The 69,796-nt window shown below is 34.3% G+C and overlaps 11 protein-coding genes across 12 annotated transcripts; 6 read left to right on the top strand and 5 right to left on the bottom strand.

Moving 5' to 3' along the window:
- Positions 1,687-4,089, top strand: LOC18613668 (transcription factor MYB12). The gene is made up of 3 exons (XM_007051007.2): positions 1,687-2,000; positions 2,131-2,260; positions 2,791-4,089. Exons 1-3 carry the CDS (start codon positions 1,868-1,870, stop codon positions 3,791-3,793), a joined length of 1,266 nt encoding a protein of 421 aa, XP_007051069.1. The 5' UTR covers positions 1,687-1,867; the 3' UTR covers positions 3,794-4,089.
- On the top strand, positions 16,048-18,922 carry LOC18613667. The gene is made up of 4 exons (XM_018118225.1): positions 16,048-16,093; positions 17,942-18,069; positions 18,231-18,536; positions 18,659-18,922. Exons 1-4 carry the CDS (start codon positions 16,048-16,050, stop codon positions 18,920-18,922), a joined length of 744 nt encoding a protein of 247 aa, XP_017973714.1.
- On the top strand, positions 22,206-25,920 carry LOC18613666 (protein disulfide-isomerase like 2-1). Its single transcript, XM_007051005.2, has 11 exons — positions 22,206-22,744; positions 23,283-23,367; positions 23,541-23,638; positions 23,757-23,812; positions 23,976-24,093; positions 24,341-24,368; positions 24,469-24,560; positions 24,662-24,818; positions 24,913-25,037; positions 25,131-25,230; positions 25,553-25,920. Exons 1-11 carry the CDS (start codon positions 22,593-22,595, stop codon positions 25,616-25,618), a joined length of 1,077 nt encoding a protein of 358 aa, XP_007051067.2. The 5' UTR covers positions 22,206-22,592; the 3' UTR covers positions 25,619-25,920.
- On the bottom strand, positions 26,354-28,803 carry LOC18613665. Of its 2 annotated transcripts, none has more exons than XM_007051004.2 (3): positions 28,487-28,803; positions 28,127-28,224; positions 26,354-27,313 (listed from the first exon to the last, which is right to left on the bottom strand). In XM_007051004.2, exons 1-3 carry the CDS (start codon positions 28,610-28,612, stop codon positions 26,749-26,751), a joined length of 789 nt encoding a protein of 262 aa, XP_007051066.1. In that variant the 5' UTR covers positions 28,613-28,803; the 3' UTR covers positions 26,354-26,748. The 2 variants fall into 2 exon arrangements, with proteins under 2 accessions (XP_007051066.1, XP_017977287.1); XM_018121798.1 differs by having other exon boundaries at positions 28,492-28,803.
- On the bottom strand, positions 32,039-33,815 carry LOC18613664. Its single transcript, XM_007051003.2, has one exon. The coding sequence runs from the start codon at positions 33,481-33,483 to the stop codon at positions 32,299-32,301; it is 1,185 nt and encodes a 394-aa protein (XP_007051065.2). The 5' UTR covers positions 33,484-33,815; the 3' UTR covers positions 32,039-32,298.
- LOC18613663 (phosphoribosylformylglycinamidine cyclo-ligase, chloroplastic/mitochondrial) lies at positions 36,946-40,312 on the top strand. The gene is made up of 8 exons (XM_018121779.1): positions 36,946-37,419; positions 38,039-38,133; positions 38,203-38,304; positions 38,406-38,465; positions 38,899-39,071; positions 39,335-39,437; positions 39,527-39,685; positions 39,822-40,312. The coding sequence occupies exons 1-8, from the start codon at positions 37,077-37,079 to the stop codon at positions 39,990-39,992; spliced, it is 1,206 nt and encodes a 401-aa protein (XP_017977268.1). The 5' UTR covers positions 36,946-37,076; the 3' UTR covers positions 39,993-40,312.
- On the top strand, positions 43,523-51,535 carry LOC18613661 (CTP synthase). The gene is made up of 23 exons (XM_007050999.2): positions 43,523-43,953; positions 44,292-44,371; positions 44,506-44,592; positions 44,702-44,752; positions 44,848-44,965; positions 45,104-45,160; positions 45,733-45,797; positions 45,990-46,073; positions 46,513-46,563; positions 46,658-46,720; positions 46,825-46,871; positions 47,233-47,302; positions 47,395-47,457; positions 47,943-48,032; positions 48,121-48,159; positions 48,592-48,741; positions 48,815-48,892; positions 48,979-49,064; positions 49,518-49,566; positions 49,678-49,758; positions 49,938-50,031; positions 50,490-50,595; positions 51,053-51,535. The coding sequence occupies exons 1-22, from the start codon at positions 43,836-43,838 to the stop codon at positions 50,552-50,554; spliced, it is 1,686 nt and encodes a 561-aa protein (XP_007051061.2). The 5' UTR covers positions 43,523-43,835; the 3' UTR covers positions 50,555-50,595; positions 51,053-51,535.
- Positions 52,033-53,123, bottom strand: LOC18613660. The gene has a single exon (XM_007050998.2). It carries the CDS (start codon positions 52,907-52,909, stop codon positions 52,352-52,354), a length of 558 nt encoding a protein of 185 aa, XP_007051060.1. The 5' UTR covers positions 52,910-53,123; the 3' UTR covers positions 52,033-52,351.
- LOC18613659 lies at positions 57,865-58,967 on the top strand. Its single transcript, XM_018121804.1, has one exon. It carries the CDS (start codon positions 58,014-58,016, stop codon positions 58,620-58,622), a length of 609 nt encoding a protein of 202 aa, XP_017977293.1. The 5' UTR covers positions 57,865-58,013; the 3' UTR covers positions 58,623-58,967.
- LOC18613658 lies at positions 60,013-60,810 on the bottom strand. The gene has a single exon (XM_007050996.2). It carries the CDS (start codon positions 60,586-60,588, stop codon positions 60,265-60,267), a length of 324 nt encoding a protein of 107 aa, XP_007051058.2. The 5' UTR covers positions 60,589-60,810; the 3' UTR covers positions 60,013-60,264.
- Positions 66,039-67,523, bottom strand: LOC18613657 (zinc finger protein 6). The gene has a single exon (XM_007050995.2). It carries the CDS (start codon positions 66,814-66,816, stop codon positions 66,235-66,237), a length of 582 nt encoding a protein of 193 aa, XP_007051057.1. The 5' UTR covers positions 66,817-67,523; the 3' UTR covers positions 66,039-66,234.

Here is a 69,796-nt window from a genome sequence, read left to right as displayed (position 1 = left end):
CAGTATATGAAAAAACACAAAAAGCATTTTACGTTTACTTCCTTGAAATACTTTATTCTCAAATATTATATATTTATAACTAGTTGTACAATATATAGGTGATATATTGTCTAAAAATAACTCTGCTTTTTCTGTCAACAAATCCCGATGATATGTCGGAGAAAAAGATTACTCACTAGCTACATGTAACCTATAGGACGATGATGTGGATGGTAAAATGTAACAAAAATTTCATATGGACCGCAAATAGATATGAACGCAACACCGACCACGTCATCAAATATTCGAAATAATTTTGTGATTTTGCCCACGTGTTAAATATTCTGATATAATCAAGTAAACGCTAATATTTTGTTGGGACCAAGGAAGAAAGGACAAAAAATGTTGGAGTAAGATGGATAGATGGTAGTGATCATGGGTACTAATGGATACGTTTAGTTTGTGCAATAGAAATTAATATTAAATATTTTATGAGAATAAAATAAGAAAAATATAATAAAAATATTATTATATAATTTAATTGATAAAATAAAATAAAGTATAAATTACTATTATGATTTGTTACAATATTTGATTGATAAAAATAATTTTAGAATAATAAAAGAATAGATGATAGAAGATAAAAATACTCTTTTATTATAATATATGATTATTTATTTTTATTTTATTTTAAATATTTATAATTTATATTTTTAAATATTAATAATTGATCATTTAAATATTAACATTTTAAGATATTAATATTTTATGTATGGTTTAAATATTATTATGATTAAATTATTTATAATTTTAATTAATTTTTAAATTTAAAGTATTTTTTTTTGTAATATATAANCATTAATAATTTATCGTTTAAATATTAATATTTTATTCATAATTTAATCATTAATATTTTCAAATATCAATATTTATTTATAATTTAAATTTATTATGTTTCAAATATTAATAATTTTAATTAATTTTTAAATTTTAGATATTTTTTTTATAATATATAATTAAAAACTTAAACTTTTAATTATAATATATGATTATCTATTTTATTTTTTAAAATATTATAAATTTATCATATTTAAATATAATAAATTGATAGTTTAAATGTTAATATTTTATTTATAATTTAAATAAATAATTTTAATTAATTTTTTATTTAAATATTAAAATTTTATAATATATAATAAAAAGCTTAAACTTTTAAAATTTTTTTTATTTTCACTTATAAGAGGTATTTTTGCCTTACTAATTTTAAAAGCTATTTCCTCACCCATAAAATAATAAATACCATGAGATTGGGATTAACTAATTTTTTATTTTGAGTGTTTTTGAAGAATAAAGACTACAGAAAGAGAATGACATAGGCATTCCCCAACCAGACGTGTGCTATAGCTATAAAGGGCAGTATTATTGAGGTATCTTTTCTTTATTTGACGTGTTTTACCGTTCTTCAGGTTGAGGTAGCAAAAGGGGGGGAGACAAAAGGTATTCGTACGAGTGCCCTCAACGTGGGAGATGCATGCCCCTTGATGAGCCTCTCGACGGCAGGGATGCCACGACTGTACTCTTATTCAAGGCAAACGTGGCGCCATCTGTCACCGCAGATAAATCCACATCACGTGCCCCACACACCCCCGTCTCTCTCTCTCTCGGCATATTTTCAGCTTTCACCTAATTTATAAAATCCAAATGCGCTTCCTTACAAAACAAAGTCCAGTTGTTGATGTTTTTTTTATTGCTCTAAAGAGGTACATGATCGTAGTAATCCCTGGCCAGTCAAAACTGCTTGCTTCCTTTCACTTGATTTATCTTTTCCGATTCTAGCGATAAATCTATCTACATTTGGCCCTCTCCCTTTGGCTGGGCGGTGCGAGACATGGGGAGGGCGCCCTGCTGCGAAAAGGTTGGGTTGAAGAAGGGGAGATGGACGACAGAAGAGGATGAGATTTTGACCAAGTATATTCAAGCTAATGGAGAAGGGTCCTGGAGATCATTGCCCAAGAACGCTGGTAATTAACAAAGGTTCCTTTTTTTTTCTGGTTTAATCAAAGTTAAGCCTTCTTTGTTCTGTTTTTTCCTTTTTTTTTTTTGTTTTTCTTTTGGGTTGTGTTTTGATTGTGTACGGTTTGGTATTTGAAGGATTACTGAGGTGTGGGAAGAGCTGCAGACTACGGTGGATTAACTACTTGAGAGCTGACTTGAAGAGGGGAAACATTACCGCCGAAGAGGAAGAACTCATCATTAATCTGCATGCTACTTTGGGGAATAGGTTAGTGCAACATTTCTTCTCCTCTACTCCCACCATACCCAAAAGAAAACAGAAACCAGAATATAAAAAAGTGAATATTTATGAAAATAAACATGGAGTATACAGTGATGGTAATAATTTTCTTGACTGAACATGTAGTCTTACTGGTTAAATATAACTCCTCTATTTTCCATGGATGGAAAAAGTTCGTACTAGCTGGCATCAATAATGGTTAACTTTTCGACTTTTTGTCGACTTTTGGTTCTTTCAGTACCTTTCCACCATATACGCTATCTTTTTCAATCTATATCGCTCAGCTTTAAGCACTCCTTCTTTATTTATACAGTTGGGAAAGGCCTGAACTACACCAACAAAGACAGCAAACTTTTGATACGGCCTTTTACCTGCACAATTAATCAAGAGATTCCCTGCTTAAATTGTTTGTGTTTATAATCCATTTTCTATTGAAGTATTGTTTTGCTGGAATTTGTCATTTTGCATTTTCGTACATGTTGTCGTGAAATTAATGGCATTGTTTTTGTCTCATGCAGGTGGTCTTTGATTGCTAGCCACTTACCAGGGAGAACAGACAACGAGATAAAGAATTACTGGAACTCTCATTTGAGTAGAAAAATCCATAGCTTTAGAAGGCCGTCCTGTCAAAGCTTACCCGTGATCTTGGACATGACCAAGGCCGGTATTGCTAAGCGGAAAGGCGGTAGAACAAATAGATGGGAAATGAAGAAAACCAAAAGCTACAGTACCCAGGAAGATGATGGCAGTTCTTCCCAGAAAACTGTGGAAAACGTTTCTGTTAATGAAGTTGTGCCATTGCCATCCACTCCAATCTTAGAAAAAGAAACCTTGTCCACTACTGCCATAGAAGATCGCATGGTACTTGATCCATATGGAGAAGATAAGGAGAGAATGATCCCTGTTAGAACGAGTCCTTGTCAAGACACCGGAGAGGGAATGTTGGGGTCAAGCGAGGAGAGAGAGCGCCTGGTTCCTATGTCTAGCTCCGGTGAGGAAAGAACCATAGAGAATTCAATGCTATGCCCCAGTGGTAACGCCGAGACAGAGACTGACATAGCACCGTTTGAAAGTATTGAAAGCGGTGGGATGCTATGTTTTAATGACATTATGGACAATGAATTGCTAGAACCAAATGGGGATTTGACCTTAAGCGAGTGGGGAGAGAATAAGGTCACAGTAAATGTTGAGGAGAGAGAGAACAGTGGAATTTTGAGTCCAAATAAAACGGCTGCAAATAATGAGGAGATAGAGAGTGGAAACTTGAGCTCTAATGTAGATTGTGGGGACTTAAATTCCTGTTCTTCAATAACTTCGTGCTTCGTCGATGAGTGTAATATTGATAATAATCTTGATTGGGACTGGGAGCGTGTAGTTCAAGGAAACGAGCTTTGGGATGAGAAAGAGTACATGCCATCATGGCTATGGGAGAGCGATGATGATGGGAAAGGAGAAAGACACAAATTGGAAGATAAGGACTTTAAGAGGCAAAATTCCTTGGTTGCTTGGCTTTTCTACTAATGCTCTCATCTCCCTGTTACCCTCCTTTTCCCTTTTTCATCTGTTTTTGTTTGTCCAGTTAGATTTGACAGTGAGCTTGACTGTAGCAACAAATCTGTGTCGTTTTTTTCTTTTTTGTGTTTTTGTTTCTCTCCTGAATCCTGATCATGCTCGTCTTTGTTTTCCTATTCCATTTTGTTTGCAACAAAATAGATAATGGAAAACATTAGTTCAAATATTTTTATCAACTCTTATTATATTTGGCGACCATCTGTTAAGGATAGATTTATCTCAAAACAGGGACTTGTTTTGCAAAATTTTATCGGTGACCTTGGCCCCACCCAACGGTGTCGGCCCTGTATGCTGTATCTTGAACTAGTCTTTCTCTAGTTTGTATGACAAGTTTTGTTTCTTCCTAAAAATACAAGAGGAAGAAAGAAAACGAAACTAGCTTTTGTTCCATTGATATTATAATTTTGAGGTGACATAAAGTTTTATTTCCTTTGTTCCGCAATCAAATAGCAGCATTTAAACTTTATAAAGGCAATTAATTAACTTCATCGAGCTAGGAGTGTATGGACCTCAAGAGTTGTAGAGTGGCGTGCAGCAAGGTTGGGTTGATCAGCAGCCTGGCTAGCTGGCGGGTTGAAAATTGTTGTGCGGGCAGTGGTCCATGAGACTATTACTCTACCAGAGAGGGCGTGCAGTGTCATTGAATTCAAAAGTTCAGAAACCGACTTAATTAGAAAGTATTTTTTGGATTTAATTTGTTATACAAATTGTATAAATAAGTGAAGATTAATTCCATATACTTGCATCGCCGAAAGAGTACATTAAGAATTTTTTTTTTTCATTTCGATATCTTAAATTAAATATTAATTGATTTTGCAATTTTAACAAATTCATACAATTCATTTTCAAAATATAATAATAGTAAAATAGTGACGCCTTAGTAAATTCAATTATTATAATCTACTGTTTTAGACACGTTTTAGAACTATAACAAATATATCAAGACAAATAAATCGGCAACAATTAAATTTGACTTATTAAGTTTATTTCTGCCTGACTTTAACCGAGTAAGGTTAGAGTGGTAACTCTCACCTCATGCCAGTCTTTCAATCAGGGCAAATTGGCAACATGTGTTAATCACTCCCCCTACGTAGTTGGCATAAGAGCAGCACAAGGGGTGTCCTCTATGAATTAATTATGGGCTACCCCCCTCGGCCCCTCCCGTTACTTTTGAACGACGTGACATATCTCCATCGAATTGAAGAATGAAAATTTGACGGACCCTTTTGTTGGTTTTAACAGGGGTTTATACAGTATTTAAGAATAGATAAAATTGATTTTAAAGTGAGTTTTTAAATAGACGTTATTTTTAAGATTTATTTCGCTCTCACCACTTAATATGTAAAGGGAAATAATGCGAATAGTCTTAAGAATATAATGAAGTCAACGTCTAACTTCGTCTTGTACTTAATGAGAGTAGACCACTAGATACACTCGAGAGTTTGCAAAGTTATTTGGCCTTAGAGCCTACTTTCTGCAGCAAGCAGATTATAAGGAATTTGAAAACTTTTGTAGTTGGTGAGAACTTAAGTGTTTATATTTATAAAACATAACACTTTTCTTACTCTTTACTTTTCTGCTCTTGTTTTATCTCTGAATTTCGGTATGTCAAAATGGTTGGCAACAAGCCTTTTATATAGGCTTTCAAGTGTCTCTTCTTCAAGAACACAACCTTTTCATGAAGACATTTTTTGTCTAAAAAGCATATCTACATTTGCCAAACACAACTTTTGAATAAATGTATTGTTTCAATAGTCATCTAATGAAAAGATAACTATTTATTCCATAAATTATAACTTTTGAGTTATAACTTGAAACATAACTTTTCACATATAACTTTTGAGCCATGGTGTATTTTCAATATGTTTCATAACTTTTGGATGTCATTTTTCAATAGACATAACCATTCATATGAAAACCTGTCTATTATTTAATAGACGCATATGTCACTTTACGTGACACAATTTTTGAGCTAATGATAGCTTTTCATCATGTGACATAACCTTTAATTTTGAAAACACACCAACAATCCCCCCACCATTTTCAAAATTTCCAAATACCAACAACTTTGGGAACTTTGTGCATAAATGAAGGTATCCTGCATATTTGAACTTTCACTTAGTGAGTGTGGTTGGTTCTACTTTGAATTGAGTGGTTAACCAAGCATTGAATCATCGATTCTTCATTTACTAGTTGGGCCACTAAACACACACAAGCTTCCTTGCTCACTTTGTATCTATTTTTGCCAACACGTTTTATGGCCTTGTGTTTTGCATCCATTCATGAGTGCTATCAGAGTCAAGCCTTTAGCTCCTAGAAACGGTCACACTTCCACTCACAAAGGTAGCCCCCAACGGAAGTACTCCGTAATTATAATACTTCAACATATACATGTTATGGGTCCATTAAAAACTTTTGTTCAACCTTACCTTACACATTACGGAACCAAGCATTATACACCTTAGGATGGAAAATACAAATTAGTGCTTGCAATCTCCATATGGTAGAATGGTCAGTACCCAAGACTTGCAGGTCAACCACAAGCGTCGAGATGAGCTCCCACCATTGGAGATTTAGTTGATAGGCTTGAGACCCATCCCTCTTGAGGTCTTTACTACCAAGTTCTTTTTAAGACCTTTGGTAAACGGATTTACTAAATTTTCACAAGATCTCACATAACTTATAGTGACTATACCATCACTAATTCTTTATCTTACAATGCTGTGTCGAAGTCCAATATATCGACTCTTTCCATTATAAGCTTGATTATATGCCTTTGATACAGTTGCTTCATTGTCACAATGTATCAAGATTGGTGCAATTTGTTTAGGCCACAACGGAATTTCATAAAGTAAATCTCTCAATCATTCGGCTTCTTGGGTGGTTGATGCTAAGGCTATAAATTCAGCCTCCATGGTGGAGTTTGCTTGACAAGATTGTTTTTTAGAACCCCAAAAAACAACACTCTCACCAATTATAAAAATCCAACCAGTCATGGATGTATAATCCGTTCTATTTGAGTTTTAATTAGCCTCTGTATACCCTTCTGAAATTGAAGGAAAACTTGAATAACAAATGTCATAATTCTTTGTACTCTTTAAGTACTTTAGAACTCTATAAATAGCATACAAATGCTGTTTACTTGGATTACTTGTAAATCGACTTAGCATCCCAATCGCAAAAGCAATATTCGACCTTGTACAAACCATTACATATATTAGGCATCCAATCACCTTTGCATATTCATTTTATGCTATTGGCTTGTCTTTATTGGGTATTAGTCTTAGATTAGAATCATAAGGCGTAGTCATTGACATACAATCTGACTTGCCATAATTCATTACAATCTTTTCGATGTAATGAGATTGAGAAAATGTTAGGCCATTATTGTCTCTCATTATTCTTATCCCAAGAATAACATCCGCCATACCCATATTTTTCATGTCAAAATTCTTTGACAAGAACCTTTTTGTGTCTTCCACTTATTCCAAATCGGTACCAAAGATTAATATGTCATCTACATATAAGCAAATGATGACACCTCTTCCATTATGGAACTTACTATTGACACATTTGTTAGATTAATTGATCTTGTAGCCATTAGCTAGCACAACTTCCTCAAACTTTTGATGTCATTGTTTAGGCGCTTGTTTTAATCCATACAAGGACTTTACAAGCTTACATACTTTCCTTTCTTGACCAGGAAAGACAAACCCTTCAAGTTGTTCCATATATACTTCTTCATCTAACTCACCATTTAGAAATGTTGTTTTAACATCCATTTGGTAAATTACCATCTTATGTATAGATGCAAGTGCTATAAGCACTCTAATTGTAGCAATTCTTGCTACTGGTGCATACGTGTCAAAATAATCAACACCTTCATTTTGTTTAAAGCCTTTTGCCATTAGCCTTGCTTTAAACTTTTCTACGGTTCCATCAACTTTCATTTTCCTTTTGAAAAATCCACTTACAGCCTATTGGCTTGGAATCTGGTGGAAGGTCTACCAATTTCCATGTTTTGTTTCCCATTATTGAGTCCATCTCATCTTGTATTGTTTCTCTCCAAAATGAAGTATTTGGAGATTTTATTGCCTCCTCATAAGTTTAAGGATCACCTTCACCTTCTACATTAAAGCAGTAAGGTAAGTATTCACATGTTTCCTCTCTTGTACCTTCTACTAAGTACGTGAGGAAATCAGATCCATATGTCTTTGTTTTTCTAATTCTTTTACTTTTTCGAAGCTCAATAGTTTTCTCGTCATTTTTCGAAATTTTATCACTTTCTATTACTAGTTCCTAGGGTCTTAGAACTGAATTGAACCTTATTTCATCAAAGATAGCGTCCTTTGATTCTATGATCGTATTAATGGAATATGAATCATTGGGCCTTATCACCATGAAACGATATGTTTTACTATGTTCAACATATCCTATAAATATACATTCAATTCTTTTTTCAACCAATTTCCTTTTCTTTGGCTCCAGAACTCTTACTATGGCTCGATATCCCCAAACTCTTAAATAATTAAGGTTTGGCTTTCTTCCTTTCCATAGTTCATAAGGAGCAGTTTTGCTCATTTTGTTTGGGATTCTATTTAGTATATGGTAAGCCGTTAATAAGGCTTCGCCCCAAAAACTTTTTCCCAAACCTAAATTAGAAACAAAGCATTGACCATTTCCGTAAGAACTCGATTCTTACGTTCCAATACACCATTTTGTTCTGATGTGTATGGAGCGGTAGTCTCATGAATTATACCAGTGGACTCAAAATACTTGGGATCATAATATTCACCTCCTCTATCACTTCATAAACATTTAATAAGCAATTCACAGCACAATTCAACTTCTCTTTTATAAATTCTAAATTTCTCCATTGTTTCATCTTTAGTATGCAATAAGTAAACATAGCAATATCTAGAGAATTGCCATAGATTAGTTAGAATTGCTTTACTATCATGAACATTAAATGAGGCATCAATATAAGTAGAACCAGTAATATTCTTATTAGTATTGAGCTTGAACATGTTTTCACAATAATATCCACTTCCCACATATTGTCCACCTTTTGTAAAGATGAACTTATCTACTTCAAATATTAATTTGAAGCCATACTTATTCAACAAGCCACCTGACATAAGATTCTTTCTAACTTTTGGTACATAATATACATTGTTTAGTACAAGTATTTTTTCGGAAGTAAACATCAATTCCATGGTGCCTTTTCCTTTCACTTGTGTAGTGGAGGAATTTCCCATGTATAGCACGTTTCCATCATTAACTTTTTCCAAAGTCTTCTTCCAAACTCTTGTCGTTGCATACATGATTAGTTGCACCAGTGTCAATCCACCATGCTTTATTATCTTGGAGAAGATTGACCTCAGAAATCATTGCCACAAACTTGTGGTTGTTCACACCTTGTGTCTTATTTTTCAAAAGTTTACATTCCGCCTTAAGTGTCCATGTTTGTTACAATGGAAACATGGCCCTTTTTTGTTTCTTTTGAACTAATAACTTTTGTCATTCATACCCACGGAATGTTTTCTTTTGACCGGCTTGTTTGATGGTTTGTGTTCCATCATATAAACCTTTAAAGTCTCAAGATTCTTTTCATTAGAATCTTTTTCTTTTTCATCTTGCTTGACTTCTTATTGTTTGCGATAATCTTCTTCTATTCGAAGATGATTACCAAGGTCCTCGAGAGATATATTCTCTTTCTTATACCTTTTCTTAGTATCTTTCCATGATGGGAGAAGTATATCAATTATAAAAGACACAACAATAACCTTATTCATATCAAGATCATATATAAATATAACAAAATCCTTCTTTCTAACCAATATACATTTTCCATGCATATCAAATACAATATCATGCATATTCATATCAAGTAAGGAAAGAATACTTATCTTATGATCCGATGTAGAACCATTTTGCCACAAATGAATCTTGTCCATAGATTCTTTTACAAAGCGGTCTAACTTGACAAAGTTGGTAGCCATTTCTTTGAGTGAAGCCATTTTGAATACCATGAAAATAAGTCTTAAAACTGTTGATTTTAACAGGGGTTTATACGATATTCAAGAATAGACAAAATTGACTTCAAGGTAAGCCTTTAAATAGACGTTATCTTTAAAACTTTTTTCACCCCCACCACTTGGTATGCAAAAGGGAATAATGCGAATAGCCTTAGGGATATAATGAAGCCAACGTCTAACTTCGTCTTGCACTTAACGAGAGTAGATCGCTAGATACACTCGAAGGTTTGCAAAGTTGTTTAGCTTTAGAGCCTACTTTCTGCAACAAGTAAATTATAAAGAATTTGGAAGCTTTTGTAGTTGGTGGGAACTTAAGTGTTTATGTTTATAAAACATAACACTTTTTTTACTCTTCACTTTTCTGCTATTGTTTTATCTCTGAATTTCGGTGTGTCAAAATGGTTGGCAACAAGCCCTTTATATAGGCTTCCAAGTGTCTCTTCTTCAAGAACATAACTTTTTTATAAAGACATTTTTTGTCTAAAAAGCATCTCTACATTTTTGCCAAACACAACTTTTGGATAAAAGTATTGTTTCAATAGTCATCTAATGAAAAAATAACTATTTATTTCATAAATTATAACTTTTGAGTTATAACTTGAAACAATAACTTTTCACATATAACTTTTGAGTCATGATGTCTTTTCAATATGTCTTATAAATTTTTGGATGTCTTTTTTTAAGAGATATAACCATTCACATAAAAACCTACCTATTATTTAATAGATACATTATGTCACTTTACGTGACATAACTTTTGAGTTAATGATAACTTTTTATCATGTGAGATAACCTTTAATTTTAAAAATACACCAACACCTTCCAACGAAACAACAGTTCCCAACCCAACTATGCCCTCGACGGTCCATAAGTATCAAGCATAATCTCCATCGATATGATTTATCATATATACGGCAACTATGAATAGAAGTTAAGCTTTTTTTTTTTAATATTTGAGTTATATGTATTTCTTATTAAAACTTGGGGTTGAAAATTGTTTTTTTAATAAAAAAAACTTGAATAGAAGGATTCTACACCCATTTAATTTTTATTAGTACCTATCTGGCAAGCCGACAATTTTCTTGTCACGTGTACCAGGCACAGGCATTAAATGAATAAAATTTATAAAAAACAAAAATCATTTACTAATAGTAGTATCATACAATAAAAAAATAAAATTAATTATAAATAATATATATGTAAAATAAACAAAATAAAAATATTATATTTACTAATATAATTGAGAATTATATGATATAAATTGAAAAGATATTTTATAATTTAAACTTTTAATATATTATATATTTTTTAAAATAATATATATTTCATATTAATTTATTAATTAAAACATATATAAAAAGTGAATTTAATTTTTTTAATATCTTTTGTCTAATATCTAAATCTTTGAAATTTAAAAAATAAAAAATAAATGAATTTTTAATAATTAGATATTTAATAAAAATATACAAAATATCTATCTATGTCTTCTTCATTGCTTTTCGTACAATACGCTACAATACGCATATTGTGTCTATGGATAAATATGTTAGTTTGAATCAAAAGTCTCAATGGCAAAGTAGTAGTTAGGACTCTCAAGTCAGGCTTTATTTATACAACAAGGCATTTCAAAAGCAGTGTTCGGTTTGTCAATTGCGCAAGATTAAAGAACAGTTTCTTTCCAAGAAAGTTTATGTTGATTTCATTATTTCATTAAAATTCTAAACTAAAAAACCCAGCTACAGCTAGTACGTCTATATTTGCTGGCCTTAAAGCCCCGTCATTGTGCAGCGGGCAACACCAAGCAAGCGGCCAGCCAGGCATCTCTGCTCCTTCCACGGGACCAGGAGGGGAAGCTACGTCAGTTTATCTGGAAGACAATTATACTTAACCTAACAAAAAACAAAACTCATCATCACGGTTCACGGGGCACTGTCTTAAGCGTAAATCATTTCCTAAAAGATAGGTCACAGAAAACCAGAGTCCCCAGGGCATGTGAGCAGATGGACAGATCTGCAACTGCTGCGCCTTCTCATCAGTTCGCTTCCAAACCCCCAACTGGGAAAATCCGAAGGAAAAGAAAATTGCTCTAACTGGCTTCCGAATTCCCTAGGAAGAGAGATGACTTGTATTTTTCTGAAGATTATGATTAAATGGTGACCTGGCATGTCGAAGAGTTGAATGCGTTTGGACCGGTTTACTTTTCTCATTTATGTTAATCCGGCACAGTTTCCGGATCTGGCATGGACCTTTGTATATTTAGTCGCCGAAGTCATTGCCTAGAGGACATTCACTTTGATGTTACATTGCATTTCGTCTGTGAATGACGTGATTCTGAGGGACTAGTCTACGAATACTGTATCAAGGCTGTGATTCTGAGGTTTTAAATTCCACCAGGTACCTATACGAATGCAGGTATTTTTGGTGGTTTGAATGGAAACATTAAAAACCTGAAAATGAAAATAAAAAATTTCATCTATTATTAAATAGATTTTTTTAAAAATAAAATTATTTTATTATTATAACTAACCTATGTTAAAATAAAAGATAAATTTAAAAAGTGATGAACAACTTTTTTTTTAAAAAATAAGCAATCTTTTATATGTTCACATAAAAACTAACATAAAAAATAATTTTTAAAAAAATTAATATTTTTATGTTATCATATTATATAAAAAACACGTGATATAAAAAATATTTAATTATAAAAATATATATAAATTTAACTAAATATAATTAAAAATTAAAAATTATATATTTTTTTAAATGTCACATCTTTCTTAGAGTTGTAAGATTTTTCTTTTAAACTTTTTCAACAATTATTATTCATAATTTATGAAAAACGTGTACATAAAATGAACCACAATTTTTGTCTCCACTACCAATGTTGACAATTAATAGATCATGACGAATCTTAAGAAAACAAAGTTATTACTATTAATCTTACCCACTACACAAAATCAATCATATCCATAAATGATTATTTCTTTGCATGATTTATAAAGCACACCGTCGCCGACACGTTCAAACACGTGACACAGGACTGTAAGCATGGCATGTTTAACTCCTGCGCCATTCTCTGTCTTTTTGCTTCGAAAATAAAGTAAAAGGTCTGGAATGTACCTTTTTTATTTTAAATCTGTATCTAAATTTTTTTTTAATTCAAAAAATATATTTAATAAGTGGAAGATGAACATATTTATATATTTAAAATTTATTTTATTTTTTATTAATGTGGAATTTATAATACATAAACTTCAATAAATTTTAAATTTATTTAGATATATAAAGTGTTATGCACTCCTTTTTTTTAGATATATCTCTCAAAATAAATCAATGGCCCCCTCCAAAGTAATATAATTGTACCAAATTTTGATTTGTAAAATTATAACTTATTGATTTTTTTAAAAAAAGTTATAATTATCAAGATCTTTTCGTAAGTTTAAAATTTAAACATTGTATTTTTCTAAAATTAAAAGATTTGCATAAATAATGGTATTTAAAGTTAAAATATTTGCAAAATATGAGGATTTCTTTTTATAGAATAATTTACTCAGTTAATCCTAGTGTTAATAAATGGATAAAATCCAAAAAAACCTTTTCAAAACATTTCAAAATAACACTTTAGTCTCTTTTGTTTCAAAATGATATTTTATTAGTTTTAGAGAGAATGATAAATAGATATTTAAAAAAAAGAATATGTTTAAATTAAAAAATAATATAAAAGATGTTTATGCTTTAAAATATTTATATAAGATTAGGTCTAATTTTTTTATGTGGTTGACTAACGCGGTTAACAATCAAGAAACAAAAAAGATCATTTTGAAATACGAAGAACTAAAAGTGTCCATTTAAAATATTTTGAAAAGGTTTTTTGGATTTTACCTGTTAATAAATAAGGTAAAAACTTTACTAATAAAAGATCAAAGGACAAGGCATGTAAATTTTTAAGTAAAATTCGTAAAATTCATGATTAAAAATAGTTTGGTCTCAAAAAAAAAATTTACATGAAGACTAACATTGAAAATTAAAATTAATATACACTCTAAAACTATAATATAAAAACTTGTTGAATAGATTATTTTTATTAAATTTTTAAAAAATGTATCATGGTACATATTATTGATCTACAAATTGAGTTTTATCCATCTATCAATTTGATTTCAAATTTTTTTTTTATATAACTGTTTTTATTATGAATTTCAAAGCATTAAAAAAAATTAACATTAATTGAAAACAAGGCTTCACCAAGTTATCTGAATTGATAAAGAAATAAATAATAACAAAAACCAATAACAGGAATTGATAAAAAAACAAAGACTTTTAACTAAAGTCTTGCTTCCATTTTACTTCTATCACAATGATTTAGGGCTAATATATTTTTGTTATAACATAATAATGTTTGTTTTAGTATCGCATTCTACATTATTTTTTTTATAAAAATATAAATTTGAAAATTTAATTTATTTATTATATTTTAATTAAGTTACTATCTTATATTTTGTGATGATTTTATGTACCAAAAACCATTCATTATATATGTTTTAAAGAAAATATATTGAGAATTTTGAAAATAATCATTTCTATCTCAATTTATAAACTAAGATAAAAACTGTATTGCTGCAAGGCTACAAATGTTCTTTTGGGACATACATATTCAATTATTCATTCATAATTTAGTATTTCTTAAATTTAAAACAATGTAAAAATATATTATTATAGAGTAAATTACTGAAAAAAAATGTTATGGTTTGAGATAAAATAAAATTGTCTTTTAAAATTTAAAAATTGACACTTAGTTATCTTATATTTATTTTTATTACTTTTCTATTTAACACTGTTAATTATATTTTAAAAAATTTTCAAGTTTCTTTTGCTTTTAGTTTATAATTAATATTAATTTTTAAACAGGAGATATTTTAGTTCTTTTATTTTTAGTGTCTGTTTGGTTTGATTTTTCAACGTATTTACCTTTTAAAAGTATAAGTCGAGTTAAACAGGATTTTGGAAAAGTAATTTAAAAAAATATTTTTTTATAAAGAACAAAATTAAAAAAAATTAAAGAAAAGCTCCTTATAAGAGTTTTATCTTCTCTTTTTTTAAAAACACGGTCAATTTTTTAAAAAATACCTTATCTCTAAATTGATCTCCCTATCATCTTCTTTCCCTTTCAAATCACCATTCTGCAACGCAAATTATGATCTCTCTCTCCTCTACCCCTTTACTAGAAACAAAATAGAAGATCCAACAATTGAATAGTAAAATTTGAATTTTTTTTGTATTTTTAAAGATTAAGAGAAAAAAATTCAAAATTTAAAGTTGCATTCAAAAAATATTTAAAGGTTTTCTCTCTTTTTCACCAAAAAAAATTTTTATACCAAATATATCGTTTTCTCTTTTCTCTTATTTCTTAGAAAATTGAAGTATTATGATCCGATTACTTGTTAGATTAACAAAAATCTAATACTATAAAGTTTGATAACTCTTCCGATTCTGTATGCCTTTATTTGATTTTAGCATCTAAAATCGTATATAAACTCGAAATAAATTTATGCCGTTTTAATTAATTAGGTGATCAAATATGATATGAATACCTTTTGTAATAATTTTAACCAAAATGAGAATTTATATAATTTATTTTATCAAATAGCTTTTAAAAATTATTTTTTTTATAAGAGCTTTATAATAATTTTTAAGCTGAAAAAATGAGGTGAAACAAGCTTTATTATACAAGAAAATTCTAATAAAAAAACACATATAATAAAATATCAAATTTCAAATTTTAAATTTTAAAAAACAAATTTTTTTGCTTCAAATTAGATGATATTTTTTTATTTATCTATTATTTTATTCATTAATTATAAATTTTTAAAATTTCATAAACTAGCTAAAAAATTGATATGTATTCTCATTGAGTATAGAATTATTATTTTTTATTTTCGTGTGAAAATTTTAAATTATATATATGAAATTAGAATATTATTACGCTTTTCAAAAAAAATTAGAATATTATTACTAATAATTATCAAATTACTTTATTAAATTTTTAAAAAATATCTTAATGAATACGTGCAATTCTGTTTTGGTTATTTCCTTGCCCTCAAGCTGTCCGGAGTTATCAAGCGCTCGTTTCTTGCTGGCAAGCGCGAGGCAGAAAGCTGAGTGGCGATGATTAAGTGCAGACTTCGAGCTTCTCTCCACCATCAATTGACCGGTAAGTATTCTTCTACTACTTCGGGGCTTTCCTTTTCACTGCTAAATGATGAAACTGACACATGCTGAATTTTTTCCCAGGTGACAATGGCATTGTTTCAGGAAGGAAAATGATTATGCCTTCTACCAGGCAAGTTTCGCAGTCTATTTTTATACGAGTTTGTTTGTTATGTATTTTGATGGTGCTTTATCAATTTAGCCGCTTCAATGCTGTAAATTTCTTTGTTGTGGTGCAAATTGACTGATTAATATACAAGGGTTTCTGCTTTCACACGTAATTATCAACATTGTCTGTTTTGAGGCAGCTCTGTATATCTGAATCTTGATAATAACTTGTGGCTTGTTTGTTAAGTTTAATACCATGATGGGTAACGATGAAGTGGATAAAATATTTGACTAAAAAATAATTTGTGGGTAATTCTGTTAAGGGTTTACCATTTTAGTAAGTCGTGTTATATCTTGCTGGCAATTTGGAATTATTGACTAGGATTAACATTGGGTTGATGCAACGATGGCTGCATTACCTTCTGACAGGAAGGAATACTGTTAGGTAACTCTCATGGTGTCATGAAGGAGGGTGACAAAGCTTATTGTTATTCATAATAAAGAGTCGTTTTATGACATTGGATTGTTTTATACAGTGAAAACAATAAGAAAGGACTAATAGACGAAACTTTTCATAAGGGAGTTCCAGGACCTAATTTAGAGCTGCTCGTTGACAAGCCGTGATTGCATTGGTTTTAGAGTAGAGTTGGGATGTGGACTTACCTTTTCAAATAAAAATTTCATTCTCTTTCTGATTGAAGAAGTTTGTTTTATAAATCTTTCTTCGTGCACACAATAATTTCTTCACTCTCGTTATTATGGAGTAGCTACTAGAGTCAATTACACGTCTCAAAACTCTCTGACCTTTGATTGTGCCTCAAGAATGAAGAGAAAGAAAAAAGAGAAAAGAGTTTTTTTTTTTGTTTTTCTGACTTACAGAAGAACTTGCATTTATTTTTTGACTGTGTGTTGAAACTAATATGTCTATTCATTATTTATAGACTTATTAGGGATATAGAGATATGATATTATGTTTAAATTTAAATATAATAGATAGATAATTTAAATTTAAATAAATTAAATTTAAATTTATCCTATTTTAAAAATTTATTATTAATTATTCAATTAAGTTATATCAAAATAATATATAATATTAATCAATTAAATATTAATTAATTATCCACAAATATTTAATAAAGTTGCATGCTATGTAGACGCATCACATTTAAATGCAATAAGTAGAATGTAGTTTCAAAGGTAATCTGTGCAGGATTCTTTACACTTCATTCTGTAATATGTGCTTTCTATTCCATTAGCATAGTTTTTTGAATGCACTCATATGTGATTCGATTTCTAAGGGGGTCATTTGAATTGATACTTAGTCTTCTCAATCAGCATCATGCTCGTGTTTATCATCAACGCGCTTTCTTGTCAATATTAGTTTTTTGGAATGTGTGAGTACATTAAGATATACGAGTTGCAATAATAAGCCCTGCCTTTTTTTGAAGCACTTGGGTTTGCTAACATTCGTGCAGTCTATTAAGAGCAAAAGTAAGCAGCTGTTTGCTCAATGCAATTTTCCCAAAAATCTGTACATTCAGGCAGTCCCTTTGGATTAAAATCTTAAACAATTAACCGCACTCTATGCAAAGTAGATGTGACACTGGAATTTATAAATTCTATTAGCACATAGTGTATAGGAGGTTATCTTACAAAAGGGTTTTCGGCAGCATCCAATCAAAAGGGTTTGAGAGCCTAAAGCGGCTATTGCATACTTTGACCGATGATGATGATTATTTTGTAGAATTAGCCTTACCAGTGGAAGGTGGAGGTGTGATTCCAAAACTGAAGACAGAAAAGCCTGAACCATTTGGGGTAAGCATTCAAGGCATTTCCTACACTCCTTCCCACCCTTCCGTCCCTCTATGGCAGGTATGTCTTAGTGGCTGCATGTGTACAAGCATGCCTGCATGTATGTTGTGTGTTTTCCTGTTGACATCTCTCTGCAAATAAATTTTCATGATTAGTTCTGGTTCCCATGATGTCAAATGTGCTCTGACTTGGTTGTCGTCTAAAATCGCCATTTGAAGTAGAGAATCAGTGGTACCAAAAAGAAACCCTATGCCTCATTTTCTAAGGCAGACAGCTTCCCCAGCATGAAGGATATAGCACTGGAAGTGGGGAACTCTTCTCCAGTTCCTTCTCTGGATTTTGAGAACTGCAATGATGAAGAATGTACCTTCAAGTTCGGAACTTCACTCTCTGTTATGATTAAGAATGAACCATCTATAATCAACCTTCTCCAGTTGAAGGAGGCAATTTCAGCTTTTGTCAAGGTCCCAAAGGCTTCCAAGAGGTCAGTTCCTAATGGACTTGATTGTTGTGACATTGAATTTAAGGTATTTCTCTTTCTTCACGTTATTAACTTCCCTTCCTCCTATGTCATCTCTTTTTGCATATGGTCACCTGGTAAGTATTTTTTTGGCCAGAAACTAACAAGTATTAATGGATGCTGTTCCAGAGTGTGGAATCAAGAAACACAGCACCATTAATTGGCAGTATAACAGTAAAGAACTTCAGTCTCCCAATATCCTTGCTGCACTCGTTCGAAACTGTTACAATTACAATTGGCAACATCAGCTCAGAGACCGCAGATTCAGCAATACACTCTACATGCACATTATGTGGTCGTTTGGAGGGGCTGGTGAGGACAAAAGAGGATGTTTTGGATGCCATATTTAGTGTGAAGGGTGAGACAGACACAAAAAGTATACTAAAGAAGTAAGAAATGTTCAGAGCATCATATTCCCTATGTTATATCTTGGTTAGAAGTCATGCTTATCTACATAAATTTTGTCATATTTGGTTATAATCATGGTCATGCATGCCATGTCACCCTTGAGGTAAGGTGGGAGTGGAACAAGTATGAAGACTTGAGTCAGTTATCTAACTGAGTTGAAGTTGTTAATAAGCTTATTAGCGATTTTCTTTGTGGCAATTTTGGTCGTTATTGAGCTTTGCTCTTGTTGCTTCTGTCTGTGTAATATTCTTCAGATGAAAAGGATAGTATGCATGCATGAGAACAATTTAGATTGTTATTTTTCAAAAAAAAAAAGTGTGTATGATTTACTCATAAAATTATTGTTATTTTTTGCATTAAAATAAATAAATTCTTCTAATTTCAACCAGTTAAATGGTAACAAAATATGTTGCTTTTGGTATTTGTTGGAAATATTATGGTATTCCATGAAATTGAGTCAAGAAAAATAATAATCCTTATTGTCGTATATACTTTTGGTAGAACTTTTTTTTCCATGTACTCATTCTATACAGAGTATGTTGGAATGAGCCCTGCAATCAACTGAGATTAGTCAAAACTTAGTTTTAGACATACAATCATGTCATTCACATTGAATGATTACAGGTTTTCATTCATCAATAAGGCATCAATTATAAAAGTTATAAATCTATTAGATGAAGTACATGAGATTAATATGCCTTACAAAGGAATTGTAATGAGTTAGAATTATGAGATTCTTATGCATTAAAGTATAATTTCTAAATGTTTCTAGTTGATGTATCATTGAAACTAGATATCAATGATATTTAGAGACTGGTGCGTTTTATGTTTTTTACTTGGAAAGTAAGCAACTGATCCTATAGGTTAAAGTATAGAGATACTTGGAATTAGAATGTAAGGGTTTGCTCCATAAACAAGTTCACTGAATATGACTCAACATGAGAAATGCATTTGTTATCTCACTCTAGTGTTTATGCAAATATTTCTTATGTATCAGTTGTATAAACACTCTTTAAACATGAAACAACAGGTTGTTTTATATATGGAGTATTAGATATTTGATCGTATCCCTATGGGTTCTACTAAGGATGCCAAAACAAGATATGGCTAGTTGTAGCATGAAGCATGTGAAGGCAAATTAGTGATCAAGAAAGGAATCATCACTCCAAGTGATTTAGAGGACATATCTTAACAATATATTAGCTTGTTGAAGTCCTTGGCCAAAGCGACTTGGAGATTATGAAAAAGAGTTTCACAAGTCTCTATAAAGCTAATAACCTAACTTTAAGAACGAATATGGAGATCAATAAAAATAAATACTGCACTATACTCTTATTATTTTTGAGATATATGATGAGAGAATGAATTACACTGATAGACTATAAACTGAAAGGTTGTTAAAAAACCTTTTGACTCTTCTAACAATTAAATGATCATAATGCATTACTGAATGCCAATTTTGGTTTATAGAATTGAATTAATTAATTTAATAAAAAATATAATTAATCTTCATTTTCAACATGTTAAGAACTTAATGTGTCACACATAATAAGTTGAATTATGAATTAAATTGAGAGTGTAATGATTGTAAATTGGACTTAAATCATACACTAAGTTTTTAACTTTTAAAGACTTAATTAAAATAGTTTAATTAAGTATAAGGGAAATATTATAATTAGTTATAATATTAACTTTAATTGTAAACAAATAAAGTAAATTAACTTAAATTTTAATTTTAATTTATAATAATCTAATTAAAAAAGTTTAATTAAGTGTTGGATCAAGGATATAATATTAAGACATTATTTGCAATTTAATAAGTTAATTAATTTAGATAGAAATATCATTTTTCAGTTACTTCTCATAATATAAGTGAAACACACAAATTAGTTTTTTTGAGTTGTCATAAGACTAACAAGAAAAGTCTAGTTGCATACTTTCTTGATTGAGTTGGAAAAATAGTTTTCCAACTTTGTGTTCACTTAGGAGAAGTGTGATTGTGTGGAAAGGACAAGTTGTCGTCTACCTTGCTAACACAAAGGCATAGCTAAAAAAGCTTTGTCTTTATGAAGGGTTAAGTGTAATCGTATATGTAACAGTTGGAGGTCAAGCATTTGAGTAGCTCGACTTTTTTGCTCCTTGCGAGTTGAACAAGGAAGAGATGTTGTCGTGATAACCACATCATTTAGTAAAAGTAACCTCATTTTTTTTATTATTCCTCTCTTTGTTTGTATTAAAACCACCATGTGCCATGTTTTTACTATTCGTTTACAAATTTTTTTGTTTCATTCCACTACGTTTAATTTGATCATGCCTTTCCCAATAGGATAAATATTGTTATCACTATAATTTGTAGACAGTCTACGTAAGTTAAACATTATTCAATTATTCACGCTTTCTGTTATACATAACATTGGCAAGTGCAAATTGAAAGTTGGCTCATACTAACAGCGTAGACATCTTCCTATTGTCAGCTTGAGCTATACAGTCATGGATAAGTTCAGATGGTCAGCCGCTTACAACTCTCTGCGGCAATGACCAACAATGGCAGCGCTCAAGATGACGTAGGGTTAAAAAGTAGTGCACATATGGCTGGCTTTAAAAGGAAATGCTTATGACGAGCATTTGTATCGAAGACCTGGAGTATCTGCATCATTGCTTGCTACACCTTGAAAATCATCCGCGAGGCTGACGATATTGTTCCAACATCGACTGAGTTGTAAATTCCCAGCAGCAATTATTGGAACGAGTTTATTAGACTTAACCATCAAATCCACCGGTTCTGATATTTTGACAGCTTTCTTGAGGAAATCTTTCATAACAATGATCATTGGAAGATGTCTTTTTTTTTTTGGTAGTGTAGATATTGTTGATCAGATTTAACCACATGGTGCAACCAATGGGCTTTGGTTACATACTCCATTTTGTAGTGGAGGATCCTTCCTCAGTTGGGAAACCCAGGGGAAAAAGAAGCCCACTTTGGTTGGAGCAATAATCGAAGGACCCCTTTGTTCGAGTCATTGCCTCGAGGATATGCTGCTCTTGTAACATTAACTATTGAGCCGTTCAGAGTCAATTAATAATTTTATACGACAATGGTCAATTAGCCCAATCCACATTCACCTAATTGGGCTATGAAAAAAAAAGGTAAAATTGGGCTAAGGCGGCTACTAACTTCAATCCTAAGTCCTCCACGACAGCCGAGCCTATCACAGTATGCCATATCAACAGAAACACGTCACCGGCGTTCGCTCTGCCGAGAGGCACGGAAGGTATCATATCCGCTGGGCATCGTGGTGAAAGAATGCGCCAACGAACTAATCACGTTTTTTAACCGAATGAAATTATGCCACGTCATCGTTTAAGGTATAGAGTACGGTATTCTTCTTTGCACGTCCTTCCTTTTTACTGACCTTTTCATCATTCAAGAAGTCCACCGCTCAAAACCAAACAAGCCCACCTAAAAAATATCAGCATATGTTTTGAATAAATTGATCCAGAAAATTATAAACTTTGATAAAGTAGAAAATTAAAAAATAGAAAAGGAGAAAATCGTACCCTTCTAAAAGTCTTCTCAAGCCTGGGAACAATAACAACAATAGATATCGAAAACTAGACGGGGGTGTGAAGGCAGAGGAAGCAAGAAACAAAAGAAATGGAGAAGTCTCAGATCTGGGTAGCCTTTGGAACCTTGGCTTTGCTATTGGCATCAGCCTTGGCGGACGATGTCGTTGTACTAACTGAAGAAAACTTCGATAAGGAAGTTGGTCAAGACAGAGGAGCTCTCGTCGAGTTCTATGCTCCTTGGTAATAACTTTTCCGTCGCTATCTCTAACGTTTTCATTTTTTTATTAGATTAGATTTATACTTTATCTTTACGGTCTTTCACACTCGATCGTCCTTAATCGATCTTTAGATCTATGTTTATATGACATTTGCTTATCAGGATCAAACTTTGTAGATCATTGAATATTTTTTTTTTTTTTATAATTGGGGAAAGGGGGATTCGAACCCTGCTCTTTAAGTAGGGGGATTATGCACCAACCAATGAGACAAATGCTCGGGTGCTTATAGATCATTGAATTGTTGCTTAAGATGTTCTTTGACATTTGCTTATTAGGAACAAACTTTGTAGATCATTCAATTGTTGCTATATATGTTATTTTTTAGGCTTTTTTTTTTCTCAAGAATGTGAATTTCGTATATGTTTTTTTTCTTTTAAAAGACATGTCAGTTCAGTGATCTCATTTCTGGCTATGGATTTAGAATAATCGGTTTTTTTACTGCCAAAAAACTAAGTTCCAGCTAGTTATATTCGTAACATTATTGTTTTTTCCAACCGCAGGTGTGGTCACTGTAAGAAGCTAGCTCCCGAGTACGAGAAACTTGGGGCAAGCTTTAAGAAAGCTAAGTCCATCTTGATTGGAAAGGTTAGCGATTTATATTGTTTGTATATGAGCTGTTGATTGGAATATTTAAACTATTCATATCAAATTCATTTATGTTCTTTCTTGAATTGTGGAAATTTTGCTATGTTGAAGATTTTCTTGCAATTGCTATTGCTTTATTAGAAATTCTTTTTCCTTTTTTGATGTGGGTGTAGGTGGACTGTGATGAGCATAAGAGTTTATGCAGCAAATATGGTGTCCAAGGCTACCCAACTATTCAGTGGTTTCCTAAAGGCTCTTTGGAACCTAAAAAGTGAGTGAATCTAATTTATCTTGTAGAAACATACCCCGTAAAAGTCTAATTTAACTTGTAGAACCTAAAAACTTTTGTTGTCGATATCAACTTAGTAGATCAAAATTGTTTTATCTAGGTATGAAGGACCACGGACTGCAGAGTCCCTTGCTGAGTATGTGAACACTGAAGGAGGTACATTTCTCTTTTTTCTTTGTAGAAGTTTCTGCTTTGTGGTTGGTTAATCTAGGAAAATTGTATCTTGAGTTCTTGCTTCTGTGTTTCCCAACGTGAACTTGCTGAACATAGATGCCCAAAAACCTCTAGAGATTTTCTAAGCCCATGTATTATTTTGCAGGGACCAATGTGAAGATAGCCACATTACCATCTAATGTTGCAGTGCTAAATGCTGATAATTTTGATGAGATCGTCCTTGATGAGAGCAAAGATGTGTTGGTTGAGTTTTATGCACCTTGGTAAGCAGTTGTGCCTATTTTATGTTGTTGGCATTATTATTATTTTGCAAAAGTAATGAAGGTTAGGGGCTTTTTCTAGTTCAGCTGTTGCAAATCCCCCTTAGGTGGGAGCTTTACATTTTAAGGACCTCATATTATTGCATCTAAAATATTCTTATCTAGCAAGTTTTGTTGGTTTTCTTTTGCTTCTATCTGTTCTATTTAATGTGTTCTCAGTTGACCAAGTTCTTGGTTGGTTTTCTGCCAGGTGTGGCCATTGCAAAAATCTTGCTCCTGTAAGCATCCATATCTTTGCTTTAAAAAGTAGGCATGGTTATTTTGGTTAAATGATCTATGTTCTAACCCTTTGCTTTTTTTGTTCTTTTGTGCCTAAAGACCTATGAAAAGGTAGCTACAGCATTTAAAATGGAAGAAGATGTAGTGATCGCTAATCTAGATGCTGACAAACACAAGGATCTAGCTGAAAAGTAAGTGTGAATTAACCAATAAGCTCAGTTTCCTTTAGAAATGGTTTGTTAGCAATTATGGAAGGTATCGATGGATGTTAAGGCCTTTGCTTTAAGTGCAGGTATGGAGTAAGTGGGTATCCAACATTGAAATTCTTTCCAAAGGGCAACAAAGCTGGTGAAGACTACAACGGTGGCAGGGATCTAGATGACTTTGTTACTTTTATCAATGAGAAGTCTGGCACCAGTCGTGATGCTAAAGGGCAGTTAACTTCAAAGGTTAGTATTTCCTATTATTACTGTTGTACATCCTGTTTGTCCTTATTGATACATCTGTATGAGATAAATTTTCCTTCCCTTCTTTTTTGCTTAGGCCGGTATTTTGTCAAGTTTGGATGCATTGGTGAAGGAGTTTGTGGCTGCTAGCAATGACGAGAAGAAAGCAGTCTTCTCTAAGATTGAAGAGGAAGTTGAGAAGCTTAAGGGTTCCACTCTGAGGTATTCGATCAGTTCCTTGTTTCCTGTTTAAGTTTTCTTTAGTCTAAAAGAACTACTGTTCTATGTATAACTGTCTATGCTGCTTGTTGTCAGGTATGGAAAGATATACTTGAAAGCTGCTAAAAGCTGTTTGGAGAAAGGTGCTGATTTTCCAAAGAAGGAAATTGACCGGCTACAGCGCATTCTGGACAAGGTAAGGATTTGCTGTTGGTAGCAATCAGAGCATCCTTAAGCTAATTTACATTTTGGTGGTTTGAAGATTACAATTAATTACTAGGATGTGCCCTGACATCATTTTTGCCATCGCTATGAGATTTGACTGTAGATTATTGATGCTTAAATTTCTACAATCATGAGATTTTGATGGGTAATGTGGAACTCATGTTAGTGCCCACTTTGTAGGGGTGTTTATAACCTAATTAACTGTGGGAGCATACTTTCCATTTTAAGCAACTGCTATAATGCTATTTGAGATTGTTGTAAACCGTCAAGTGTTTATTTGTTTTTTTGTGCAGTCAATAAGCCCAGCAAAAGCTGATGAATTCACACTCAAGAAGAATGTCCTTTCCGCATTCGCATGAAATTGGTAGATCACTGTATTTCACTTGTCTGGTGCACCGTTGGGATTGGTTTTCCTCCCTGTGCTGGGATCTAGTGTTTCACCCTGATTTTAATCTTGAGGGGATCTTTGAGCAGCAAACAGTTAGGCCTTGATTTGAATTAAGCACTTGCGTGCAGTAGTAGTTAAGAACTTGTTATTATGAGAACTACAACTTGCTAGAGCACTGATTTTGTTCGGCGCATCTTAATATTTACACCCGTGTTTTCAGTGATAGACTTCCAATTCTTAAATTAAAACACACTTGTTGGAGATTTTTTTTCCGCTCTCCCCTTGGCAGAATTCAAAACTTAAATGATAGCTCGTTTGTATTTGATAAACAGCAATTCATGAGGGCTTCAGTTCAAAACTAAAGCTACTAGCTCAGATTAATTTTTTCTTTTTGCTGGACTCTATGATTCAAGTCTTCAACAATCAAGCCTCCGTTGTTTTCGGCCTAAGAAAAGCTCCGGCGCCTTGAGAGAGGCATCAGAGAATTTGAGAGGCAGTGCAACTTCAATCTGATATTCTCTTATCATCAGCTATGGACTACATGTATGAGCACGGCCGTTCAATATGCCAGCTTCTTGAACAATCAAGACTTCCTAGGTTTATACAAAAAATTTTGAATAGCCAGTTCAAATAAGCTTGCATAAATTGACATTTAGCCCTGCCTAAAAATGAATTCCAAGCCAGATTCTTGATCATTACTGTGAGATTCTGAAAATACGCTTTGCTATAAAATTGGAATGGTATGCAAATCAAATGATACTTATCAAAGAATTTTGGCAGATATTAAAGCATAACAAGATGTACACTGATTTACAAAGGGCGCTTTGGTCCAACAGAGAGTAAACAAATTACGCAGAGATACTTCTAGTGACGAAAAGTTCTGCCACAAGACTGAAATAGCCTACTCTCTACTCTGGACAAAAGAACAGCAGATGCAAACTCATAGCTCTGATGCTGTTGATGATGAACGAAAAATTTATGGCTGTCTGACTCACTCCCGGCAAAATCAATTACAAGCTCCACAAATGGGTCCAATTCGACACTTAAGTTACATCCAAAATGAGGTTGGAGCCAGTTTTCATCAGTCATTTCTCAAAGCATCTAATCCCCAGATTCATCCCCTTTCAAATTCATATTTGACACTCTGCAAGAATCATCTTGACTAAATTCAGGCTCTGAGATACCCAATGAAGAACATTCTTCAATCTGATATTCTCTATCATCAACTAAGGACTTCATGTATGAGCATGGCCGTTCCTCAACCTCAATATTAGGCACATTCTCTTGGCCTGAACCAAATGGCAATTCAAATGATGACGGAGCAGAAGGCTGTGCTCTCATCTGTACAGAACGCAAGAGTGCTGCCCTCCTTAAGTCAGCAGAGTGGCAAATATCACTTGGTGAGGATGGGAACCGGCCCTCTGTATCTGAGCCTCTTTGGCGAGGCTGTGAACTAGCAACAGCACTGACATTCCCATGCGAAGGGTATGAGCTAGTAGAAGGAGGGGAGCAGAAACCATTCAGTGGTCTTTGATACCTATACGGGGAAACAGGACTAGTGGGCAGGCTGTCAGAATGGGATAAGCAAGTGTTCATAGGCGTCTCACAAAATCTTGAGTCATCTGAATCTTCTGACATTGGTGAATATTGCCATGACATTTCATCCCTGGAAAGATAATGAGGATGAGTTTTCAAAGATGCAAAAACTTCATCATGTTGATTTGAAAATGTAGAAACAATACTATACTGCCAAGGTAAGTCATAAATAGACAAAACAGAGTAAAATATTGTTCACAATTAGCATTCTGGACAAGCAAATGCCATACTGCTCATACAACTTCATCTGTTGCATAATTCCTTTAACTCAATAAATAGGTGTGCGAATAAAACAAAGATAACTTTGAAACATAATCCCACTTAGCAAACCTATGCAGCCCATAAGCAAACTAACCTCCCATACAATGTAATCCAACTTTATCACATAAAATTGAAAACAAGACCTTCAGATGATGCAACCCAGTTGCAGGCTACAATTTAAGACAAGAATCACAAAGAAAACATCTTCAGCCTATTGTTAGATTGACAAACATCAACATTTTGTTCTACCTGGGAAGAAAACACTTGACAAATTACCACGAGGCAAAAGATAGATATTTACATTGTATTTCTAGCACCCAAGAACAGCTATTGGAAAATGTAGCGATCATACATGATATACTCCGATATACCGATATCCAACAACAAACAGAAACAGCTATCTTCAAGTCATTGACTATGCCAATATTGACAAGCATCTATAATAAGGCTATGTAATTATTCCAAGGGTGAAATTATAAACATGAAAAAAACCAATTAGTCCCTCCACTCTTTCCTATATCTGGATTTGTTCTATAATACAGGGACTAAAATAGAAAGGTCCAAAATAAAATCAATAGAAACTAGTAATACTAAGTTGACCAAGCTTGAGACAACAACTAACCTGGGATAGAACATGCCTTCAGCCCTAGCCGGAGATTCCATGAGATTTTCAGGAAGGGGGTCCCCAACAGTCAATCCATTCAAACTAGACGCCATTATCTGCAAACAAAGATTTAATTTTTCAATAATTGAAGCCCTTTAATGCAAATATCTAAAATATATACCGTAACAAACAAATGCCTTGTGTACATGGATAACAACTACCCAGATAAATTAACCTTGAAAGAAATAGAACATGGAACTTTCTACGCTTTGGGTATCTCATCCAATTAAACTAAGATTAAAAAGTTGAAAATTTGACAATATGGGCATTAAAAAAACAATGAAACTAAAAAAACAAGAAAAGAAAAGAGGGAAGAACCTCACTGAGATAACGCTTGTGAGAGTGGAGATTGTCAAGATAAACCTCATCTTCGGGATCTCTGCTTCGTTTCGCGCTTGGGGATGACGTCGATGTCGTTGTTGCCGAGCTCGATTCAGGACCCATTGCTTTTTTAGCTCTGAATTTCCTTATTCGCTTGGATTAAAATTGAATTAAAGATAGAAGCAAATTTAATGTTGCTTTACGACGAGAAAGATTTCGGATCGAGACGTTGAACGATAAAAGATAATAAAGTGAAACAGCGATAATTTGGCTGGAGGGGTGATAGACGAGGGAGATCGAGGAGAAATACAAAGCTGTCCCGGGGTGTAGGATAGAGATTATGTCATTTGTTTCAGCTCTTGACACGTGTTAGTATGAGTAATTCGATCACTTTTCGATCTTCATTTGGAATTGGCTTGAAGCCGGTGAAAATAATTGTTCCAATCTAATCTCATGCTGTCTTTAAATTTAAAAAATAAATTTATAAATAATATATTTACATTTTCAATTCAAAATATATATTTGATAAATGATCAAAGATTTATATTTATATACCTAACACTTAACCCATCGTTTATTGATACGAGATAAGTGATATTTCATTCAACTTAATTATATAACATTCTCAGTGCACTAACTCTTTATCCATAAAGAAGAATAATTTTTACATTAATGACTCTTTATCCATAAAGAAAATGAATTCTTACACTAATATGAGTCTACTGGATCTGCTCAGCTTAAACCCAACTTCTTGTGATTTTAAACTTTAAAAATAGAACTTAAATAAGTATATAAATCATAGAATTGTATTTTTTCTTAAAAAAAATCAAACTCTATTCTTTAATAGAGAATTGTATATTGATTATTGAATTAAATGTTTAAATACACAAATTACTTAAATATTATTATTTAAAAAAAATCATGAACCAAAATTTTATTGTTGATTTAATAATTTCTCATGTGATTTCTTTTCATTAAAAAGTTGAATAGGAAAGCATAAAATTACTTCATTTTGGCTAAAAAGAAAGAAATGATGGAAGAAAGAGAAGTAAATAGTAATAGAGAAACTCTATCAAACACAATTCATAAAAAGATTTTTGGGTCGTCTTAAATCATGTTCCTGAAGTGGATTCATGTTGGTGTGACAGTACCCATTTTTACTTCTAGTTTTTCTGGTCGGTAAATGTGTTCCACCCATTTTAACTGTGCAAACTATCAACTCAACTCTGTAGCCTGTAGGGTTGCTATTTTAGCCAAAACTGATTGTAAAATGACGATAGAATCAAAACAATTGGGACATGAATACGATCAAACGAAGCACAAGGTCCAAAAAGGAAAAGCCCAAGGGAAAAACCGGATACTATGTAGCATACAAGATAAGTGACATGAATGACATGTCAACCTCAAAAATGCTGAAGAGAAAAGCCTGACTCGACTCCCCCTCCCCCTCCCCTCGCCTAAAGAAAAAAATTTATATAAAAAAAATGTGAGGCAGAATTAAGTGATGCCAACTCTCACCATCACATTTATAAAACTGATCTGACAACAAGAAAAGCCCCCCCCTGGGTAATACTAAGTGACTCCCATATTGTCTTCATATCTGTGAAATAATGCTCCAAATTTCACCATAAAAATCAGATTCCTGATATATTTGGAAAAAGTTAACCCGGTGATGAGACCCTTTTTGTATGTTATCAAGCTATCCTTTGAACTGTAATTTGGGTATGAACTTTGAGCAGTGAGTTTGTGGTCGATGGAACCACAAAGGAAAAGAGGAACTGGGCCGCCTGGTGGGCTTTAAAACTGGGGTAGGCCGATCCGCAATTTAGAGTACCTTAGAGACTTAAAGTTGGGCATTAACTAACATAACCGTTAGTTGACGAAATGAATCCCAAAGAGCAGCCATGGACATGGGGAATAGAAAAAGGACAAAGAAAAGGTAAACCAAAATTGATGTTTGGATGCGTTTAGCAGTACGAATCTCCCTAGTATGGTCCACGGTCGGCGCAATTGGCGAAAAAAATCTGATGCCACACTGCAAAGCCACTGAGGCAGGCAACAGCTTTCTCTCACGATGACTTAGCCATACATACTGCCACAATCTCAACCTGAACAAAGCAATCGCTACTTAGCTTCAACACCCAAAACCCACAATTTAAGAGCCTCGGACAACACTAATCCCTTGGCCTGCCCTTCGTTAGTGTCAGATTTGTTTGAGATGGAGCTGGGTCCCCCTTGAGATTCTATTAAGATCCTTTGGATTATGAAATCTATTCTCAGTCTTCAATGCTTCATAATTTTAATTATCTTTTCACCAAAGAAGCGAAGGCCGGAGGAGCACTTGCATTTACCCACCTTCATACGAAGAAAAACCAGCCATTATCTTGCTAACAAGGTTTGGTTTGATCCATCACTTCATGCATCCGATAGTAAGTAAAATATCTTAGATTCCATTTATCGATGACTCTTGGTTGATGCTAAAATTGATACAGATCATTTACCCTGAACATCTTTAAGTAAAAAAGAAACAACCATTATCTTGATCGTAGTGCCCATGTGCATATCAGTACCTATGAGGCACTTTTCAGTAATCCCCAAGTATACAGAGAAGAATCTAAGCATTAGCATCCAGCTTGATATTCCTAAGAAGGAAAATCTGCTCCCAATCACATATAAGGTTGGTCGGGAGGGGTTACATCATTTAACTCCGACCCTCCCCTCAATCAATTCAAGCAAACAGCAAGGAAGTGGATGAGAAACACCTAAAAAAGGGTCACATACAAATTACAAAGCCTTTCAAAATGAGGGTGGGTCATATCTTTATACCTAACCGAACACAAAGGTCGCCCCATGTGGGTCTAACGAGATTTTACGAAAATTCAATCCTCACCTTGACATGGATAATAACAGAGGATTACAGCTCACCTAACAACGAGAACACACCCCATGTGGTTCAGCTAATTCCAAGCTGCAGAACTGTTGGGTTCTTTGAAAAGATGCGATGGGGATGGGGATGGGGATGGGGATGGGATATACTATTAATGATTCATAATCTTATAAACGTGCAGATGTTAGCCACCGCCCCCACATAATCCCCATTCTCTCCTTTCTAGCATTCAAGTACGTGCAGTTACGAGGGACAAATCAAGCCTAAAATTCAAAGCTTTTTGTGAAGGAGAGAGTTGTGGTGAATATTAGACAAAAAATGGTCCACACGGATTACCCCACACCAGATCATGAACTAAACCATCCTCAGGAATAATAATATATTAAATAAAAATGAAATGCAAATATCCATTCCACAAAAACACTACACTATGAAGACTAGAAGACAAATCTCCTACAGATGCCACGAGTATTTTACAGTGTCTCATGCATATGCAGCAGTCGGAGAAAAAGGCAGGGGACTCAGATAGGAGCTGAACAGTAACAAAAATAAAATTATTGCACGGCAAGGGAAGCCTCCTCCCAAAAAGTTTTATCATCACAAACAGTGATTAGTCCTAAAAATTCACTACTCGCAATTAAAAAAAGGATGCTGCCAGGGCATAAATAAATCGGAAACACTGCAATTAATCAACTTTCGGGATTCAGATAATGCAAGGCAGCTGAAGAAGCTTAACAATGTTGACTAAAACATACTAACTTCTTTCTACTGTACAAAAATATTACAAGTAAAAGGCCAGAGGGCAACCTTAAACTTACAATAAAAATACATTAAACTGTATTTTATATTTAATATCCTCAATAACCCAAAAAGAAACTATACAAGAGAAAACAGGACCCTTTCTAAATCTGTCCTCCGTTAACTACCTGGACGAGACTGGATTCAAACTCCTGGCGAGTCCGTTAAGTGCACCGTAACCTTTCGAACTGAACCCCAAGCACCCAAACAATCCTTGTCTGTAAGGCAAGTAAGTCCTCTTCTTCATTTCCTCAGCTTGAGCCCTGTTTGTAGTGTAGAGCAACTCGTGCGGCGACGGAGGCAACCGTCGTTTTGCTACCCCATTTGCTGGCTTTCCAGAACTCACTTTCTTACCCGCTCCTTGTTTGTTTTCCTTTTGTTTCTGTTTCAAAGGAGGTGGCTTTTCCTCTTGAATCTTCTTTTCTTTCGATGGAGAGAAAGAAATGGAGGTCCAAAACTTTTCCTTCCCATTTGCTCTCCCTTCACTTTTACTTCTATACAAAAGATCTTTTAAGAATATCCACTTTTTGGAGTTTCTGCCGGAAGATGAGGATCTTGATGAGGAGGCAGAACAAGACGGCGTCGTTTCATTCGAAGTGACAGTTTCTTTTAAACCCTCCAAAATGCGTTGGCTAACTTCTTTTTGTACTTCTTCTCTGCTACCCTCTTCCTCCTCTTCTTCTTCCCATTGAAACTCTACGTTTCGAAGCGGTGATAAAGATCTCGCCTTTCTGTGCAAAGATCTGCTACGGAGTTTCAGATCTCTTCCTCTAGAAGCTCCTCGGTTGTTTAAACCATCGTCGTTTCTGAACTCCACGTCGTCTTCTTCGACGTCAAGATCTAATAAAGGAGATAGGATCTGAGGTCTTTGTAAGTGAGAGGACAGCTTCATGGGCCTGATCTGGCCGTTCAAGAACAACTCGTCAGCCGAACTCATGGATCCAACATCAACCGAACCACTGCTGGAGAAACGAGACGAGAACTCGAACTCGAACTCGAAAGACGACGTGTCGGATTGTGCCGACATTAACGAGGGCTCGGATGAAAGATGACACGTGGCGGACGGAGCGGAAGATAGCACGAAATGCATGGGACTAGCCGGCGCACTGTAGAAGTATCCCGAGGTGGGGCCACGGCCGGGGCTGGAAGGCGCACTGACGTACGGAGTGGAGCAGGTGGAATCGAGGTCTTCACTGAAACGCGGCGTTTCGGTGGGGTCGCCATCGTAAGGAGAAGAAGAAGAAGAAGAGAGGCGAGTTATACTTTCAGTTTCAGCGTTGTTAAGGTTGTTTTGAACTACTAAAACCATAATGAGAAGAAGAAAAGAGTTAAGAGAGGAAGGTTGAGTGGCTTGCGGGGCACGTAATAATGGAACAGAGAGATCGCAAGGAGCGAGGAGAATGCTTCTGAATATGATGACGAGAAGGAAGGCAGAAGGCAGCGAAGAGGTTGTTCTTCTGGTTGATGGGTTTAGATAAATAATAATACAAAGTAGTAGCAGCAAGCAGCAGTATTTCTTTGTTTTTTTATAACGTCAGTACCTTTGTCTTTGTTTTGAGGTTTTTGAGGTGGTGAATTACCCGTTTCGCCCCTACCGGATCTTCCTTGGACGTTTTGATTCGCCGAATTGCCCTTTTCAAATACTGTCCTTAGTGTCCATTATAAAATATTGTACTAATATATTTTCAAATATTTATTTTTTCCATGATGGTATATTGGTAATTTTATGAAACAGAAATTGAATTTAGTTGTTTGAAAAAGACGTGTAAATATAAATAACTACCGTGACAGTAATAAATTTAATTATAGTTTAGGTTGTCGATAGTCGGAATTGAACTTCTTGCTGTCTTCATTTATTACGTGGAAGGAGCGGGGCAACGAAGGGCAAACAAGGAAAAGGATAAAAGGGTAAATAGAGACAGGGAGCCCTGAGTTCTCTGGGTGATAACATGTGACTGATGTCATCGGTGAGCAGAGGAGGGACTCATCAAACAAAGACTCCAGTTGAAGACGTGGCGGCACGTGCCTGGCTTCGACTTCCCATGCCCTGTTTTCACTTTCTTTTGCAGAATACTGCTAACTAATAATAATAATATATTAGATATATATTTTTTAACTTCCCCATGCTTCACTGCTGCCTGCTTCTCTCCCTTCACGCTGTCTTTGCCTCGAGTGAGTCTGACTTTTTCTAGTTTTCTCTTCCTCTAGCCAAGCCATGGGGGGATTCAGGATTTATGGCCCAACTTGTTCTGCACGTTGCCAAGTTACTTATTTCTCAGGTGATAATTCATAGTCCATTTAGAAATTTATTTATATAATTTGTACTTCTTTGTTCAAGTTTGTGCCTTTGCTTTTGGTATAATTTCAAGATTTGTTGCAAAAGAAAAAAAAAGTTTAAAATAAATAAGCTTTATAATCGTAGTTTATAGATCTGAAAATCGGAAAAATTCAAAATATGAAGTTTGTTTCGTGGTAGGGTCTGTTAAAATTGGGCTATGTGAATGGGCCAACTTATTTTGCCCTTTCGGACTTTCTTAACAAGTAAGTATTGGGCCTCAAAATCATTTTATATGATTTACCTAATTTAGGCCCTAATTTAACATTAAGGTCGTGATTGAAAAAAATTTGGATAGAGAAAAATGCTGTAGAGAATATTTGAATATTTGACATTATTATAACAAAACGCTGTAGAGAATTAAACTGTTTGAAAAAAAAAATACAATGTAGATGAGTAGTGTACAATTTTTTTAAAATTTTTTTCTAAATGATTGAAATTGCTTTAAACGAACTATATTCTCACTATACTTTTATTTATTTTAAATGCATTAATTTTTTATTTTAAATTAAAAATATTTGAATAATTAAAAAATATCACTTTGAAATTCATAAAAAGTAAAAGGTGTATTTTGATGATTTGATACTTAAAAAAGTGTTTATTAATCACAAAAAAATACGAAAGCACATGTCTGTTGCAATTACTCAAAAAAAAATTGATAACAAACATTTTTTAAACCAAACCAATATACTTTTAGTATTATTTTGGAGCCAAAATCACTTATTGGTACCTAAATGCTATTAGAAGAAAAAAAAATCTTGTATGTATTTGTTACAAAGGAATTTAAATTATACATGTTATAAAGGTATATGATATAATATATATATGTCAAATTCTATTTGTAATTTAATTTTGACTAATTAATAGTATTTTAATTATGAGCATTTTCAAAAATAGTATTTAAAGATAAGATGTTTTTAAAAATAGCCCTCTTTATAATTTTAACTATTTTTAGCTAAGTTGGATAAAATTACCCTTAATGAAATTACACGCTATTATGTTACACGTCATGTACAAAAACTTACGACAAGCCATAATTAGCGTGTTACACGCTATATACAAAAATATGTGACACGTCATGTACAAAAATCTATGACAAGTCATGATTAGCGTGTTATACACTATGTATAAAAATATGTGACATGCCATGTACAAAAACCAATGACCAGCCATGGTTAGCATGTTATACGCTATGTACAAAAATATGTGACAAGTCATGGTTAACTTGTTACATGCCGTGTACAAATATATGTGACAAGTCATATACAAAAACCTGTGACAAACTATGGTTAGTTTGTTACACGTCATGTAAAAAAACTTGTAACAAGCCATGATTAACGTGTTACACGCTATGTAAAAAAATATGTGACACGTCATATACAAAAACTTGTGACAAGTCATAGTTAGCGTGTTACATGCTATGTACAAAAATATGTGACAAGCTAAATACAAAAACATGTGACAAGCTATGGTTAGCTTGTTACATACTATGTACAAAAATCTGTGATAAACCATGGTTAGGTTGTTACACGCCATGTTGAAAAAAAATACTATTATTAAACGCCATGTAAAAAAATATGTTACACGTCATGGTTTAAAAAGGTTGTTACACGCCATATTGAAAAAAAATATTATTGTTACACGTCATGTTGAAAAAATATTGTTGTTACACGACATATTCAAAAATATTTTATTACACTTTAATGTCTAAAATGTTGTTGTCACTTACAAAACAAAACTTCAAATCCTCTCAACTTTTTTTTTTGACAATTTGGCACAGATTAAAGTGTTTTTAACATGTTTTCATAAATCAAAATACAAATATTTTTTATCTAAAACACCTACTATGACTAAAAATAAATAAAAAAATTCTTTGAAAACTTAGACTTATAAATTTCAAAATTTTGAGTTTATTGATATTTAAGTCATGAATTGGTTCAATTAAAAACTATTTCATACATTTGTGATTATTTTTATCATTTTAGTTTCATCCAAAATACCTAAAAATCGAATTTTTCAAACAATCACCCACTCAAGCATGTCAAAACTATTACTTGGTGTCTTGAAAGTATAACAAAGAGAAATTTGAAAACGCTCGAAAGCATAGCAGATGCATGTTGAACAGAGAAATTGATAAAATTTGAGAGACTGTGATGGTGAGAGAGAAATCCGAAACATAAATGGAGAGAAATAGAAAGAAATTGTGATGAATGATTTAATTTATTTGAAATAATTTAAAGAGAATTTTTGTCAAATTATAACTAAATATGATTAAAAATAATTAAATTTATTTTGATGGTTACTTTTAAAATAACTTTATCAAAAAAATCATTTCTCATAATTTTCTCTTTTAATTAAATATTATAATCTCAATATTATATTACAATTCTAATTAAATAATTTGTAAAATTATTTTAATAAACACTGTGCCAAACGTGCTTTGTGCATAAAAAACGATGTAGCTCGGCTTCTTTCCAGTTTCCCCCCATTCCAACCCTACAAAGCCTAAAACCCACTCAGTCGATTACTGCTTCTTCTTCCTAAAGCCGTTCTCTTCCAACATTGCCATGACCAACACTTTGGCAGCCGCCAACGTCGAACTATCTCGCTGCGTTGCGGCTTCTTCCAGGCCCTCTTTCGATAAACCCACCACTGCAACTCAACCTGCTTTTGGGATAACCCCTTACCGCTGCTTCTCCCAAAGGTATGCACCGCTTTCTTTATCCCCGCAAGGACGAAATAGCGTTTCTCACAGCCGCATAAATTCGATGTCGAAGAACGATTCTGATGAAGCAGGTGGGCTAACGTATAAGGATGCTGGTGTTGATATAGATGCTGGGTCTGAGCTTGTTAAAAGAATCGCCAAGATGGCACCTGGAATCGGTGGTTTTGGCGGGCTTTACCCTCTCGGTAACATTTTTTTCTAAGCTCTTTTTCTTTGCTATGAAAAAGGAGTCTTTATAAATGAATGTGGGAGTAATGTATTAATTATTTTTAAATTATGAATTTATGATAGAGTTTGTTATTCCTTTTCGACAAAGGCTACCTTTCTTATTGGTTGAAATCCGAAATAGTTAAGCTCATCGATTGGCTGGTTTTGGTTTAAAATAGGCTTCCCCTTTGGCGTCTTCGATCTCCAAGATTATAATTTTTGTAACTTTTTATGGTTCTGTTGTGTTATTGACGAAGTAGCTTATTAACAATGTGGTATTCTTAGGCAATTATCAATTGCCAGGTTCTGTTGAGGATCTCTTTACTATAATTAAGTTTTGTTAGTGTTTTTTAACTTTAAGAACACGCAAATGAGAAAGTACTGCTATCTTAAATGTTTATAGAACCTATCTACATCTTTTTCTCTATTTAGAAAAATCTGGTATTTTTTGGGTTCTATTGGTTTTTTTTTTTTATATAATTGGGGGAGGGGGATTCTAACCCTATTAAGCAGTGTGATCATGCACCAACCAATGAACCAAATGCTCGGGTGCTGGGTTCTATTGGTTTGTTAATAAACTTTTGGTCGAATGGACAGGTGACTCTTACCTTGTTGCTGGAACTGATGGTGTGGGAACCAAACTCAAGCTAGCATTTGAGACTGGAATCCATGAAACTATTGGGATTGATCTTGTAAACTTTGGAAAACTCTGTTATATGCATATATATTAATATTTTCATCCTAATAAACCCATACTGCAGGTTGCAATGAGTGTCAATGACATTGTTACTTCTGGAGCAAAGCCATTATTTTTCCTTGATTATTTTGCAACGAGTCTCCTTGATGTTGGCCTTGCTGAAAAGGTTTAAATTGTTTTGTATACTTCAGTTACTTTGAGCATAAATCACATCTCAGTGGCTAACTGTCATTAGTAATGTTACTTTTCTGTTTTCTTGTTCTTCAGGTTATAAAAGGCATTGTAGATGGTTGTCAACAGTCTGACTGCACTCTGTTGGGTGGAGAGGTACATAATTTAATTTAATTGATATTTAAAAAAATTAAATGTATTATCTAATGAGTGGGATGAATAGTTTCCTGTTGAAATTTGGAAAATTTTTAAGTTCATGGAATTAAATAATTAAGAATTTTGATTTGAAGAACTGTGACTAGCTCTGTAATCATAAGGGCTGGTAACAATGGACAACCATTTGCATCTCAGATATAGCAATTACTGTATGTCAAGCTCACACTTAGACATGAATAGTATTCATAGGAATGACTTTAACCACAAATGGTTGATTTTCTTAATCCTGTATATCTTATTTAATTGATCATAACTTGCCTTTGTGTTGAAGATCATATCTGCAGAATGCATTCGCTGTCATATGTTGAAGCCCTTTCAAGTTTTATGTATGGTTAAAATTGCTATGAACATTTTAAAATTATCTGTATTTCAGACTGCAGAGATGCCAGATTTTTATGCAAAGGGTGAGTACGATCTTAGTGGCTTTGCAGTAGGCATTGTTAAAAAGGATTCTGTTATTGATGGAAAAAACATTGTGGCTGGAGATGTACTGATTGGCCTACCTTCTAGTGGAGTCCATTCAAATGGTTTCTCTCTTGTCAGACGGTTAGCAACTTCTGTAAATGAATGTCCTATTTGTAATTATCTTCAGTTGTAGTGTGAGAGATATGCTATTTGTAATTATCTTCAGTTGTTGTGTGAGAGATATGCTGTTTGTAATTATCTTCAGTTGTGGTGTGAGTGATATGGTTGAATCTGTATGCTTCTTTGATTAGTAGCTTTTCCTGTTTTTGCTTTTTTACAAAAAAAAAAAGCCCTCTTATTTCTGATTTATGGAATCCTTTTTGTGTACTTATAATCTTTTGCAGGGTTTTGGCTCGAAGTGGCCTGTCTATAGAAAATCAACTTCCTGGTGCAGCAGTTACATTAGGTGAAGCATTGATGGCACCAACTGTTATATATGTTAAGCAGGTTATAGTCAATCTTTATTTGACATTATGAGTTTGGTTTCCTCATGTCGTGCAGAATTGGCAAGCTAAATCCTTTTTCCCTGTCAACAGGTGCTAGATTTAATTAGCAAGGGAGGGGTGAAGGGAATCGCACACATCACAGGTGGTGGTTTCACAGACAATATACCTCGAGTGTTTCCAAAAGGCCTTGGTGCTGTTATTTATAAGGATTCTTGGGAAGTTCCAGCTGTGTTCAAATGGATACAACAGGTAGAAAGTTTTTCATGGCATGTTCTTAAACCTACATAGAGATTGAGTTATTTTTCTTGCTTTACATTACCAGATAATTTTCTAAAACCTACAACAGTTAATATTCGATTATTTTAAATGATTGCTATTGATTTAGGCTGGAAAAATTGAAGATGCTGAGATGAGGCGGACTTTTAACATGGGCATTGGCATGGTTCTCATTGTGAGTCAGGAGGCATCTCATAGAATACTTGAAGATGGAAATAGTGCTTACAAAGCCTATCGCATTGGTGAAGTTGTGACTGGAGAAGGAGTGAGCTATCACTAGAAAGTGTAGCTTGTGTTGTAACATGTTGTGACATATTTATTTCTCTGTTAATCGGAACGAGATGTGCACTTGAGGCTTTTTGGTTTGTCCCATAGTCCAACTAGTGGACAATGCAAGTTTCATTTGACGCAGTTATTCATAGGTAATATGAGTTTGGATAGACAAGTCGTGTGGAGTTCTCTAAAAAATTCATAAAAGGACTGAATTAAGGTTGGCTCAGCAGGCTCTCCAAAAGTTTTCATACAGTTGTAAATCTGAGACTGCTATAACAAGTCTTTCTTTCTTCAATCATCATAATGATTTATGCTTTTGAGATCTTATATGTTTTTACTGTCATTGTTATTTCTACAAAAATTTTCCTTTTCTTGTATTGCAACTCACTTAAATTCAAGCAGTGATTTATGTATATGTAGGTTCACTTTGGTTGTTTTTTGTTTAATGATCATGATTGTGATCATCCTTGTCATTCACTAACCTTTGACTTCGAACTAGATTCATGCTGAAAGTCAAGCAAGTATAAGTTTGGAACTTAAAATGCCCTTTTGGAAAAAGAAACCAATTGCAGGACCTTATTTCTAGAACAAAGTATGAAGCAGAAAACAATTAGATGATTTAAAAATTGAACATGACAGAGCCATTTGTTATTCCAAGTTTTCTTCGTCACCATCTCTTCTGCGAGTAGGCAGATTACCGTAATTCTAAGTTTTTAACTGGATCCGTTTTTTCTCAAAATTCTTCTTGTTATTCCTTCCCAAGCCTGCCCTGTCTACCTTGATCTTGCGAGGAGGCTGTGTCTCTCCCACCATTGTCCACTTGCTTTATAGACAAATCTTGGACTTTTCTGGTAATCTTTTGCCATTTATCTTCCATTGCCTTGTTGTTTTCAGTAACTTGAAAGCTAGTTCCATCCATGCCCAAATCATCTTGTATGTTCCTAGGCTGCCTCGCATTAGCTGGCATCCGCTTAGATTGCACTTCAGGGGGTTCAATGCTTTGATTTACCAGAGGCAAACCATGCGAATTCCTGCCATGAAACTTTTCCTTTATTGTGGAAGAATCTGCTTCTGGCTTTTTTCTGTAAACTACAGATTCTCCCAAAACTCTGCCCTTTTGTTGTGCTTCCTTAGCTTGAACTAACCCAGTTATTGTGCTCCTGTTTCCGCACATTTCGGACTCACTCTTCATGTTGTGGGCTTTTCTTCTTTCATGAAATCTGTTCTCTTTTCATGCTTAAAATGTTGATATCCGGAGTCTAATGCATTGAGACTGTTAGCCACCCAAGGGTCGTAGGGCAAGCCAGCAACATATTTTGGGGGATGTCTCAGCGGAGGAACAAACAATTCAGGACTCTGAATCTGGGAAGCGAAAAGAACATGTGAAGACACTGGATTTCCTCTGAGCCACACTTTTGGGTCTTGTAGGTTCTGTTTCAGGCATCTACCAGGAGCAGGGTTTGGTTGTTTACTGTTCAAAATAGTTGTTGTAGGTTGAGGGTTGTTTGTTTCTGCAGGTTCTCATTCTGAGATTCATGCCTGTAGGTATTTATGTGTTTGAGAAAATAGTTATTCAAAGCAACAAGAAGGTAAAATGTCCTAAAATCTATCACAAATCGCAGCCATTGTAGTTTGGAAAGAACGAATTCATTAGTTTTGTTCAATATAGAGTGAACATTATTTGGTTCGCTAATGCATTTAAAGGCATTTGAAAATCTAAATGGAAGGGGGATGAAATATCACACCGTCAAGGAGAGAATTGTTCTAGATGGAGGTCTAGTTTTCTCCAGGCAATTCCTTTCTCTTGGAGAACAACTTCTCCGGGCCTTGCGGAGCCGAAAGGGTTTGGTTTCCGCTGTTGTTGAACCTGGGCTTGGTCGCCGCCTGCTCCTGCTGCAGCTTCTTCTTCTTCCTCTTCTTACTCTACTTCGTCCGCCCTTGAAAACACAGACCCACGCGTGCTCTGGATTCCCACCATCTCCCCGGTCGGTTCCCCAACGGCTACGTTTCTGTTTGAAATTCAAAAGTTGGCCAATCAAGTGTTGATGCACTGCAAGTGGGTTTGTATATGGGCCAAATTTGGACCAAAATCTTCGAAAGTAAGCTCAGGCCTGCCAATCCACAGACCCACGTTCTCGATACTATTTAAATAATTAAATTCTTTGTTGTTTATACTGTATAATACTAATAAATCAATAACCTGGATAGGAATTAATAATAATGTAAATCAAGATGATGAATTCTATATGCTTTGTGGTTATTCAAGTGCAAACAACAAAAAAAAGGTGGAAGTCACTTTGTGTACACTTTCTGTTCCTCTTGGAACCTTTGATGACACTTTGGTATAAAACTATTAGACAAAGTTTGCGTGTCAAACCAACTAAAAAAAAGGGGCATCCTTTTGATTTTGGGCAAAAGACAAAGATTGAATTCTAAATTTAAGGCAGAGATTAAAACACTTTATCTCATAAGTCACTTCGTATAATTTTTTCTTCCCCTTTTATGTTGCATATGTTTCTTGTCGTGTTTTCTCTTCACATCATCCTCATTGCGACACATCAGTGGTAACTAATTTTATTCCTTTTTGCCCGATGCACGTGGGAAGGACAATCACCCATCTCTGAAATTAAAATCGCACCTTTTTTGGGATCTGATATGACTCTGGCCACTAATTAAAGACTAAATTCGGCATTAAGCAAGGGGCGGAAGAACAAAATAAAGAGTAAAGTTAGTGAATAAAGGAGGAATAATTAGGGGTCATAACTCCTGAGAGATCAATAATTTAGCATCAGCGGGGAATATGCTAGCTTCCTCGAGCAATGGTTACCATCACATCATTTTCTCGTTTGGAAACATTTTTTGATCAAAACAATTTAGTGCTGCTGTCGTTCAAAACTTTAAATATTCGATTAGATTAAATTTTAATTAATATATATTGAAAAACTATTTTCCTCAAATTTTTGAAAGATTTATTTTAATTTACAAATAGAAAAACCATCACATTTAAAAAATGTTTGACTGAAAAAAAAAATCAAATTCAAGCAATATTAATAAGATTAGGTAAAATTGATTGGAAGTTAATTGGGAGCATATGCGAAAATATTACTGTGACATGCACAGGGCATTGCAAAGCTAATGACATTTTGTAAATAAATTTTCTTGTACATTTTTCTCATTAAAATAATTGTACTTTGCCCTTTTGAACTTTTTGATTTAAAAAATAAAAATTGGAAGACAGGAGAATAATACAATAATGAAAAGCATTAGGCATCTATATCCTTTCATTCCGCACTCCTCGAAGAAATCTTCACATTGACTAAAGTCTGTGTTTAGAGTACTAAAATCTTAGCGGAACTTAATCCAATATTATAGATAAGATCAATTAAATTTGATTTATCATAATGCGGGCCCATTTGGATTTCCTTTCTCTGGGACAACAGATGTAATCAGTTACTAAGATTCGAGGATAACCCAACGGTTGTGTAAAACCTAGATCAGTAGAATGCGGTGCTGGTAATAAAGATTTACCGTGTAATCTGATCGAAATAAAGTCAACAAATATGAAAAGGAGGTTGGGTTTACTTGTACCTAAACGGTACCCTAAAGGAGAGTTTCAATTCTTGCTAGATTTGTTTTAAAAAAGGTTGAAAAGCTTGGAAAGCGACTGCCAATAAGAGGCAAAAAGAAAAAAAAAAAAAAAACAAAGCAAAAGAAATACACGCTGCTGCTGCTGCTGCTTCTTCTTCTTCTTCTTCTTCTTCAAAGCTTTCCCGCTCGCTCAGAGACATTAATACAAGCACTTTGACCGCAACAAAGACTTTAATAGAAATATTATTCAGAGAGAAGGAAAATGAAGTACGTTTTGGTTACTGGAGGAGTCGTAAGTGGACTCGGCAAAGGCGTCACCGCCAGCAGCATAGGCGTCGTCCTTAAAGCCTGTGGCCTTCGTGTTACTTCCATCAAAATTGGTCTTCTTTTTTTTTTTTTCCTCGTTTTACCTTATAATTTTTCTTTCTTCTTTTCTATGGGTTCAGGTTTCTGGGTTGGTTTCTAATCTTTATGCTTTTCGACTAATATTTGACATTTCAGAAATTTGAATCAAACGTTTGATTGATTACAAATTTTCTTTTTTATGTTTAACGAGTATAATCTGCTTTTCTTCAGTGTTTATTATTGCTATTACTTGCTCTTTAGTTCCTAAACTTTTTGTTTTTCGGGGTTTGTTTTCGATTTTTATTTTGACAGCAGTCCTGGTTATGCTTATTCTTTGTTTGTTAATCGTCTTCTTTTTCCTTGTATCTTGCAGATCCTTATCTGAACACGGATGCCGGTACCATGTCTCCTTTTGAACATGGAGAGGTTTTTGTTCTTGATGACGGCGGAGAGGTTTTACTACCCGCCTCCTTTTATTTTTCTCTCTAGCATTCAGTTTTTTGTGCTAACAGTATTTGCCAAAAAATAGAATACCTCAGAGCAATATATTAACTGAGTTGGTTTATGGTGATGTTTGATTGGAAAAGGTTGATTTGGATTTGGGTAATTATGAGCGCTTCCTTGATGCTACTCTTACTAAAGAGAACAACATTACTACTGGAAAGATATATCAGGTAATTCAGTTTAGTCAGAATAGACGCTAATGTATTTGTTCAGCATTCACCTGAGTTCTATAAGTGGTTGAAATTTGAAAATAATCCAGTTTTTGTATTTTCTTATCAGTCCGTCCTTGACAAGGAACGAAGAGGTGATTATCTTGGAAAAACTGTTCAGGTGACACTTCTTGCTTCCAAATTATGTGGCCACTTTTGTTTGCACAAAGAAAGTAAAAATAAATACCTGCCATTTCTTTTTTGAATGGATCCCAGGTTGTCCCACACATCACAGATGCTATTAAGGACTGGATTGAGTCCGTTGCTCTCATTCCTGTGGATGGAAAACAGGGCCATGCAGATGTTTGTGTGATAGAGTTGGGAGGCACTGTTGGTAAGAGCTATGCTTAAAAAAGAGACATTTGATGTGTCAGGAATTCTCTCCCTACCTTTTTTTTTTTTTTTGCATTTTTGGGTGAAAGATGAGTGACCTTTTTTTGGGTGGGGGGGGGGGGGGGGGTGTTTTCTTCAGGTGACATTGAATCAATGCCATTCATTGAAGCTTTGCGACAGTTGTCCTTTTCAGTTGGTAAGCCTGCAGTGTTTTCTGTTTAGTCCTGAAATGTAAATGATACTCTGTAGGTTTGTTTTGTTTATCAGTCATTATTTTCCTGCTTAATTGTTAGCCTTGTTGCGATGTGGTGCCTGGTGCTTATTTAGATCGACACGTATGTGGTGCTCCTTAGATTCACATGAAGTCACAGACCTTAAAGTTGTGCCTACAGGAACCTGGATTCCCAAGGAATGTGTCAGCCGAGAAGTTTTGTGGATAATATAATTTGATTAAGTATACAGTGCTATGATTGTGCAACTTGTCCTTTATTCAAATGTACCATGCTATTCTGGTCAATAGGTCAAATACTTTGGACAAACATTTGCTGTGTGTTGTGTGTACACACACAAGTTGGTAAATTAAGAGATACAGTTGATCAGGTTTTTGAATGATTGGTAGCCTTTCCCATCCTGTTAAATCCTCAATCTGGTAATAAAATATTTGATTCTGCATCTATAGTATGGCCGGAAGAGACTTTATATCAGTCTATTTGGTATCTTTGGATATGGATCTTCACTCATCATAATAATTTTCATTTTCCTCCTCAGGGAAAGATAACTTCTGCCTCATTCATGTGAGCCTAATACCTGTGCTGGGTGTTGTTGGAGAGCAAGTAATACTCCATAATTTTCCTGTAACATTCTACATGAATTGCAAAGTTCTTTTAGGTCATTGTTTTGGAGCTTATTTTTAAACCAATGTCAGTTAAGTCCCTGAAATATATTAAATGTTGCCACTTTTTATGGTGAAAGTAACTGTCTCTCCCTCCATCTCTCTCTCTCTCTCTCTCTCTCTGTGGATGCAGAAAACTAAGCCTACACAGCATAGTGTTCGGGAACTTAGAGCATTAGGCTTGACTCCTCATCTGCTTGCATGTCGCTCTGCTCAGGTGCACCGCTTTGCATGCACTTTCATGCCAGAGATGATTTTGTCTTCACAATAGTTTGGCAAATTGCATCATTTCATTTTAGCTTTCTGGAGCATTATTACCTAGCTCATTATAACACTTATGTGCATTTTTATTAGTTTTTAAATGGATTGGCTTGAATGTAAATAATCATTATCATCTTTTTGGGGTGTGGCATCTTGTTGTGATGGTGCTCTCTACTCGCCATTGTTGTTGTCATTTTTAACTTGGTACTGCACCTAACCTTCATGTCATATAAATATTATGTTGTAAAATTGCAATTCCTCAGCTTTAGCTCTTTGATTTACTTGTGTTTTCTCTTTTTATCTTGCTAAATATCATTTTGACTTCTTTGGTTTCTTGATCTAACTTTTGTCACAAATTTGATGGTATGTGTACCCTTTTGGTCGGTGACTCACAGCCCTTATTGGATAATACAAAAGAGAAACTTACACAATTTTGTCACGTTCCGGTAAATTTGTTGGCAAAATTTGTTTTATTTAATTTGGATTTATGTTTATCATCTTCACTGACAATCTTATTTATCACATTGTGGTCTCTCACAGGCTGCCAACATTCTAAGTATTCATGATGTTCCCAATATTTGGCATATTCCTCTCTTACTTAGAGTATGTTCCATAGCAGTTCTTCCATATCTCTGGATCTTAAGGATTTCTAGTGTTTTGAACTTTCACATTTTTAACATGCTGTTTTATATTGCCTATTGCTTCAGAATCAAAATGCTCATCATTCAATTCTGAAACAGCTAGATTTACTCAGGTTAGTTTTTGATTCAACATTTCCAACATCTACATCTTAATTTTTTATTGTAGGACAGCTAAATTTGTTATAACAATAAGTTCATCTTTGGCTTAACTATTTGATGCACAATGAGGTCGAGGTAAGCAATATTTTTGTATGCTGCCTAATTAGTTGGTTGTTGGTATTTTCCCCTTACCGCTATCTCTGTGATTTTAGCACTGGGCAAACCTTATGTTTGTTACTGGTTAGCATTTCAGACTGTTGGCATTGAAATTGAGTGGCTGTTAACTACGAAAATTTACCATTAAATTTGGATCAAGGTACCAACTGCTGGAAGGTTTGATAAGTTTAACTAAATGGTTTTAAAGTTCTGTTTCAGCATTGCCACAATTCCAGATTTAGAAGCTTGGAACAGGAGGGCAGAAACTTTTGATAATCTCACTGATTCTGTTAGTACTCTTAATTTAGCTCTAATTGTCCAGTTCAAAATAGAAAAAATACTTTCTCAGTTGTTAAAAAAAAAACATACTATTGTGTGCAGGTGAGGATTGCAATGGTGGGGAAATATGTTGGCCTGGCAGACTCGTATCTATCTGTTGTTAAGGTTTGGTGCTAGTTTAATTTAATGACTTCTAGAGATTCTTAACTTTACCCATACTATCTGTTCTGGAAAAGCTATTCTTCAATGGACACATAATGTTATACAAGACAGGCTTCTGGTGCTATATATTATTATTGTTGTTACATTATAATTCCTTTCATTCTTTTAGAATAAGGTCTATGGTAAAGTTTTCATAAACAACTCTCCAAATGTTTCGTATGCTGGAAGGATTAGCACATAGATCAGTTCAGATAACTCCATATCCAGCGTCTTTGTATCTCTTAATCTAGATCACTTTGGTGAAAGATATATCATATTGTGATTGATTGAAAACAAGTATTCATTATTTGGTGATGCAAAATTATAAGCCTACTAATTGGTTATATGTTTTTTGACTACTGAAATATACTGGCTTGCTGATTTCTGTCTCTGAAGGTAATCATTATTATGTCTACTTCCTTTCATTATATGTATTCTTTTGCTTGTAGGCCCTTTTACATGCCTGCATTGCATGCTCTTTGAAGCCATCGATTGACTGGATTGCAGCTTCAGACCTTGAAGATGATAGTGCCCAATTGGTATTGAACCAGTATCACTTTCGCTTTTACATTTTTTTTTTTCAATTTTAAAAATTATCTTGTCTATACATTCTTCTACCTCATGCAGACACCAGAAGCTCATGCTGCTGCATGGAAGACTTTAAGAGTAAGCCTTATATGGTTTTCCCTATTTTTTTATGCCTTAATTTTCTGGCAGTGCCAGATCCTTTACCTGACAACTGGTCTTGGTTTATCACTTCCATGGATTAGTTTCCTGCAAGAATAGGCTAGATTATTAATTATGGTGCTTGAGAGATGAGTGTGTCTGAAATAGAATCATAATTAATTATGGTGCTTGAGAGTTGAGTGTGCCTGAAATTGAATCATAAATAGAGATTACCAATTGAATATTTTCTCCCTTTTTTTATGGGTGGGGTGGGGTGGGGTTGGGGGGCTGGTTCTTATTGAAATTTGTAATTATCTTTTCTATTTAGGTTACTGGACTGTGTAAGAGTGTTTTGTGCGGCATAGTAAAGGGAATTTGGGATGGAGAGGGCATTGTGGAAATTGAATTCTTTTCTCAAACTGTTTTTTGCAGAATGCTGAATGTGTCATAGTGCCTGGTGGATTTGGAGATCGTGGTATAAGTGGAATGATATTGGCTGCAAAATATGCTAGAGAGAATAATGTTCCTTATCTTGGCATTTGCTTGGGCATGCAGATCTCCGTCATTGAGTATGCCAGATCTGTAAGTGACTTTTCTTTCAAATACAATGTTTTATTTTCCAAATGACTAAACCTTTTCTAGTTATTTGTTCCAGGTTCTTGGTCTTGAAAGGGCAAATAGTACGGAGTTTGATGAGCAGACACCTGATCCTGTTGTGATTTTTATGCCTGAAGTATACATTGCATCTTGCTCATTTTACGTTTCCATACATCTGCCTCATGCATGCTGGACTATATTATCTTCTATTTGATGTGTCAGGGCTCAAGAACGCATATGGGAAGCACAATGAGACTAGGATCTCGAAGAACACTATTCCAGACCCCTGATTGTCTTACTTCTAAATTGTATGTTATTTATCTATTAGTTTGTTTAATTAAAATTTCTTCAAACTCTGCTTCTGCAGAAAAAAGATTGAATACTCAATTCATTTGTTTTCTATTTGTGCTATGGATGCTTATACCACATGACCTCTGGATGACAAGTTTTATGTGCCCCCTGGTAGTTTACAAGGGTAGAAGGCTTCATATTATCATTTCAGATGGTATTGCTTCCCATGGGTTGTGGCTTTATATTAACTAGATGTTGATGGGTAAAATAAGCATGTTTTTATGTACCAAAAATAAAAGCACTATTTTTTGTGTCCATTGGGTGATGCTGCTGCCAAATAGTCTATAAATTGTAGCTTGACAAAATTAATGCTGGTGTTTAAATTTAATAATATTATTGAACAAATTTAAAGATATCTATGTATGGTTTGATTGGCGTGCATGGTAATTCTTGTTTATTTCACTTGCTAGGTACTGCAATCCACAGTATGTAGATGAACGGCATCGGCATAGATACGAGGTTGGTCAAGTTGATTCAACTGGAAAAGAGTAGAAAAAATGGATCTACCAGCATAACTTATATGATATTCCATGATATGATTTATTTCGTTTTTACATGACTCTGTTGTAGGTAAACCCGGATGTCATTGGGGTTCTTGAACAAGCTGGGCTGAAATTTGTTGGGAAGGATGAAACTGGGAAAAGGATGGAGGTGGGTTTTTTTCATGTGTCTTTTTTTCCCCTTGTTGAAGTTTTGCTTTTTATGTGTGTGTGCTGTGTAGCCATCTGTTGGATTCAAATTCTCTCCTTACCAGTCTTTGAACTAAATAGGGTCAAGTTATATTGGTGCTTGCATATATTGAAGTTAATTTCTTTTCTTCTGTTTTGCAGGTTCTGGAGCTTCCAGGTCATCCATTTTATGTAGGAGTGCAGTTTCATCCAGAATTTAAATCGCGGCCAGGGAAGCCCTCGGCTCCATTTTTAGGTACTTACAGTTCACAAGCAAATCCAGAGCTTATGTATTAAACTTGACGGGCACATTAGTGTTACATTATTTCCAACTACATTTAAAGTGCATATTTTGTCATTAATAGCTTTAAAAAAAGGAAAATGATGTGAAAAGGACTATGCCGTTGAGTTGTATCCAACTGGGAAGGTCATGGTCCCATATAGGGCAGAGTGAAAGATGCATTAATATGTGACCATGTAAAATAGAGCTGCTGTCATTTGTCTGAATTTCACTGATCCAAGTAAATTAATCCTTCTAAAATGGAGAGTCCTCATGCTATGTCCTTATGAATATGATGGAATATGAATAAAGTCCACATACTTGATCGACATAGAGTCCACACCCTGTAAGCAAATAGTTGATAAATTTGGATTATTCAACTTATATCTTCTTTCACTGAAACAACAATAGCATTATGTGTTTTGTCATTATAGGTCTTATATTATCTGCAAGAGGACAATTGGAAGCATATCTTGGCAGGCATCAAAATGGAAGTTGATTTTACAAGTTATACTGATTACATCGCATCTGATTTACAAGGTAATCTTCTTTCTGAAAATTAAATATGTGAAGAAATTCCTTGGGTAGAACAAATTGTTACCTGGCTTTAGAGACTAGAATTTATGCTTGGTACTTTGGGCATGTTAGGTCAACTGTATTTTGTACCATTGTTAGCACGTCTCCTTTTACTTTTACATAATTACATATGTACACATTGCGTGGGGAAGGTTTTATAAGGAAACTGTCTAATTACTCTCGTGGACCAACTGGTATAAGGGAAAGGTATTTTCCAATACCTCGGTCAACTTGACATGGTCTAGCACAGCGCACCATTGTATCTAATGATATGTTGAGGTGTCACTATTTGGCAGTGTTAGGCCACTGGCATACAGCCTTTGCCGGTGGTTTGGTTAGTGTAGGGTACAATCAGATACAACTTTCAATTATTCTTTTTTGTTTTCTGAACTGACACCTAGCTCCGTACTTATGTTTGCAGGAGAAAATTGATATTATTTGAGGTCTTATGCTATAGATATACGCAAGGAGGTTCTTCAAGTGGATCCTTATTGCAATGCACATATTATGGTCATTCAGTTCTTACCCGACTCATTCTTTCCCATCTGCCTTGATCTAAAAGGATAATCGAGTTCTTGGTGCATTTGACCTGATATTCACAGGGCAAATCTTCAGAATTGGTTCCAGACAATTGTAGCAATGTGTGAAAGTTACAACATTCTTGACTGATTTGAGGGATTTCCGTTTAATAGTGCAAGTTTTTTTTTTTTTTTTGTTTTGAATTTCAGAACTTATTTTCTACATGTTGATAGGCATGTAGCTCTTTCAGCAACAGGTTAAAAATAAAATCCCTTTTTTCATGGATATGTAGGGTGAGGAAAGACAGTTGTAATCTCTTCCGAATTGTCATGTCGTTTCATGTAATTCTTCTATCAATGATAACAAGTATTTTTTTACCTCAACATATTTGCTCGCTCAAAGGGATACTTTGGTTGGCAATAGTCTTTGCCCTCCAGTTATTCTCATGATGAACATCTCATCACGATTGATTTTAACCTTTGATAACAACTTCACAGAACTAAATTATTAACGTTTGTTTGATTTTACGAATCAAATTGCTGCGTAGATGTGTCAGCCCAATGAATCCCGCTTTGCCAAAGACCTGCCATTCGCTTCACGAGTTGGGAACTAATTAAGATAAAAATTATACTATTAAACGATTTTACTCTCTTCCCCAAGTTAATTTGAATTATGAGGAATGGTGCTCCAAAAATTACTAATGTAATTATTCTCTCCAAAAGCAAGACTCTTGTTGTATGCATGATGCTTTTTAGTGTCTTTTCCTGACTTTGCTAACCTCGCATCCAAATTTTATTTTGGTTCAAAGCAAAAATTATACCCACTTGCCTAGTTGCTATCATTACACAAGATTATACCTTAATTTTGAGTGGCTAATGCCAGTTGAATGAATTACCATTTACTACTACTATTGTGCCTTTGACATTGCTGATTCTTAATTTTCTTTCTCTGCAATGCAAAATCGTAATAATAATAAAAACTCTCTCAAATTTAGAAAGTATACGAGATGTTTTAGTTCTTATTGATGAAATTGTAAACACTCGAATCCTCGTTATTTTCAAGAATAACAAAAAGCCGCAGTGCCTTTCTTGTAAATGAATTATCTGTAAAAGCCGCAAACTGAACGCACAAAAAGGAGCAAGAGGGTGTAGAATATGCAAAATGAACTTAGAAGGATGCAGATTTCCCAAGAGCACAAGATTCAACTTGCGCCTCTGTTAAGCATTTCAGTGTATTCCAAATAAGAGATCTGCCTTTGCAACTTCATTTGCTCATAAAACTTGGCAATGAACTTCTCCGCCTTTGAATCAATCCCCTCTTCCTCTAATGAATATGGACTCTTCTCATCACAACCCTCATATCCACACTCCTCTTCTCCTTGTTCTTCCTCATCAGAACTGCTTGAGTAACTCTTTCTTCCACTCTCATAGCCGCAAACTCCATCATATTCATCCATTCCGAAATCGTAATCGAAATCCACTGCCTCGGCGCTAATGCAAGGAAGAAGGAACCGCATGGAAGAAGGACGGTGCATCTTGACGTTGAAAAAGGGGGTCTCGTCGAAGGAAAGCTCGCGCTCCTTGTAATGGATTTGGTCACGAGGAGCGGTTGTATGTCCAAGGCCTTTGAGGAACTTAGGCACCAACCGTAACTCCATCATAAGCCGTCTCTTGAACACCCCACCTTTTCTTGTCCATAACAATGCTAGACGCAGGAGACTCCATGCTCTTTGAGAAACATTACTATTCTTCTTCGGCATTTTTCTTGTCTTAATTCGCAGAAAAAGAAGTTCAAAATAATACAAAAGAAAAAAATCACAGTAGAGTCGAGTGAGCAGCAGAAAACTTGGGTACGAGAAAACGCCGGAAAAGCTTTTCTTTGGGTGCTGAAATAAGATGTTGTTTGGATGCTAAGAACTTTGTTTTGCTGTTGAGATTTTGAGATGTTCAGGTTGCTGATGAGCCAAGACAACTAATGGGTTGCTTATTTATATGTAATTATGCGTGAGCGTTTAATACGCGGACAGAGAGTGAAAGAGAGATGAAAGAAAACAGTTTGGTTTTCTTTTGTTTTGTTTTGTTTTGGTGAGAAATGTGAACACGGGGCGGTGGAACCTCGTGGGAAACACGGTTGTACGCGAGACAAATCTAGCTGTCGCCGTTTTTGTATCCAAATCTAACCCAATCTTGTTTCGTTTATTACGCTTTGGAGCAGCAGCAGCACAAAATGTGCCTTTTGTGCCTTCATTTTTAATTTTCGACAAATTGAAGTTGCACGGATTTGCGGCTCTTTTAGTTTATTTGCAACTTGCAAAATTACTCCATTTTAATGAAACGAAAATACATCTTACTAAATCAAATTTCAGTTAAATCTTCAAATTGTAAAGGTTATATAGAAATTAAGGCAATTAATATATCATGACTGAAATAAATATTTCTGCTACTAGCAATTACTACATGTATGAAAGGTTATTGTTGTCAAACGGGAATCCTGACGTCAATTTTTGTTCATTGAAAAAATATTAAAGAAAAGAGTGAAGCAAATGATTGCAGAGTGGGCCCTCCTTTTGGGTGTCGTTAGCAGGACACGGTTTTAGTTGTGTTTTTGTTTAGCTTTCACTTGAGAATTAAGAAACAGAACTCCCCAGAAAATGTTGAGGACTTTTCGCGCGAGGTAAACGCTAACCGTATTGTTTGTACTTCTGAACAAAGAAACAGAATCCTATGCTCAACGGTGGGTACAGATCTTAACTTATTTGAACACGATTCATAAATACATACCATTGAATGCTAAACCGTGTTCCCAGGAAGCTGTACCAATCATATGATTAATTTCATATTTATTTAGTATTTTAATTAACAAATCAAAATGTGAGAATCTTCCTATAATATACTTGAAATTAATTATCACGATTTTTCTCTCTGAAATCAGCGAAATTTAACTATTTTCAAAGCCCAAAAAGTTGACAAGCTCAAGTCAATGAAATCAATTCAAGAATGTATAGAGAAGCCAATGTGGTAGATCAATGTTAATTGCTTGGATGCCGCTCAGATATGATGATCCTCTGTTTCGAAATTTGGCATTTGGTTTTCAGCCTATTCAGATTTGCAAGATTCCAACCACATTGCACAAGTTCACGGTTGACGGTTTGCTTTCTTCTTAATTTGGCATCGTAGTTCAGAATCAGTGATGAATCATTACTTAAATCACAGTCTAAACGGGCAAATTCAAAACCAAAATTGCAGAGTCCATGTCCGTTTTTGGAAGTTATTGTATTCTTTAGACAATTAAACTCAAGCTAAAAATCTTGGTTTGATTTAAGATGACAGCTCGCTAGCTCTAAAGCGCCGTAAATTTTGTACTTTCTTGGAAGTTTAATGTGTGAATCGGTCAGACGCAAGTGCTCAAAATTGTCATCATCCGAAAACTTGCTGTCAAGGGTGTCTAAATAAAACGCCGGTTTTGAAAACTCTGGCAAGTAGTTTCTTGCTGCGGTTAATGTAATTCCACAGACAGGATCAGTGGTCCGAGCCATCAAAAAGGCAACGAGTAGGAGTGAGCGTGCACTTCCGTTTGAGCCGAAAAGCAAAGCTAATTCTCACCAAGAAAAAAATAAAAACCAAAGGTTTACTTAACAAAAACAAGACATAAGTCTATAACTTGTACAACTGCAGTGCCACCTGTTTCAAACTGTGCGGTCCCACTTTACAACTTGTCAAATATCAAAACAATTGAATGCCAGAAGTGCACTAATCTTTGAACGAGGAAAGTTCCTGGAATACTGTTTCAAAATTTCAAACTCAGCAAGTTCCAGCCTCTGTCTTGATTGAACATTGGAGTGCAAATTAAGTACTGTATCGGAGAAGAAAAACAAATAGGCAGAGCTGAACAAGTTAACGGCATGAATTGACTTAAGTAACCAGCTGGCCAACTCCTCTTTTGTTCTTTTCTCATTCCACCAATCAAATGCAATGCTGAAATCGTATTCAATATAAGTTTACATGAAGATTCATTGAATATAAGCTCTAATTACCCATTAAATGACAACGAAAAAGTACTAAGTTAACAAGCAATTGGCTTCCATAAACAGCTACAAAGACGTTTTCAATTATATTTTTTGTATTCACGCAATTGATATCTAGATGCTAACCTAGTAAATAACCTACTACTTCCCCTCCCGTTTACAATTTATGAGAGTGGACTTTTAACCTCGGGGTTCATATGAGAGTGGCTGACTTGGGATTTTCACCTTAAAATAATGATATTAAGCTAAGGTCAATTATTTTTTGTTTTTAACTCTATAGGTTGGGATCTCCCTAACTTATTAGTAAATGAGAAAGTGGGATGGTTGAAAATAAGGAATTGGGGATGAATATTAATTAATTAGACCGCTTGCAAGAAAGCTTCTGTCAATAATTGTGAAAAGTTGGCTTAGATTGACCCGTTTACATAGACATAAATTGGTGCCAGGCCTAGCTGGTGGACGTGTATGGGATTCGTAATGATGCAAAATCAATATATGTAGTGCTTAACACAACACATATTTGTTAAACATATGGCATTCAATCATCAATCTTTTTTAATTTCTCATGCGAAAATTATGTTTCGATAAAGACTTTTTTCTCTTGTGCCACCATGTCTTGCGCTGCAAGATGCCTCCTAAGTAATGTTAACTTGTCTTTGTAAACTTTCTAATTTTGGAATGCAAAATTGTAGTTCTTATGTATAAGTAATATATATTTTACTACGGACAAAAAAAAAATAATAAAAGTCATATATCAAGCAATCCACATCAAACAATTAATGACTAGAACCAGAAAGAGAATCTAAATATATTGATAAATTCACCGTCTAATTAATCATAAAATATAAAAAATTTCTATTTAAAAACAAACAAATTAGCAATCTACTTTTTCTTTAGCATTCCGAAAATAGTTCAAATAATTAACCAGATATCATTTTCTTCGACCTAATAAAAATGCATTCTTCTCTTCGCACGAAAATATGAAGGGAAAACACGATTGCTTTGAAGAAAGAGGAGCCAAAAACAATTAAGCGCGCCTAGTAAACATGTACGGATCTTCAATTCGTGAACGATGAACAATGATTAGATGGTTTTGGTTATTTTGTGACTAAATCTTAAGACATCATTGTGGGACCACATAGAAAATCCTAAGGGGAAATTAAAATTCGGCGGACCCCACACCCCATGGCCCACATCGCTGTGAAATGTTACTATAATATATTGATGGACTGGGCCATGCTGGATTCATGGACGCATGTTTTCGGGGTCATTCTCCAGCGATTTAAGGCTTGTTTCGGTTTGGTTTTTTGTATGATACATTGCAAGCTGTTGGGAATTGAGACAGAATGAGGAAGAGAGAGAACGGAGTCAATCTAATTATAGAAATATTGGGACACTCAAATAAATGCGAGCCGTCAGATTAATTTCTGCTTCAAGAAACAATAAGCCCAACCGATTCCTATGCCTGAAACAACGCTCTCGCGATGTCCCTTCGACGCTTCTACATGGTCATATGATTTGCTTCTTATTACGCTTCCGCCACCTCTACGCATAGATATATTATCTTGCTCCCCTGTCCAAACTCAGAGACTGTTAGCCTTCTACACAGATAGCTAGCATGCATTGTGTCCAAAGCAAGTATAATTTTTAGTTAATTTAATTAAAATTACAAACTTCTTACCAGAGTGTATAATATATAGAATTTATTAAGTTGTAAAATTAACTATATTGCATTAATTATTGAATTTGGGTTGGAACACCAAAGTGGGTGCTCTCTTCTTTTAAAATGTAATTAAAATGAGTTTGAGTGTTATCAAGTTTGATAATACTTTTCCTTACGTTCTTCTTCCATTGAAAATTTGTACTTTTAAAAACATTTTTTCAACTTCACTCCTATATATCTTCTAATTATTAAATTTTAGTACATTTGAATTTCTTATATCATCTACATAATCTTCCCACACAAGTTTTATATACGACATGGCTTAATATTTATTGAACTAATTATGTTACATTAATAGTTTTGGTATATTTGTGAAGTCTAATAGGAAATTAAGATTTCAACCCTTTGATGAGTTTTGGTGTTTCTGTTGAATTTTAATTCGCATACCTATAATAAATATTTGACATGACATTCAAAGTTAGTTGAGCCGGCCCTGTATACTGATTCCTAAGTAATAGATTTTTTAAAGCTCCACGTCAAGTTTATATGCTACATAATAATTTGATGCCTAAACATGTTTAATTACGTAATAAATTTCTTGTTATTTACACGTAATTAGAAAAAAATAGTGCTAAGTTGTAGTATAGCAAATAAATGATGGGTATTGTAGGTGTTTAAATAAAACAGAAGTTTCCTTGATTCTAAAATAGTAGCAACTAATTGATTCTAAAATAAGTAGCCATACATAAAATTTGAAAAAAGGGAATCGATGACATTAATTTCCTATTACTTGTAAACACAGTGGTTTTTTAACTTTTAAGTTCGAGAAAGGAAAGTTTACCGCATAGACTAACCGGTTTTACTTGTATAATTACAATATTTATAGTTAGTAATTAAAGTATTTTGGGTGCGTACTATTTTTGTCAAATGAAGAATATTCCGTTTTATTTTACCGTAGTTGTCCTTGTAAATACATAGAAGGATAGTTTAAAAAAAGAGGGAGGGGCACGACTCTTCGAACTTTCAACATATATAAATTCATTGTCCGTCTCTCCCTCTCGGCAAAGGCTCATTTCGCATCTCCCTGTGCTTGGCGCAGGGGTTGCTCCTCTAAAAATACGGTAGCAAATTGATACATCAGGAGCCTTTTCTTTTGTCTCTGTTTTTTTCCTTTTGATGGAAGAAATATCAAAGACATCAATTACAACCATCTCCAGGGACAAAAACAAGGCTCCTGATCAAAATGGCTTGCCTTTGACGAAGAAAAGAAAGCGCGCCTCCGCCATTCGCCTGCTCAAGGTGACGCTTTACGCGTTGGGTCTGAGATCAAGCAAGTCAAAATCAAAATCCATTCAGGTTAATTTGCTTTCCAAATTCTCCTGGAAGGGGCTTGTAGGGTCAATGCGCCCAATGCATTTACAGAGCAACCAATCCCCACCCCCGGCTATCGAGGCCGAACCGGCAATGATGCCTGAGGCGGAGTCTATACCTCTTGGCAAATATGTAGGGGAAGAGATTTCGTCGCCCTTATCTCCAATGAGGGACAGCTCTCCGTCCCCAGTCTTCTCCATGTCCTCTTACGGCTCTGTGAGTGACATGAGCCAATACGAGTCACCTTTGAATCTTTCAGATCTTCAGCATGTTATAAAATCTTGCGAAGAGATCACCCAAGAGCCGGAGTTTTGGTACGGTGATGACGATGGCGACGAGATGATTGATGCTAAGGCTGAAGAATTCATAGCTCAGTTCTACGAACAAATGAGGCGGCAAAACTTGAATGAATGAATCGTTACAATTGCGGAAAAACAGTGTTCAAGAACGTACGGACGGCATTGATTTGCATGCATGCACGTTGCATTGTTTGTTTTCTGTCTTTATTTTTTTTGTTCTTTTTTATATTTATCTTTGTGGTTCATAGGAAAAGTCGGGGCTGGTGGAAAACATACAGTTGCAAGGCGAATAGTAAGTATAGCAAATAAAGAGAGGTTATCCTCTGCTGTGTTTTGCTTACTATATAGAACTTGGGATATGGCGGTGTTAGGTGTAATTTTGCTTTAATTCAAGTATAAATGGCATGATTTGGTTATTAATATGATTCATAAATGAGAAAATTTTGCAGTTTTGACTTTATCTTCCTAGCATGTATATACATCCTAAGCTCATACTAATTAGACACCCTCAATTTAATTCGTGCACAATATTTCTAACATCATTATGAACATTTTATTATGTAGAGCAATTCTACGATATTACTTTGATGCGGTTTGCCATTTATGAGATTCACAATAATTTGTAGTAATTTCTTTTAATTTGGTACCCACATCGTACAAGTGTCTGGAGGCTATACTGCTACTAATTAGCGGCACCAGAGGAAATTAAGCTTGCTTTTTCTTCTTCGTTATTTGTCTCAAAACAAAAATCTTTCACAATATTAAACACTTGGGCTATTCCTATTAGCTTCGACAGTTAAGACTGATCGTAAAGCAGACCTGAGGTACAATTTCAAAGATAATGCTCCTTCAGACTCTAAATTACCACACATCTCCGAAAGCTTTTCTCCCTTTTCTTTTTTCTGTCAAGACAGAAAAAGCCTATCGACTATCGTCCTAAGTTTTGGACCTAACATTTTCAGAATAATGCGGCGCCAGGGCCGAGTTTAAAATGTTTACATTGGGCTAAAGCACGACCCTCATATGACATTGGTGAAAGTTAATTTCCACAAGTTCTTGTCTAGTTCACGCAACGGCATCCAAACATGAGAATTGAGAAACCCCCCCTCAATTTCTTCCCTGCCCTGTTGCCTGCGGGAAGTACGATCATTGTACCAGCTTTTTTCTCTTTTATTACTTCCATCTTTTTCTCTTTGCTTGGCATAACATCTATATTTCTTATGCATTCATTTTACCCTTGTTATCTCACGCAACTTAAGTTCAGTGATGCACTACCAACTTCACTGGCCTCAAATGTTGGTAAACCAGAAAAAATGGTTTGGCTTTGGCACACCGAAATTTTCAATCCTAAAGAAATGTAAGGGTCAATGAGTTAAAGAACAAGGCAAAAGGGATTAGCACTAATGACATTCTTCAAGCAAATGCAACTTTGCCAAAGGACTTTCATAATTCATATCATTAATTCGAACTGAAGTATTTTCAAAACTCTTAACACCCCAGGCACAGAAAAATAAAACTATCCTATCATAAATTAAACCCCATTTTCCACTGTTTTACTAAGTACAACGAAAGTTGAAAAAATAAATATTTTTTCTAAAAAAATTACTAAAAATTATGTCGTGTTACGTCTTAGTAGTATCTTTACTTACCCACAAATGTCAAAACTATCAATTCCAACAAGATCTCGCCACCTCACCAACGGGTCCCACCCTCCATCCGATGTGTACACAGTCTGAACCGCAAAATTTTGCCCCCCTTTAGTATCCATGGACGATCTGCGAGCACTTGTTCTTGATCCAGCGGAGACCTTTCCTCAAAGAAGCCTTTACTTTTCCTTCCACAGTGTAAACCTTGTATTTTGCTATCCTCTTCTTCCTTTTCATCTCGGGATCCGTAAACCCCCACGGCTTCGACTGGCCTTGACTCGGCCTAGCCGTCCGATTCGGCACGGGTTGTAAATCGGGCGAGCGGGAACGACTCGAGAAGATCTGATTGGGTCCGACGTTCGATCTCTTCCCGCTTACAATCCCGGCCCGTCGATCAACCCCGCACGGCCTTTGACCCGATCCGTAACTCTCCATTGTGAGATAATGAGTAAGGGTAAAAATTTTTAGGGTTGTTATGGAAACGGAATATGAGTGGGGTTAGGGTTTGGGGAACTCGAGGTCCTACGGTGAAATACTTACTAAATATTTTCTACTTTTTTTTTTGTTTGGAAAAAAAAATCTCCGAGTTAATTATGACGTGGTTTCTGTACTGGATGATTCCTTTTGAAATTCTTTTTTTTTTCTGATTAAAGAAAAAAAGAAAATTTATGGTTCAAGTTGTAAATTTAGATAAATGTGTGGAGCTGTGATACAGCCTCGGTTTCGCCGAAGGTGGTTGGATGCAAACCGTCTGTCTTCCTTCCCCTGACAACATTACGTTGGAAAATGTTTAGTACAACTTAATAAACAGTTAATTTAATTTAATTTAATTGATTGGGCAGGTTTATGACAACCTTCTTGCCTAGTTGTACCTTGTAAGACGATCCATGAAAAACAAAACAAAATCCCAAAGAAGCAAAAAAAAGTTAGATGCATTGCTTCTTGTTAGTTCTCGATGAATTTTTTTTTATCTTTAATTCTTGCCCTAACGGCAAGGCAATCTTTACGACCTTAAATGTGAGACGCGACCCACTTTTTTACTTTCCATAGGCCAACTACGAGAATCTTGTGCTAGTAATAATTAAGGGATTGATTAATTTTTTTTAAAGTTTATTTTTGTATATTTTAAATAAGGTATAAATCATGTGTAAGGATATAATAATATGTTCACTAAATAATTAGTTATATAAAACTATTATAAATTAAGAAAATTCAAGAACACCAGGGTAATTATTAGTACCAAAAATGGACCACAATATTATATATCTACCCAAAATAATAAATAAATAAATAAAGGACCGCAATATATGGTTATTACAGACCCCGCTATGAGCAAATCCAACTAGCGAGTATGATAGAAAAAGCTAGGGCCTAGGAGCAAAGTTGAGCCGAAAAAGAAATCCAATGCATTGTTAAGAGCATGTACCTTTTTTAATGAGCATTAATAAGAACGCCTGCGCATCACAAACAACCGGAAAAAAATATAATTTTTAAATCATTTAAAAAAACTTTAAATAAGACATTATTCTTTGATTATATTTAATTAAATTTTTATATTTTTATTTTAAGTCAAATAAATTTTTATAATTAATGATGAATTAATTATCATTAGTCAAAATATCACTTATCATTTTCAATTCATATGCCACTGATATGATGTTAATGTGAATGATAAAAAATATTACATGAATCATGTGAAATTAACATGTTATGTTATCATCAGGTCAATATGTCACATCATTATCGATATATTAACATGTCATGTCAACGTCATGTGATATAAAATGATAAATGACATTTTAATTAAATTAATTATTAGTCACAAGAGTTAATTTGATTTAAAATAAAAATATAAAAATTTATTTAACTCAGAATAAAAGTATAAGATTTTGATCGAATTCAATAAAAGTATAAATGTTTATTTGAGTTTTCTTAGATAGTTTAGGGTTTTTTTTAGATATTATGTAAAAAAATGACATAATGCTTGAAAAAATTTTTGAATTTGAATTGTTTAAAAAAATTTAAATAAATTTTTATTCTTTTATTACATTCAATCAAATTTTTATATTTTTATTTTAAATCAAATAAGTCCTTATAGCTATTTGTTGACGTACTATTAGTTAAAATATAATTTGTTATTTAATATTTACATGACACTGATATAATGTTGATATGAAGAGTAAAAAATAATACATAGATATATTATTATGTTACATTAACATACTTTGTCATCATCACATGTCAATATGTTATATTAACAGTCACATGATATAAATGACAAGTGATATTTTGATTAAATCAACTATTAGTTATAAGAGTCTATTTTACTCAAAATAAAAATATAAATATTTGATTGAACGTAATAAAAAATAAAAATTTATTTAAAATTTTTAAAATAATTTAAGTTTTTTTTAAATATTATATCAAGAAAAATTAAGAAATCTTGTTAGATATATTATAGTATTGAAGATATTTTTGTCGTATGAAGAGAAATAGGACAAAAACAAGAATCAGCAAAGGATAATAACGTTAAGCCAAATCTAAGTTACTGCACTGTAGAAGAGAATTAAGAATTAAAGTTTTGCATTTCAATATTTCTAAATTATAGAATTCATTATTCATATAGTAATTTTATCCCTTATTCATCGTATTTGATTAGCTGTTCTAAAACTAGTAAAAGAATGTTGAAAGTACACTACAATAAGACTTTCTTCTGTAGGAATATTTTCGGGCCAAATCTCACCCGACTCGATCCGTGTCTAACTTTCTACCCCACTCAGCTTTGGACCCTCTTTGGTTTGGGTTTATATTTTTAACCCCTTTTTTTAAACCCTTTTGAGTTTATTTGATCTATTTTTAATTTTACTTTTTTTACTTTTCTATTTTATTTATTTATTAATTAATTAATTTTGTTTCTTTCATTCATGCACATATATAAACTCAGAAATTCTTTAAAAAATTCTAAGAATAATAAAAATCTAAAAAGTAATTTTTTAATTATTTCTTTTTTTTATTAATTAAAAATCAAAATTATTTAGAATAAACGTTTTAAAAAAAAATTTTAAAGAAGTTACAAGGGTAATTTTTTTAAAGTGAAAATAATTACTTTTCAAAAAAAAGTGAAAATAATTATGGGACCTCAAGAAAAGTTTCCAATAAAAAAATAATAAAACTTTTCACTAAAGTGGTTAGAAAATTCAAGACAAATTTTTAAAAAATAATAAAAACTCTTAATTTTCGTCAAAGTGATGAAAAAACTCAAGAAAAGTTTCTAGTTTTCGCCAAATTGGTGAAAAAACTCAAGAAAAATTTTTGAAAGAAGAATAATGAAAAATAATAATAGTAATAAATCTTAGTTTTCACCATAATACTAAAAAAACTCAAGAGAAAAAATCCTAAAGAATAATAATAAAATTTCTTAATTTTCATCAAAATGGTGGAAAAACTTGAGAAAAGTTTTTTAAAAAATAATACTAAAAACTTTTAATTTTGGTCAAAATGGTGAGAAAACTTAAAAAAAAAAAAAAGTAGGGAGAAAACTTAAGAAAAGTTTCTAAAAAATAATAATAAAGAAGGCAAACTGTACGAGCAGTGACTGAGTACAGATGAAGAAGAAGAAGAAGAACAACACAAGGAGATGTATTCAAGTGACGGGCAAGAGTTAAATTTGGAGCTTTCAAAACCACAGCTAGATAATCACAATTACCAGTTTCCTGGACAAGCTATGGTGGGCAAGGCAGTCTGTTTGTGTTGGCAATTAGGGTTTCAATAAACAAAAAAAAAAAAAAAACACTATGGATTAGATAGATGATGGGCATGCACCCAAAAAATTAGAATTGCAAATTTGGGGTATGTCTCCGCTTTTTTCTTTTTTTTTTCTTCTCCCACTACATTATCATCTTCCACGTCAGCATGATTGCCACGTCACCATCAGCTTCCTCTCTCCCCACGGTATCTGGAGTTTCCACCGATTCTTAGTGGAAGATTAATTCTAGCATACCAGCAACTCATTTCCCCTTTTACCGTCACTATCTGTCCATTGTTGTGCTTTCTCTAACACTTGGAATTGACTAAACTACAACTTATAAATTCTATTAGCCACTGTTTATTCAATTTGTTCATTTATTTTTTCCATGTTGTTTGTTGAAAGCAACACAATCCCATTGTTGAAATTTTGGCAATTCAAAGTTCTCCCGTCAACTTTCACCAGATTTCTCCACTACTTAGCGATATTGCTAAAAGTGTTGCACCTCCAGGCATGAACTGACACTCGTTGTACCACCAGCCAAGCTTGACACTGAAAAATCCTAGCTCCGACCACATTTCAATGGAAGAAAATCATTTGCTGAGCCAATCCATTTATGTCTCTTTTATCTCCTCAAACTATATACTGTCACTGAATGAAATAAGGTAGTGATTGCGTATCAAATTCCTTACTTTCAATTTCTAATAACTTTCCGTATTCAAGTATTCTTGTAAGCTTTCCGCTGTCAATTGGTCCTCTGAAATACCGATGATGCTTCTCTCCAAGCAATGAAAATTCTTGGTATTTATTTCCTTTTTGCACTTGTTGTTGGTTCAATGTTCTTTTTTGGGACATTGTTATGTTTTTCTCATTGTTTTGTTCACCTACTTGGTTAGCGCTCATCCTTTTGCCCCCTAGCTTTAGTTTTCTGTTGCCATTCCCTACTTCTTTCCCACAATGATTCATGTTCCCCATACTTTGCAATGTTGACCCCTAGCCTGTGATTAGAAAGCCATATCTTATTTACTTTATGTACTGCCATCTCTTGGCTTTTGTTTCCTGTTCGAACCTCAAGAAACTAAACCTCTTACCTGTTCTACTCCTTTGCACTATAAAGACATCTATATATCACCATACCATGATGCTCAATTTCTGCAAATATATATATCCATATCCTCTTTCCCACCCAATCGGGGATGTTGTTGACAAAAATTGTGATTACTCCGAACATGGATCTTTTTCAATCTAAGGATTAATGAAAATGGATATGAAGATAATTCATTTTCTGTTATATCTGGATGGATATATCTCATTCCTATTTGTGAAAAATATTAATCTGTAGGAATCTTACAAATTGGCCACATACCTAAAGGGCTAAAGTCACGTTTGGGGTGAACATAAAATTCTGATCTTCTTCATTTGTTTATTCAATTTAATTCTTAGAATCCTTGATTCCAGGGAAAGCAGACAACGGAGGGGGAAAAAACAAAGGTAAAAACTAGATTTGAGCCAGCCAAGTTTTACATGATCTGATGCTTAATTTATCATTCGAATGAGTTTAAAATATTATGGAGGGCCTTAATTAGACTTTTGCTCTTTTTTAGATCATAATTTTAACTCATTAGCTGATCAGCCACGTTCTTTTTCTTTTTCTCTTGTCTTTTCCCTGTTGGTTTACACTTTACACGCTTTTTTTTGTACTATAACTCTAATGTAGGGTTTTCCATTAATATAATAATTCACCAAACAAAAACTAAGCAAGTTGCATTAGTTGTTCAAATAATTAACAAAGCATGCCCCCCGGCATCATAGATAATATTGATCATCACATAATTAAGAAGCACAACATTTGAACTAGTGATTGCTACAGTTTTGATGAATATGTAAAATCAATAATGCAGTCGTGCCAAGCTGATATAACAAAACATACGTGCCGGTCTTGGTCTTGGATACCTGCAAATGCCCCCTTGTGACCTTGTCACTTTCTTTCTTGTAAGGTTGCCTCCATGTTGTCCCACATAACATTCTCAATGTCCGCTATGTACAGAAAAACATTGCGTAATTATTAATCCTCAAATGTTTTTACTTTCACAATTTTAACATCATTAGTACCATAGCATAACTGGCATAAGAGAAGCCATTGTGTAAAGCTTGTCGACTCGAATTGCCTGGAAAATCACACTTTTCAATACATTGGAAGATGTTTCAACAAAAGATAACACATTCCAGTTCTAATTTAAACAGAAAAAAAAAAAAAAAAAAGGAAAAAGCAAAACATAAAAGCGCAGAGAGGGGATGGATTAAAACTCCATGGTACAGATGGGGGGGCTATATATCTAACAACCTGAAGGAGAAAGTTTAAGATGAAGATCAACGCCAATGTCCGCCTCTGGCAATTTACCAGAAAATTCAGTAAACGACGAGTCTGCTACTGTTGCAAAATGCAATGGCTGTGCTATATAAATTCGAGGAGGATACTGAGAAGGAGTTGAAGGAAGCAGCAGTGGCCGTGATGGGCAGTAACCTGGTTGTGAAACAAATTTACCAGTACTGTTGCTACTTAACCCGCTCGGAAACATGGGTGGCATCGACCTTACAGCATGGGAGCTTAAAACTGGCGCAGCCGCTATGTACCGTTGATGGCTGTTAAACTGGGCGCGCCTAGCTCTTTGACGCTCTCTCTTGTGTGCATTTTGATGGCCGCCCAGTGCTTGAGAGTTGGCAAATACTCGGTGGCAAAATGGACACTCGAATTTCCTGCTTTCTCCAAAGTCTTCTTCAGCTTTCTCTAGAATTTCGTCTTGCTCAGTTAGTGAAAAACCAAATAGCTTCAGTGACGAAGAGGGTTTCTGGTCCGATTGTTTATCTGGTGCCATATCAGCTGAAGATGACTTACTTGGGATTGAGCTCTCTGCCATTGTAACGTAGAAGGAAGGAGCAGGCTTCCTATGATTTATGTGTGTGATAGTGTTAAAGTAAAAGCCCTATATTTATAGCTGGACTGGTTTGATCTTCCACCCTTAGCGTTCAATCAGTTTTACAAGAGTATTGGCCTGTTGAGTGGGTTATAACTGAAAAGTGAAAGCATGATTGCTGTACAGAAATTTGCTGCTATGGTAACAATTTCTTTACTCAAAGATTCAGGCAATCATGTCAGTAAAAATAGCTTGGCCGTACAAAATTTCTAGGGGTAATTACTATTTGTGTACAGTGCTAGAAAGGCTGTAATTAACTTGTGAAAACACTCTTGTCATCAGGCACAGTTTTTATGGGAGGAGATCCTGAGGGAGGATCCATGATGGTGAAACATTGAAGAAAAGAGCCCAAGATAGACGGGGGATTAGGGGGTCACTGTCTGTAGGCAAGATGTAATATTAAGCTTGTCCCTCCTGCCTCCTTTATATGCCGAATTTCGTGCACCCGCCTTCCTTGTTGGCGTGCATAATGATTCAAACCATCTCAAGATGAGACCATTGATCCAACTCGTACAAATCACACAAACGACTTTATTTCGTCATTAGCCTTCTTAATTCCTTTGTTTCTTGCCTTTACATAAACTGAAAATTTAAAATATAAAATTGACCTATATCATTTGTGCGCAATATTTGCATTCTTAACGTGGAGAAACAGTTGTGAATATCATTGACTTCTCGAGATTAATTGTGGGTAACCTTTCAGCTTATATAGCAATATTAGTAACACTTCAGTACCCTTGTGAACAGCTCCAGGCGGAAAACTTCACCCAACTAAGCTGACCATTGCACTGCTGGAATCAGTAATTGTGTGAAATTTGTTCTACCTAGTAATTAGGGTAGGAGGTTAAACGCCTTTCAGTGGACCAAACAGCTCATGTTGACTGACTAGACATGAAAAGAAAAACTCCGTTTTGATGCAATGCATAGATTCCAGAGAGCAATCTGCGGACTAGGTTTGAGATATACATGAAACAATTCTTATACCTGTCAAACTACTAGGTTGTCGTCTTTCGTAATCTTAGCTTAATTTCTAAATTTATATCTACGTGATACATAACGCTGACACCTCGCCTGAGATAGGTTAGGCCCCCGTAGCATCAATGCACGATATCTTCCCCTCCACCACTTCTTCCCAATGGAAGGTCCTTCTGATTCAAAGAACCCAGAAAGGCTGAGTCATCAGCTAGGCTAAAGCAACAAGATTTCGGAGAAAGCTAGGTGATTCGGGGTCATTATCCTTTTTCTACAAAAAAAAAAAAAAGGTTTGCTTCTACATCCTAAACCTACTATTTTATGGTAAAACTTAATGACTTTGATGCCATACTTCCTTTTATAGGTAGAAGACTTTGGGAATTAGTCACCTGATATATATTACTATATCTCGTCTTGTCTTTTGAAATACTAGCCTAAATTCTTCTTATAATATAGCATAGGCAGAGGCAGGTTTCAAATCAAGCACCTTAAAGGCTTAAACAAGGGGACTCCAAAGAAATTTTATCAACCAAGCTAGCAATAAAAGAAGGCTCGTAAGCTACTTTCTGTGCATTTAGCAACCTATATGGTGAATACTCACAAAAGCGACAAAAATCATACTATGTAGTAGTGCAACATTAGACATTGATGTAACCTTAATACCTATCTCTCTTTGCCATATTTAGGGTTAATTGTGGTGACATTTAGTCGGGTTTCAGTCAATGAATCTAAACATACGGACAATTATTTTTGTTTTCAAAAAAAATATTTTGTTTGAGCCTTTTCCTTCTCCTGTTGACATGTCTACTCAGGAGTAGGCCGACTCTATGGGAAAATAAATGAGTTTTGTTTTTATATTTTTTTTCGGGTCTTAAGGGATTGCTAAGTGACAAAGCATGAGACATGAGCTTTTATCTTCACAATTGGAGTGAGAAAAGAAATTTAAATCATTTGTTGTACTTGGCATATACTATGACTAGGGTCGCTGTATAGCGACACGTTTCAAAATACTGTTGGCTCATGGATCAGAAAGGCTGTCTGCCACTGGCGTGCGCATGGACATGCTCCCATCCTTCGCCCCTCATCGAGGGTTTTTGATGATCGCAGTGTCTCCCATAATCCAGGTTTGATTGACATTGCATTCCCCTTTTCATTCCAGTAACTTCACAAAAAAATCCAGTCCAAGTGTTATTCTGAATCTTATCCTCCGCCATATTTCTTAGATTTTAAAATATTCATTTCACTTAAAATTAGTTGACATGATTCTTACTTTTATTATTATTTTAATATATTTATCATCACGTGTAAGGACATAAATCTTTCACGTGATTTGGATATTATGTAAGAGAAATGGACTTAACGTGTCGTTAAACAAACTTACCCTCACATGTAAGAATTGAATAACGAATCTATCAAGTGACTTAGATATCAAGCATAGGAATAATGACCTTAATGTATAGGCATAACAAACCTATTACAGATATCAGGAATGGGACAACAAATGAGAACAATGTCTACTGGATTTAAAACATGTTAGATGGATATCCAACTTAAAATTTATTAACAATTGGTAGAGTAACCCTTGTTATATATGTATGCTTGAAACACTTTTAATTTAAGTCATGTGAGATAATAAATATTTCAACCACAATCAGTTAATAATAAATAAAACAATTTTTATTATATATGTATTTATGTGTTCAAAATGTTTTTAATTTAACTAATATGAAATTTAGTTTCATCAATCATGGCTCCAATAATGTCATTGTGGGATCTAATTCCCTGACTTTTAATAATCCCTCTGGACTTGATTTGCTTCCGGCTGTAGGACAAGGAATCGGAAACCTTACATCATCGTGCAGTGCAATGCTAGGATTAATGCTTAGATATTTTGGCCTAACATGAGGGTAACCAAGAATTTTGCAGGCAATGCTCAATCAGATTGATTTCA

The sequence above is a fragment of the Theobroma cacao genome, chromosome 1 (assembly GCF_000208745.1).
Source record: "Theobroma cacao cultivar B97-61/B2 chromosome 1, Criollo_cocoa_genome_V2, whole genome shotgun sequence".
NCBI classification, from domain to species: Eukaryota; Viridiplantae; Streptophyta; class Magnoliopsida; order Malvales; family Malvaceae; genus Theobroma; species Theobroma cacao.
The sequence above is the reverse complement of the archived record's forward strand: the minus strand, read 5'-3'. Positions and strand labels throughout refer to the sequence as shown.

Bases quoted from the DNA above. Each gene is read 5' to 3' on its own strand.
- LOC18613659 (XM_018121804.1), top strand. From the start codon at position 58,014: ATGGAAGAAATATCAAAGACATCAATTACAACCATCTCCAGGGACAAA.
- LOC18613668 (XM_007051007.2), top strand. From the start codon at position 1,868: ATGGGGAGGGCGCCCTGCTGCGAAAAGGTTGGGTTGAAGAAGGGGAGA. The intron at 2,001-2,130 runs GTAATTAACAAA...TGGTATTTGAAG, and splicing joins ATCATTGCCCAAGAACGCTG to GATTACTGAGGTGTGGGAAG. The intron at 2,261-2,790 runs GTTAGTGCAACA...TGTCTCATGCAG, and splicing joins CATGCTACTTTGGGGAATAG to GTGGTCTTTGATTGCTAGCC.
- LOC18613664 (XM_007051003.2), bottom strand. From the start codon at position 33,483: ATGGTTTTAGTAGTTCAAAACAACCTTAACAACGCTGAAACTGAAAGT.
- LOC18613661 (XM_007050999.2), top strand. From the start codon at position 43,836: ATGAAGTACGTTTTGGTTACTGGAGGAGTCGTAAGTGGACTCGGCAAA. The intron at 44,966-45,103 runs GTAAGAGCTATG...TGTTTTCTTCAG, and splicing joins AGAGTTGGGAGGCACTGTTG to GTGACATTGAATCAATGCCA. The intron at 47,303-47,394 runs GTTAGTACTCTT...TATTGTGTGCAG, and splicing joins TTGATAATCTCACTGATTCT to GTGAGGATTGCAATGGTGGG.
- LOC18613665 (XM_007051004.2), bottom strand. From the start codon at position 28,612: ATGGGTCCTGAATCGAGCTCGGCAACAACGACATCGACGTCATCCCCA. The intron at 28,225-28,486 runs GTTCTTCCCTCT...CTTTGTTTGCAG, and splicing joins ACAAGCGTTATCTCAGTGAG to ATAATGGCGTCTAGTTTGAA. The intron at 27,314-28,126 runs GTTAGTTGTTGT...TTATCTTTCCAG, and splicing joins GAAGGCATGTTCTATCCCAG to GGATGAAATGTCATGGCAAT.
- LOC18613657 (XM_007050995.2), bottom strand. From the start codon at position 66,816: ATGGCAGAGAGCTCAATCCCAAGTAAGTCATCTTCAGCTGATATGGCA.
- LOC18613660 (XM_007050998.2), bottom strand. From the start codon at position 52,909: ATGCCGAAGAAGAATAGTAATGTTTCTCAAAGAGCATGGAGTCTCCTG.
- LOC18613658 (XM_007050996.2), bottom strand. From the start codon at position 60,588: ATGGAGAGTTACGGATCGGGTCAAAGGCCGTGCGGGGTTGATCGACGG.
- LOC18613663 (XM_018121779.1), top strand. From the start codon at position 37,077: ATGACCAACACTTTGGCAGCCGCCAACGTCGAACTATCTCGCTGCGTT. The intron at 39,438-39,526 runs GTTATAGTCAAT...CCCTGTCAACAG, and splicing joins CTGTTATATATGTTAAGCAG to GTGCTAGATTTAATTAGCAA. The intron at 39,686-39,821 runs GTAGAAAGTTTT...CTATTGATTTAG, and splicing joins TGTTCAAATGGATACAACAG to GCTGGAAAAATTGAAGATGC.
- LOC18613667 (XM_018118225.1), top strand. From the start codon at position 16,048: ATGATTAAGTGCAGACTTCGAGCTTCTCTCCACCATCAATTGACCG. The intron at 16,094-17,941 runs GTAAGTATTCTT...ATTATTTTGTAG, and splicing joins TCTCCACCATCAATTGACCG to AATTAGCCTTACCAGTGGAA. The intron at 18,537-18,658 runs GTATTTCTCTTT...ATGCTGTTCCAG, and splicing joins GTTGTGACATTGAATTTAAG to AGTGTGGAATCAAGAAACAC.
- LOC18613666 (XM_007051005.2), top strand. From the start codon at position 22,593: ATGGAGAAGTCTCAGATCTGGGTAGCCTTTGGAACCTTGGCTTTGCTA. The intron at 22,745-23,282 runs GTAATAACTTTT...TTCCAACCGCAG, and splicing joins GTCGAGTTCTATGCTCCTTG to GTGTGGTCACTGTAAGAAGC. The intron at 23,368-23,540 runs GTTAGCGATTTA...ATGTGGGTGTAG, and splicing joins AGTCCATCTTGATTGGAAAG to GTGGACTGTGATGAGCATAA.